Source organism: Symphalangus syndactylus, chromosome 20, assembly GCF_028878055.3.
Source record: "Symphalangus syndactylus isolate Jambi chromosome 20, NHGRI_mSymSyn1-v2.1_pri, whole genome shotgun sequence".
Lineage (NCBI taxonomy): Eukaryota > Metazoa > Chordata > Mammalia > Primates > Hylobatidae > Symphalangus > Symphalangus syndactylus.
Genome location: NC_072442.2, coordinates 46409300 through 46477172, shown reverse-complemented (window position 1 = coordinate 46477172; position 67873 = coordinate 46409300). Strand labels below are relative to the sequence as shown.

The window sequence follows — 67873 nt, the reverse complement described above, 5'->3', positions numbered from 1 at the left end:
CAGACACCAAATGCCTCCAGATACCCACCCCTCCCCACAGGAAAGGAGTCCTTCCAGGCCCCCTTCGGGCTTACTTCCTCTCCTCTCCCTCTCCAGAGCGAGCAATTAGGGTCTCAGCCCCGGGTGGTATTGACATCGTGGTCAGGTTTTGGGGACTCACGACAGGTCACCTGGGTGCCTTTCCCTAGGCCCCCTCCAGGCCACCTGAGGCACCAGGACTCTGCGCAGCCCCGGTCTGGGGTGAAGGAAGCACTGCCGGTGGGGAGCAGGGACCGCTGTGTAGGGAACTGTGGCAGAAAAGGCAGAGAATGAGCCGACCCAGTCCCACAGAGGCCTAGAACGGCGGGCGTTCCACGAGGTGGGGGCCACGGCTGAAGGAAGTCTCACGCCAGGGGGCCAGACATTCCTGGCCTTTGATCTGAGCCCCCCGTACCCACAGCTCCAACCTGCTGCCCCTTCTGGTCGGCGAGCCCTCTCCGCACGCGGCTGCTGCCGGCACAGGGAGCGCGGGGAAATGGCCTCGGGGGCACCAAGGGTCGGGAGAGCCGCCTGGGCTTGTCATGGCTCCTGCTGCGTTCCTAGCCCATTGCTGGACTGGAGGGGGTGGGAGGGGAGGTTGAAAGAGAGGAAGGAAGGGGAGGAAAAGGAGAAACCGAGAGGAGGAGAGAGAGAGGGGCTCAGAGATGAGAGAAACGCTGAGACAGAAACCAAGAAAAGGCTGGGGGGGAGGCTGAGCCACCGCTGTGAGGAAGAAAGGGGCAGGGGTGAGGCGGAGAGGACCAAGGAGCTGCAAGGCAAAGAAAAATCGTGGACCTGACCAGGAGTGGTGAACCTGTGGGGGCTGCAGAGATGGGGATCCCTAGAGATGCTCCTCATGGCTGGGCTGATTCTGGGGCGCCCTGTTTCTGATTCACCTGGAAAGAGGGTTACCACTGCCATGAACGCAGAGCCTCAGGACCAAGGCTCTGGGAGTGGAGAGCTTTCCACATACATCCCTCTTGGATAGAGGCCTGCTAGGTCCTACCTGGAGTCCTGTCCCACCCACAGGGCTCCCAGGTGGCTTTGTAATCAGAGCTGCCTGCTGGAGTCCTGCCCAAGGGCTTGGGAGTTCCAGAGCCCCATGACAGCAGTGCTGAGCGCTGGGGAGGGCTACCTTCCCTGGCCACTCAGATACCACTGTGGATGCAGTGTGGTGGGACGACAGGGCCTGGACTTGATGGCTTCTTGGGGTCATTACTGGGCCTCAAGACTCCACAGGTGCCAACCCTGTGAGGTGGGAGCAAAAGATCCGGGGCTGTTGGTGGGAGTGTGTGTTGGCTGAGATATGCCCAGCCAGCATCCTGGATGCTGTGAGCAAGACCATCATTCCCTGAGGGGCCATGTGTACCTGAATGCCTCCTCCAGGCAGCCTGGAGCACTCAGAGACGCAGGTCATGTGCATCAGGCGGGAAACAAGTGGGTTGAAGGGTGGAATCCAGGAGCTGGCCATGTGCACCTGGGAAGTGACAGAGGAGAGGACTGGAACCTACCAGCGGCCCTGCGAGGCCCCTAGAGAATGGAGGTGTGTGGGGGGATTTCCCCCACTTGAAAGCTCCTCAGAGGAGGGGAGCCTGAGCCCCTTCCTTTCCGCCAGGTGTCCTTCCTTCAACACAGGTTTAATTTCCTTCCTCCTGCACACCTTGCGCTGCCGCCGGCGGAAACGCAGGAATGGTTTCTGTCAGGGGAGGGCGGGCGCCCTTGACCACACATCACAGATAGAAACACCCTCTCTCTAACAGGTACCCCAAGCCCCAGGGTGGTTTCACTTGGTGGAGAAAGGGTTAAATTCACTCCAAGACCACGAAGGGTGGGCAGGGTGGAGGCATCAGCCAGTGGACTAGGAGGCCATCGCCCTGAAAGGAAGGGTGGTCTCTTGGAAGAGGGCAGAAGAGGCAGCAAGGGCCAGGGACCTGGGGACATGGAGTGGCATGGGGGAAGCACTTTTTGTTGTGTGTGTGAATGTGTGGGACCTTAGACCTGGGAGGGAGACCCCAGCCCCAGCCCAACCCCTCTCTCTAGCTGGCTGGGAGGTTCCTTTTGATGTGCACTCCCCCGGGGCTCAGAGTTCGCCGCTATGTATTCAATGAGGCTCCACTGGACCCCCTGCGGAGGCACCGTGTAGACAAAGAATCCGGCGGCCAGGCCCCCGCCCGCCCTCATGGGGCTACCCGTCTGTCGCGGGGAGGGAGGGGGAAATCTCCGATCCAGGCACTGTGCGATTCATTTTTGCTTGAAACAGGTCTTGGGGCTGCCAGGCGGGAGTCGGGAGCCGGACCAACCTGGGGGGATAAAGGGAGAGGCGAAGCCGTTGCAGCGGGGAAGCAGGCGGGGAAGTGCGAAGGGCCGAAGCCCCTAACACCACAGGGCTTATGGAGGAACAGTGCGAAGGGAGCACATACGGGGCTCCAAGGCCTCTGACCTGGAGAGGAGGGCGTTTAACTTTCTCCTAGGAGCTGTAGGAACCGCAGAGCGGTTTTAGGCGAGCTCCCTAGAGGCCACTGGAAGGCTGGACAGCAGAGACTGGAAGCAGGAAGGCCCTAGCGTGGGTGGTGGGCGCAGGAGTAAATCGGATTTCTTTCCACTGCCCAGCTCAGTTTGTTGGCATAGAGTCTGCATCCTGGAAATGCAGGAAGCCCCTGACCTGCATCGAGTAAGCGCATAGCAGGTAAGCACCAGATGTTAATCTAACACACAAAGGAGCGCAGGTGCACGCGGAGGTGGGCTCAGAGCCCAGCGGCGCGGGCGCGCCCCCTGGCGGCAGTGCTGATAGCAAGGCGGGAGGTCAGCAGGGGAGGAGGGGATCCCGCCTGGTCCCACTCCACTTACTGCGGGCCCGGCATCCTCAATTGTTGCTGGTGAGCAGCCCGGATTTCGGAGGATCTTGGTTACGTAGGTGCCCTCCTGAGTGAATGCCCTTAATCTACCTCGCAATCCCGGAGCTTAGCGGGGGATAAGGGGTGCATGGCTTCAGGCTCCCCTCTCCTCTCCAGACAGGCGGAGAGCGAGCGGGCCCAGGTGATGCCGGTCCGGGGCTCACTGGGGCACCGCCAGATCCACCCTGCGGATGCCTCCCTCTTCCGCTGACATATGGGAGGCTGCCAGTGGCAGGCCGATATCACCAGTTCTTCCTGGATCCCGAGATCACAGGGGCCGCTGTGGCACGTGAGAGGTTCTCCCTGTGGCAGTAGTTCCTCCTGTCTTAGATCTAGCTCCCCAGGGCATTTAGTTTTATGTATTTATATATATAATAAATATATATATTATATATATTTTTATATATAATATATATTTTATATATAGAGAGAGGTGGAGTTTCATTCTTGTTGCCCAGGCTGTAGTGCGATGGCGCGGTCTCAACTCACTGCAACCTCTGCATCCCAGGTTCAAGCGATTCTCCTGCCTCAGCGTCCCAAGCAGCTGGGATTACATGTGCCCACCACCACGCCTGACTAATTTTTTGTATTTTTAATAGAGACAGGGTTTCACCATGTTGGCCAGGCTGGTCTCGAACTCCTGACCTATATTTTTAAGACAGAGTCTCACAGTGTCGCCCAGGCTGGAGTGCAGTGGTGCAGTCTCGGCTCACTGCAACCTTCACCTCCCCATATTCATGTGATTCTCCTGCCTCCACCACTCAAGTAGCTGGGATTACAAGCATGCACCACCATACCCAGCTAATTTGTGTTTTTTTGGTAGAGACAGGGTTTTGCCATGTTAGCCAAGCTGGTCTTGAACACCTGACCTCAAGTGACCCACCCATCTTGGTCTCCCAAAGTGCTGGGATTACAGGTGCAAGCCACCACGCCCAGCCTCCCCAAAGCATTTTGGAAAGCGATTTGGGGTGAAAGTCCTTTAGAAGGGAGGGAATGGGGTGGGGTGGGGCACTGGCTGGTTGCCTGTGATCTCTGAGCCCCCCGGCTTCAGTTGTGGAGTGGAGATAACACTTTCCACCTTGTAGGGAGCTGTCAGCGTTAAATGAGAATGGTGCCGACGGAATGCCAGACCGCGGATGGCGAATACAAAATATTGGGTTTCTTTCTTCTCTTGAGGCAAGGAATAAGCCTCTCTCTCTCAGGTCTCTCCTCCTGCCCCAGTCAGTGTCCGCCAAGCAGTCCCCCTTCAGGCGCCCAGGAGCCTTCTCCAGAAGGATTTATCCAGGATAATGTTATCTGACGTCCCCTTCCAAGACCCACTTCAAAATATCCACTTCAGAGAGGCCCCTCCAGACCCCTTGCCACTCCCTAGCCCTGTCCTGTTAGACCTCTTATTCAGCTTTATTTTCCAGCATAGCCCTGACACTGATGTGATTAATATGTGATTACACATATTATTTTTTTTTGAGACGGTGTCTTGCTCTGTCGCTCAGGCTGGCGTGCACTGCCGTGATCTTGGCTCGCTGCAACATCCACCTCCTGGGTTCAAGTGATTCTCTTGTCTCAGCTTCCCAAGTAGCTGGGATTACAGGCGCCCGCCACCATGCCTGGCTAATTTTTGTATTTTTAGTAGAGACAGTGTTTCACCATGTTGGCCAGGCTGGTCTTGAACTCCTGACCTCAGGTGGTCCGCCCGCCTTGGCTTCCCAAAGTGCTGGGATTACAGGCATAAGCCCCCATGCCTGGCTGATTATACATACTACATAGCAGACATATCTGTTCAGTTGCTTGCATATGTTATCCGTCTCCAACTGTAAAATCTCCACAACGAAACTCCCTCCACAAGACTGCTGAACCCCCAGTGGTGCAGGGTCCAGCACTTAGCAGCCCCTTGAAAACACTGTTGAAGATGGGCCCAGAGGAGAGGGAGCAGGCAGGGCTGAGGTGTCCGATAGAAGAGCCACTGACTCAGGTCCGGGCTCCCTGTGGCCCCTCAGGGTCCTCAGTGCCCCTATCTTGAGTGGCCCTGGCCCCTACAACTCCAACCCACCCCAGCTACCCTGCTCTGTCACTTGGTTCCTGGGTCCCTTTCACAGGACCCTGTGCTGCCTCCAGTGGGATGAGATTAAGGGTGGGCAGCCTGTTGGGAAGTCACTGCCACATGGGGGCATCCGGGGCTTGGTGGCCCCTCGTGCTGCCCCTCCAGCTGTGTGCCACACCTCTTTCTCCTTCCCTTTCTTTCTCCTCTTCAGCCTCCCTCCGTGCCCCTTTATTCTGCCATTGCCTCATAACCCTGAGCCCCATCCCTGGACATGGCTGGCCTGCCCGAGGCTTTTGGGGCTCTAACCCAAGGCCAGCTCCTGGCATGGGTGTGATCCTGCCTGAGGAGTTAGAGCCAGACCTCTGTGTGCGGCTGCCACGGTTTCTCTCAGTCACCTGGAACTACAGCTCCTGAGTTTTCCTTCCGCTCCCCTGTGTACGGGACATAAGCAGGCAGGAAAGGGGAGGGAGCCCTGGTTGCAACCCAAGAGGGGCTTGGAGCCATCTTTGGTCTCTTCTGTCTCCAACCTTAGTCATGATGGGCCCCCACCTTCCGCCTGAGCTCTGAGGGCGGAAAGTGTCTGTATTTCTCATCACACACGTTGACTGCATGCCTGCTGTGGACAAGGCTCCACGAGGAACGGGACTACCCTCAATAAGCCTGCCTTCTTCCTTATAACCCAGCTCCGGCTGATGCACACAGTAGGTGCTCTGTGAATTTCACCTGGTCCATTTCTTCAACACATCTTCATGGAGCAACTCTGTGCGCAGCTGCCCCTTGGCAGCTGAGCACTGATGAGCAAAAGCAGTCCCGGTTTTGGCCTGCAAGGAACTTGCCATCTGCTGGGGACAGTCATTCATCAGAGGACCAAATACGTAAATGTTTCCTTAAAAAACAAAACCAGGCCGGGCGTGGTGGCTCATGCCTATAATCCCAGCACTTTGGGAGGCCGAGGTGGGTGGATCACCTGAGGTCAGGGGTTTGAAACCAGCCTGGCCAACGTGGCAAAATCCTGTCTCTACTAAAAATACAAAATTAGCTGGGCATGGTGGCGCACACCTGTAATCCCAGCTACTTGGGAGGCTGAGGCGGGAGAATCACTTGAACCCAGGAGGCAGAGGTTGCAGTGAGCCGAGATCGTGCCATTGCACTCCAGCCTCGGCAACAAGAGCTAAACTGTCTCAAGAAAACAAAACTAAACTAAACAAAACAGAGGTGTGGAAGTTCTTTCCATCTCAGGGGTCTTGCGGGGAAGACTTTTGTGGGGGCACATTAGGGAAATAGAATAGAACAGGCCTGTTAATATCCTTGGAGATGGTGAAGAAATTTCTAGTGAAGTCCTGGTTTGCACCTTCCAGAACTCTGCCAACTAACAACCTTCTCCACAGACCAATATGGCCAGTAGCTGTCATTGCTGGGACCTCGGGGTGGCCAGCTATGAGCCCTGAGTCCTGGGAGCCTAATCACATGGATGGAGGCCCAGTGGGCTGGGGATGGGGTCACAGCTGCCTCACTGGCAAGGGCCTAGCCACAGCTGGCACAGATGTGGGAGGGCCCTTGGGCAAACCAGGGACATCTGCCTGGCATTGCCCACATCCCAGCAGGACCCACCTCTTACGCACCTTTGTCTTGGCTTCCAGGTAAGGCCTGAATGGGGATTCAAATGTCTGACTGGGAAATCCTCTCTGAGTGGTTGCCTTAGAGCCCAGATCTACCACAACCCCAGTGAATCCCAGCTCTGCCTCTTACTATGTGACACTGAGCATATTATGTAACCTCCCTGTACCTGCTTCATCAACTGCAAAATGGGTATAATAATACTTGTCTCAAAAGACAATTGCCTATTCAGCGGAGTGATAGCTGCTGTGTTTGAAATGGTACCTGGGACATGTAAAATGATCGGTGAGCATCCACTCACTCCCTCTGTGGCAATCAGCTGCTTTTTTTTTTTTTTTTTTTTTTTTTTTGAGACGAAGTCTCGCTCTATCACCCAGGCTGGAGTGATCTTGTCTCACTGCAACCTCTGCCTCCTGGGTTCAAGTGATTCTGCTGCCTCAGTCCTCCTAGCTGGGACTACAGATGCAAGCTACCACGCCTGGCTAATTTTTGTAGTTTTAGTAGAGACAGAATTTCACCGTGTTGGCCAGGCTGGTCTTGAACTCCCGACCTCAAATGATCCGCCCACCTCAGCCTCCCAGAGTGTTGGGATTACAGGCATAAGCCACCGTGCCCAGCCTCAGCTGCTGTTTTTGAACTTCTGGAAGACAGGCTTCTGTTTCGATTTAGTGTAGCTCACACTGCTGGTGGTCCCTTCCTCCAGGATGGCAGAGGCCCCCAGTTTGTTCTGGTCTTTACTCCTCGCCTACCTTGTTCAGAGAAATCCTGACTGATCTAAGTCAATCATGTGGACCCATTCTGCTTGCCAGGGATTGGCCTAAACTGGGTATGAGCCTGAGGGAGGTCTGCTGAAGCGTGCAAGAAGGCTTCTGGGAAGAGTTTTTGGGGCTCTTAAAATGACACACAGTAAGAAATACCTTTTCCCTGCTTTTGGACATTGTTGTTTCGGGTTGGGATACCTGGAGCTGCAGCAGACATTCTGTGACTATGAGGAAAGCTGCCTGAAGATGAAGCTGACCGGCAGAGGAAGGCAGAGCAAAGAGAGAGAAATAAACTTCATCTCTGACACCATTGCTGAGACACTAACTGCCTTCAGAGGAGTCCTGCTTTGGAACTTCTTGTGATATGACCTAATATATTTTCCTTGTTTGTTAGCCCACTTGAGGCTGTTACTTGTCAAAGGCCTCCTAATTATCTGTATCATCCTCATCCATCATGTCTAGTGTAGGGTAGTTGGATTAAATGTGGAGACTGACTTACAAGGTGAGTTGCTTTTATATAAGGATGGATGAGTGTTAGGATTTCTTTTTCTTTTCTTTTCTCTTTTTTTGAGACAGAAATTTCTTTTTTTTTCTTTACTCTTTTTTTCTCTTTTCCTTTCTCTCTTTTTTTTTTTTTTTGGATTTCTTTTTCTTTTCTCTTTTTTAGAGACAGAAATTTCTTTCTTTCTTTTTTTTTTTTTTTTTTTTTTTTGAGGCAGAGTCTTGCTCTGTCTCCCAGGCTGGAGTGCAGTGGTGCAATCTCGGCTCACTGCAAGCTCTGTGCCCCGGGTTCACACCATTCTCCTGCCTCAGCCTCCCGAGTAGCTGGGACTATAGGCACCCACCACCACGCCCAGCTGATTTTTTGTATTTTTAGTAGAGACGGGGTTTCACCATGTTAGCCAGGATGGTCTCGATCTGCTGACCTCATGATCCGCCCACCTCGGCCTATCCCGAAGTGCTAGAATTACAGGCGTGAGCCACCGGCCTGGCTGACAGAAATTTCTTTTTATTTTCTTTTCTCTTTTCCTTTCTCTCTCTCTCTTCTTTTTTTTTTTTTTTTTTTTGGATTTCTTTTTCTTTTCTCTTTTTTTGAGACAGAGTCACACTGTCTCTCAGACTGGAGTACAGCAGCACAATTTTGCCTCACTGCAACCTCCATCTCCCAGGGTCTAACGATCCTCTCACCTCAGCTTCCCAAGGAGCTGGGACTACAGGCATACACCACCATGACAAGCTAATTTTTTTAAATTTTTGGTAGAGATGGGGTTTCATCATGTTGCCCAGCCAGAGTGGTCTTGAACTCCTGAGCTCAAGCGATCCATCCACCTCAGCCTCCCACGGTGCTGGGATTATAGGCATGAGTCACCATGCCCTGCCAGGGCTTCTTTTTCTTGATTTGAGGGTTTTGTCTGGGGGGGTGAGGTTGCAACTGGAGCCTGGAGCTGGGAGCCTCATTCTGAGATGACTTATGGCGAGAAAGGAAACAACAAAAGGGAAGGTGTAGGGTTGAGGTGAGGTTTAAGATGCATCCAGAATGTAGTTCTGCCCAGGTCGGGCGCGGTGGCTCATGCCTGTATTTCCAGCACTTTGGGAGGCCAAGGCAGGCAGATTGCTTTGAGCTCAGGAGTTTGAGACCAGACTGGGCAACTTGGTGAAACCCTATCTCTACCAAAAAAAAAAAAAAAAAAAAAAAAATTGCCAGGTGTTGGTGGCTCGTGCCTGTAGTCCCAGCTACTCAGGAGGCTGAGGCTGGAGAATCGCTTGAGCCCAAGAGGCAGAGGTTGCAGTGAGCCACTGCACTCCAACCTGTGTGACAGAGTGAGACCCTGTCTCAAAAACAAAAACAAAACAAACAAACAAAAAGAATATAGTTCTGCCCAGTGCTGCCTTTGCATTTTCCTTAAGAGGCTGCAACCTGACTGCTGATGGGTTTGAGGTTCACGAAAATGTTTTGGAATTAGTGGTGAAGGTTGCACACTTCTTCGATATACTGGAAGCTACTGAATTGTGCACTTTAAAATGGTGATTTTTTTATGGTGTGCAAATTATATTTCAATTTTTTTTTTAGACAGAATTTCACTCTTGTCACCCAGGCTGGAGTGCAATGGAGCAATCTTGGCTCACTGCAACCTCAGCCTCCCGGACTCAAGTGATTCTCCTGCCTCAGCCTCCCCAGTAGCTGGGACTACAGGCATGTGTCACTGTGCCTGGCTCATTTTTTTGTATTTTTAGTAGAGAACGGGTTTCACCATGTTGGCCAGGCTGGTCTCGAACTCCTGACCTCAGGTAATCTACCCGCCTCAGCCTCCCAAAGTGCTGGGATTACTGTGTAAGCCACCACGCCTGGCCTTAATTTTTTAAAAAGAGAAAAAGCAGCAGCCCAGCCGCCTGCCTCCTACAGTCTCCCCTCTGCCCTGCATTCTCAGGGTGTCTAGGAGCCATTCTCAGGCTCCCTGAGTGTGTGTTGGGGGTGGAGGGGCACAGCCCCACCAGCCATGCCACACAGGAGCACTTCCTAAAGTCTCTGCTGGGAGGGGCTGGTGGAAGGCTTGCCTGGGGACACTGGGACTCACTCTTTCACCTGAGGGGATGGTTATCTCCTAAGGCCTGGTCCTCACTGGCCACATAGCCTCAGGTTGGGGTGGGAGTAGGGGGTGGGGGCAAAGTAATGCTGTGGTGGGGTGGGGGGAGCATGAGCTCTGTGATGAGAAAGAACAAGTTCACATCCTGGCTCCCCGCTGCTGAGCTGTGACTTTGGGCGAGTTATCTAGATCTCTCTGTGGCCGTTTCTTATCTGGCAAATGGGTATACTAATTCCACCCTTGGCAGGGTTAAATGGCATAATTTACCCAGAAAGCTCAGAGCATCTAGTAGATAACATAGGCTGACTTCCGAAGACCTCTTATTATCACGAGACCAAACATAATGGCAGAGTCCTAACCAGGCTGTCTTAGTGATTGAGGACTGATGGTGACGAGATGTTCCCATCTCTCCTGCTTTTCTCAGACTGCCCAAAAGCCTTCCTCCCCTCATCCTCATCACCCACCCCTACCTTGGCCTACCATAGCCTCCCCACTCCACCCCCAGCCTTTTGCTATGCACATCAGCAGGTGTGGTAATGTGGGAAATCATATTTTCTTTCTTTTTTTTTGATTCAAGGTCTCGCTCTGTCGCCCAGGCTGCAGTGCAATGGCACAAACACGGCTCAATGCAGCCTCGACCTCCCGGGCTCAAGCAATCCTCCCACCTCAGCCTCCTGAGTGGCTGGGACCACAGACAGGCACCACCGCACCTGCCTAACTTTTTATTATTTGTAGAGATGGTGTCTTCTTCCTATGCTGCCCAGGCTGATCTCCAACTCCTGGGCTCAGGAGATCCTCCCCTCTCAAAGTGCTGGGATTACAGGCATGAGCCACCAAGCCTGGCCAGAAATCATATTTTCTGAATCCCAAATCAGAGTACATGGCATAACCAAAATATTTATTCTTTTACTTTATTTATTTTTTTTCTCAAGAATTTAAGAAAATCTGAAATGTAGTTTGGTCAAAGGTTGGACTTTTGGGAGCATTTTGATGGCTAGTGGTGACATTTCTCACAGCTAGAGAGGGCCACGGGCGTTCTAGAAGGTGAGGCTTGGGTTAAACCACTTTGAATCACACAGGGAGAAAGCTCATTTATTCACACCCCCTGTTCCATTCTCCTTCACTCCTTCTGAGGATCCTCAAAGAGAAAGTCTGGTTGGTCCTAATACGACTTCAGCACCTCTCCAACACTTGCTAAGATCCTTTTCTAATAAAGAGAGAAAGTCACACATTCAGAGCCTTTGCAGGGCCGTAGTGTCTGGTTAGAATGAAACCTCATTGTTGCAAATGAGCAAATCTAAAGTCTCCTTTTCAGTTGACGTTATTAAGAACAATGCAAATCAATGTAAAGAAAAGTGTTCAGAAAATAGCAGAACAGGTTCACATGCAGCTATAGAGTGGAGGTAGCTTGGAAATGCCTGGAGTCTGGAAAACACCGGAACACGGGACAACAGAGCTGAGGGCTTGCAGTCAGGGTGCCCTGTAAGTGCCTGACCATACAGTCTGTGTGGTCAGGGCATCTTGGTTGGCCAGAGACCCTGTGGGTGAGTGATGCTAGAGCTGGCAGAACCCCAGAGTTGCACCCGGAAGCCACCTGGCTATGAGCTGAGATTACCCCCAGTGTCTGCTCTGCCTCAAGGTATCAGATAGGCGATCTGGGGTGGCCCATCCAGCCTGAAGAGTGGGTTGCATGGCAGAGGAGGCCAGCACTAGGCCCCTGTGACTCAGATACTCACGTTGGAGGGAGAGGTGGAGGACGAAGCGTAACTGTCTTCCAGTTGTCCAGAAAGGCTGGGCAAGGTCCTGGGTCACCTCTCTGTTCTAGGCCCATCAGAGGCTTTCTTCAGGGTCTACGAGAAGAGCGGGAGGGCCCCAGAGTGGCGGGGTCAAGTTCAGACACCCCTGAACACTGCTCTAGACGCAGGCAGGTCAGGCCCAAAAGGGGAACGGGCCTCAGGGGGCCACTTGTTCCCCTCTGGTTCTCCTCCACTGAAGAGCCACAGAGGAGGGGACTGGGAAACCACGGTTCCAGCTTCAGCTTTCTCCTGGCTGGCTGTGTGTCCCCGGACAAGGCACTCACCCCCTCTGGGTCTCAGTGTCCCTCCAGGTTGAAACTGCCAAATGAAGAGTTCTTTGGGTCCTGTATGCATTGATTGGATGCTCTGCTTCCCCGTGATCCCTGAGGCCAACACCCTTTGTGTTCCTGTGCCTTTTCAGGGCAGACCAGGACACTGTGCCAGAGCTGGCTGCAGGCCTCTGGCTAGGGCTACCCCAGCCTTCAGCAGAGGCTTGTCCTCCTAGGTGATGGGTTGTCCATGCCCAGCCTCGTGAGGCCCGCGTGGTTTTGGGCAGTGCCCAGTGGCACTATTGGCAGGCTCCAGGCACTAAAGGAAGAGACCGCAACCTGAAAGGTGGGGGGGGAAGACGGAGAAGGAAGAGGTGCCTGCAGGGGGGGTGCTGGTGGCTGCCCCTCACAAACGTGCCAAAGGTTGCCAACTTGAGTTTAAGCCTTGGTTCCAGAACACAAAGCCCCCTCTCTGGGGGCCTTGACCCCTCGGAGCCCCCACCCCTGGGCCGGCTGAGCTGCCTGGAGGGAACTAGCCCCAGAAGGGCCTGGTTGTTGGCTGCGAAGTGGCTGGGAGGGAAGTTTTAATGATACACAACACAAGACACAGGGGGGAAAAGAGAGAGGGGGGTGGTGGAGGAGAGAAGGGAGGTTGGGGGGAGAAAGAAAGACCTCCTGCCAGGCCTGTTGCCAGGAGACGGCCAGGCAGCCAGAATCAGCCCTGCTCTTTTCACAGTTGGCTTTAAGCACCGAGAGAAAGCCCGGGCCATAAAGGGGGACATGTGTTGCTGGGTGTGTAAGGCTAGCCTCTGCAGTTAGGGGAGCCCCCGCCCACCCCCCCCCACCGCTGCACCGAGAGCCCCTTGCGCCCCCAGCCCTGCCCCCGTGCCTGGGGGTTATGGATGAACGATCGAGCTGCCGAGCAATGGAAAAGGCAGAGGTGGCCCTGGCCTTCCAATGTCGCAGCCACTTTGGGGGTGAAACTCACCAGCTGGGGCCCCCAGGAAGCTGGCAGGGGCTGGCAGGGCAGGGAGGTCTGGGATTCCAACATAGCATGTCCACAGAAAAGTATTCCTATTGGCCCTGGGTGGTCCATCCAGGTTGGGGGGGTGCGGTGTCTGGACTTCTAGGAATCCTCAACAGGGCACTCAGAAGGGAGCTGACAAGTCCCAGAAACCTGCATTCTGGCTCCTGGTTCTTGTCACGGATGCCATGGTGGGAACAGCCCCTTTAGGCTGCGCCTTGGCACTTGGGGACTGTCCCTGCAGCGCAGTGACTGCTGTGTCCCTGAAGAGTCCACCACACAGCCAGGAAAGAGCAAAAAGAGGGGGGAGGGTTGTTGACAAAACAAGGGCTCACGGCCCTGGCTGCCAATCCAGAGTGACGTCAGCTGAGGAGTGACATGGTGCTCTCAGCACAGAGGACGTCGGCAAACCGGGAAGCAGCGTGTGCGTGGAAGCTGGGCCTGAGCCCTGACGCTTCAACTGAGTTCCCTGGGTGATGGCTCCTTCCGCGAGTTCTAACGTCCCACTGAAAGCAAGCTGCAATTTCTGTTGCTTCTTGTATCAATTGCGTGAAAGGAAGGGCAGTTTCTGTTGATCCTCTGGCATGCCAAGGCCTGAATGCCAGTCCTGGGATCCTTACCAGCCCTCTAAGAAGAATCAGAAGGCGAGTGTTAGGGAGGAAGGGACAGCCAACCCACCCCGACTCCCTATCTGGTCACCTCACTGCCTGACTTCTCTCTGAGCTTTCCGAGGCACTGCTGGAGGCCGACCTGAGCTCCAAGTCAAACCCCAGTCTCCTGCTCAGTGTGGTGGGCAGCCCTGCTTCCCCGGCTCATGGAGTGAGTGAGGGCCCTGCTTCCCCGGCTCATGGAGTGAGTGAGGGTGTGGGTGAGCCAGTTCTGAACAAAATCAAGAAATCACTGTATCTTCCCAGAAAGCTTTGACTCTGTGCATGTGTGTACTGAGCTGTTTCCCACGTGAGTGAGCGTCCTGGAGAACAGGCCTGCCCGGGGAAGAAGTGAGCCAGCCTACCTGCTAGAAACTGCTGGGGGTTCCTGATCGGGAGGCTTGCTTTTCCTCCAACTTCCTTCGCCTCTTTTTCTGGCTGGAGTGTGTGGTTCTGCTAGTTCTGGAGTCTTTCCTGTCCCCATTCTGGACCATGTCCCACCCCAGGTATCGAGAATGGCTCATACCTGTAATCCCAGCATCTTGGGAGGCTGAGGCAGGAGGATCACTTGAGGCCAAGAGTTTGAGACCAACCTGGGCAACATAGTGAGACCCTGTCTCTGCAAAAAATTTAAAACTAAGCCAGGTGTGGTGGCATGTGTCCGCAGTCTCAGCTACTCGGGAGGCTGAGGGGAGAGGATTGCTTGAGCCCAGACATTTGAGGCTGCAGTGAGCCAGGATGGCAGCACTACACTCCAGCCTGGTTGATGGAGTGAGACCCTATTATAAAAAATAATAAAAGAAAATGACTTATTTCCAGAGGGGCCGAATCTCCATGAGGTGGTAACCAAAACGACAGATTTGCCGACTCTCAGGTGGAAGTGGTGTCCTGGGCAGTGGCTGGAGAAGCAGGTGGTGCCTGGGTCTGACTGCAGGAGGGAGGCCTTCTGGGTTCTGCCTCTGGGACAGGGCAGGCTCCTGGGGAGGGCGCACATTAGGAGATGGAGAGTTAGGTCACCAGGCAGCCCACTAGGGCACCTGGCAAGTTCTGCTAGGCCTGCCGAGGCATGGCTGGGCTTTACAACAGGGGGTACGGAGCTCCTTGAGTGGAAAGCCCCTCTCGCCGGCTTGCCCCTGATTTCATCACAAGAACGGTCAACTCTAGCAAGCAAATATACCTCTTGAGCTGTAGGTAGGGGCTCAGCCCTGTCCCTGAGGCTGGGCACAGGCTTGGTCCTTCTCACCTGCCTCCTCCCCTTCCCTGTGCTCTGTCACACCCCTCCCCCATGCACAGGAGCCAGTTTTAACCTGGAAGGTTCCCTCTGCCCTCTCACAACTCAGCACCCCTGTTATTCCTTCAGAACCCCTGGCCAGCTCCTCAAGGGCTTCCCCCACCCTAATATACTCTTAGAGTCTGTGGCTTCTGTTTCTCTAGCTTGTTCAGGGAAGAGTCTCTGGAGGCCCACTTTACCCCCAGAAGCATTCCAAAAAATGGCCATTGAGCTCACCTGTTGGTGTTCCTCCCCCAGGCAGCATCAAACTCCCTAGATTGGCCCTCAGTCTCCCTTCTTCTCCTTCTTCTTTTTTTTGGAGACAGGATCTCGCTCTGTTGTCCAGGCTGCAGTGCAGTAGTGCGATCAGCACTCACCGTAGCCTCCATCTCCTGGGGTCAAGTGATCCTACCACCTCGGCCTCCTGAGTAGCGGGCACTACAGGAACACACCACCACACCTGGCTAATTTTTTTTTTATTTTTAGTAGACAGATGAAGTCTTGCCATGTTGTCCCTTATTCTTTTTTTTTTTTTTTTGAGACAGAGTCTCGCTCTGTTGCCCAGGTTTGAGTGCAGTGGCACAATCTCGGCTCACTGCGAGCTCTGCCTCCTGGGTTCACGTCATTCTGCTGCCTCAGCCTTCTGAGTAGCTGGGACTACAGGCACCTGCCACCACGCCCAGCTAATTTTTTATATTTTTATTAGAGACAGGGTTTCACTGTGTTAGCCAGGATGGTATCAATTTCCTGACCTTGTGATCCACCCGCCTCGGCCTCCCAAAGTGCTGAGATTACAGATGTGAGCCACCACGCCCGGCCCAGTCTCCCTTATTCTTAATGAGGGGACCATGAGTTAATCTCTTAGGTCTGCCCTCACCTCTTCCAGGAAGCCTCCCTGACTTATACCCCTCCTGCTTAGTGCCTTCTAGCTTCTCATCAGTGTAGTCATTCCTGACCTAGAGTGGCCCTCAGCAGTTGCCAAGATTTGTCCCCAAAGCTCAGGGCTGGTGGTCAGGTGGGTTAGGGATGAGTTGTCAAGGGTTGGGAGAGTACCTCTCCTAATGCAATGAGGAACAGATCTGGCTGGGTTGGAGGGAAGGGAGGAGGGCCTGGGCCCCCTCAGCCCCCTTCACTCCCCACCTCTGCACCCCTGCCTAGCCTCTTGACCAGGAAGTCGAGCTACCTTCACTAAAGAAGAGTGGAGACAGGAGACGGGGCCCTTCTCTCTAGGACAGGACTCTTCCCGTGGGGCTCCTCAGAGGTGAGGTCCTGCCTCTGGGCCCCTGGGAGTCCCTGGACCTTAAAGGTATTGTGCCCACACATTCTGGATGGGGCCTGAGAGGTTGGTCAGGGTCATAGTGCCACCTGCTGGGGCTCCCAGGAACAGCAGCTGGAGAGACGCTGACGTACGTGTGTGTGTGTGTGTGTGTGTGTGTGTGTGTGTGTGTCTCGGTTGTGGTGGTGGTGGGGCAGTTAATAACACCTCACCACAGATCTTAAAATTCACCTGATATTGAACCCTTACCCCCTTTCCAAGGAAGCAGCCAAAAGAGTGCAGGGGAAGTGATATTGGAATTCAACTGGGGCTCCCAGGGAAAGCCAGGGCCGCAGGGACATGATTGCATTCCTTGGAAATGCTGTTTTTTGAACTTCATTCGTGAAGCCTGGTTTCTAGGGATGGTTTCTCTTTTCATGGACCCGGAAGGAAAGTGGAGATTGTTCTTCATGCTTCTATGTGAAATGGGGTTTCAAGGGCAAAAAACAAGTAAGCACTTTGAATATCTTTGTGTTTTATTATACTGATAAGAGGAAGAAAAGTATGCTACATTGTAAATGTCGATGATTAGAAACAGTCCAAGGTGATCATTGTAATGTCAATTTCTGAAGCAGTTGGGAGAAATAAGTAGGATAATGAAATGAATCAGCACAGTGCCTCTCACTTGCTAAATACTCCGCATGTTGGGAAATTCATTGATAAAATGAGACCCACTGTGGAGAAAGTGATTGGCCTTCCTGGCAAGCCAGGCTGGAGGTGAGCAGGGTTGGCCAGGGTCATGGGATGATGTCTTGGTTGGAAGCCACCAGGTGACCTGTGTCCTGTTGACACACAAGTATGCTGCTCAGTAACTCCCTGGAATTATTTTTAAAAAGCTAGATGTGTGAATAAAGAATTTGGGGGATTACAATTTTGGTTTGTAAATGAACCCTTTGCTTTAGGAAGAACTCAGCATAGGACCCTTGCAAGTATTTCTTTTTCTTTTTTTCTTTTTTCTTTTTTTTTTTGAGACAGAGTCTCGCTCTGTCGCTCAGGCTGCAGTGCAGTGGCGTGATCTCAGCTCACTGCAACCTCCACCTCCCGGGTTCAAGCAATTCTCCTGCCTCAGCCTCCCAAGTAGCTAGGACTACAGGCACCCGCCACCACACTAGGCTAATTTTTGTATTTTTAATAGAGATGGGGTTTCACTATGTTGGCCAGGCTGGTCTTGATCTCTTGACCTCATGATCTGCCTGCCTCGGCCTCCCAAAGTGCTGGGATTACAGGCGTGAGCCACGGTGCCTAGCTGAACCTTGCAAGTATTTCACATGACATTTGTTTTGCCCCCTTCATCCCTATACTTATATAACCAAACTCCACCGGCAGTGACAAGGCTAGCCTGATAACCTACTCATGGAGCCAAATGCAGATGCTTCTTAGGCAGAATTTGGAGTATAAATGGGAGAATATTTGGGGGGCTGGAGGGTGGGACTGATGTTGGGGAATCAGCAAGCACCAGGCCACTATCTTGGTGTATGACATTTGTTTCCCCATCGAATCCTTACTAGAACCCCCTGCAAGAGCTGCCGCTACCACCCTCGTTTTACAAATAAGGGACTTGTGGCCCAGGGAGGCTGTGTGACCTGTCTGAGGTCACAGTCCTGATAAACACTAGAGGTGGGATGTGAACCCAGAGAATCTGGGGTGACTCCAAAGGGCTGAGGCTGGGAACACAGGAAGGTGGTGATGCCCCTGCTGGGAATGTGCCTGGGGGAAGGTTTGGAGGGATGGCTCATGGTCAGTGGGATTTAGTTTCCCACTCACCAGGCAGAGGACTGACCTGGTATATGCCTTCAGGGCTGACATGCACAATTGTGCATGTTGTGCACTGCAAAAAGTTACCCCACATATGAGGACACTGTGCACATCATGGCCATATTTGCAGTGACTGTTTTCTGACAGTTGGAAATAAAGTGCCTGGAGGAGGAGGGACCTCTTTCTAAATCACTCAGAGGGGCTTCATGGGTGGGTGGCGTTTTCCATGTGTACATCACCATCTTTCTCCACCCAAGGGAGTGAGCAGGTACTGGGGTAACTTTAGGCCATTGCTCCAACCCCTGTGTTGAGGGAGTGGAGGAACCTTTTGCATTTTCTGCCCCCTCTTCACTTCTCCCTGAAGTCATGGGAGGGGCAACAGACAGCAAAAGCCTTCTCTGTGTCACTGGCCCTACTGTTTCCTCTCTGAGACATCTGGATGAAGATTCAGGCTCTTGCCATCTCTGTAGAAACAGGATCACATAATTGGTGGTAAGATGGGGAGGGAGGGAAGGAGAAGTGAGGAACAGCCAAGTGGGTCAGTGGATCAGAAGAGATAGAACAGGGCCTGCCTTAAAAAAAAAAAAAAAATTCACAGGCCAGGTGTGGTGGCTCATGCTTGTAATCCCAACTCTTTGGAAGGCCAAGGCAGGAGGATCACCTGAACCCAGGAGTTCAAGACCAGCCTGGGCAACATATTGAGACCCCATTTCCACAAAAAAATGAAAAAATTAGCTGGTCATGGTGGTGTTCGCCTGCAATCCCAGCTTCTCAGGAGGCTAAGGCAGGAGGCTCGCTTGAGCCTGGGAGGTCAAGGCTGCAGTGAGCCATGATGGTGCTACTGCACTCCAGCCTGGGCAACAGAGCGAGACCCTGTCTCAAAATAAATTAATTAATTTTAAAAATTAAAAATAAAATGTAAAAAGTACATATACACACATCCACACATATGTAAAATGTCATAGATAATTTGGGTTGTTTTAACAAGCATGTATCAGCCTTCAAGCAGATGCAGTCCATAAAAATCTGGGTTTACAAAAACAGATAATTTGGCATAGAGGCCTGTGCACAGAGAGGGGATTAGTCACCATATAAAACGGTTTCCAGGGGGTTGTTTTCTTTTCTAAAGAATTTTGTTTTGTTTTTTGAGACGGAGTCTCGCTCTGTCGCCCAGGCTGGAGTGAAGTGGAGTGATCTTGGCTCACTGCAACCTCTTCCTCCCAGGTTCAAGCCATTCTCCTGCCTCAGCCTCCTGAAGAGCTGGGATTACAGGCGCCCGCCACCATGGCCAGCTAATTTTTGTATTTTTAGTAGAGACAGGCTTTCACCATGTTGGCCAGGCTGGTCTCGAACTCCTGACCTCAGGAGTTCCGCCCGCCTCGGCCTCCCAAAGTACTGGGATTACAGGCGTGAGCCACCGCACCTGGCCTCTAAAGAATTTTAAGTGAATTTCCAAGAGTTTCAAAGATGATTGTTATGTTTATGGAATGCTTATTCTATTAGCTCTGAACTCATGCTAATTATGTTTGTGGCCATGCGACCCAGCATACACTCTGTCCTGTGGCCACTGCCAGTGGGACCAGCTGTGGGTACCTGACCCTTGGCACCCTTAGCCCCTGGCGGGTCCAGGCAGCACTGGCGTGGTGTCCACTTTTTTCTCAGACACTTGCATCAGGATGTATGGTAGATGCCACTGGGCCCCAAAGCTGTATGGCTGTGGCATAACGCAGGTGTCAAGGCAGCCATGACTGCCATGCACAGGCTGTAAATTTTATATATATATATATATATATTTTATTATACTTTAAGTTCTAGGGTACATGTGCACAACGTGCAGGTTTGTTACATAGGTATACATGTGCCATGTTGATGTGCTGCACCCATCAACTCATCATTTACACTAGGCGTTTCTCCCAATGCTCTCCCTCCCCCAGTCCCCCCCACCAAGAGGCCCCGGTGTGTGATGTTCCCTGCCCTGTGTCCACGTGTTCTGATTGTTCAGTTCCCACCTATGAGAACATGCAGTGTTTGGTTTTCTATCCTTGTGATAGTTTGCTGAGAATAATGGTTTCCAGCTTCATCCATGTCCCTGCAAAGGATATGAACTCATCCTTTTTTATGGCTGCATAGTATTCCATGGTGCATATGTGCCACATTTTCTTTCTTTCTTTTTTTTCTTTTTTCTTTTTTTTTTTTTTTTTTGAGATGGAGTCTCACTCTGTCTCCCAGGCTGGAGTGCAGTGGCGCGATCTTGGCTCACTGCAAGCTCCGCCTCCTGGGTTCACGCCATTCTCCTGCCTCAGCCTCCCAAGTAGCTGGGACTACAGGTGCCCGCCACCACACCCGGCTAATTTTTTATATTTTTAGTAGAGACAGGGTTTCACCGTGTTAGCCAGGATGGTCTCGATCTCCTGACCTCATGATCCACCCGCCTCGGCCTCCCAAAGTGCTGGGATTACAGGCGTGAGCCACAGTGCCCGGCCCATTTTCTTAATCCAGTCTATCGTTGATGGACATCTGGGTTGGTTCCAGGTCTTTGCTATTGTGAATAGCGCCACAATAAACATATGTGTGCATGTGTCTTTATAGTAGCATGATTTATAATCCTTTGTGTACATACCCAGTAATGGGATCGCTGAGTCAAATGGTATTGCTAGTTCTAGATCCTTGAGGAATCGCCACACTGTCTTCCACAATGGTTGAACTAATTTACACTCCCATCAACAGTGTAAAAGCGTTCTTATTTCTCCACATCCTTTCCCGCATCTGTTGTTTCCTGACTTTTTAATGATCACCATTCTAACTGGCGTGAGATGGTATCTGATTGTGGTTTTGATCTGCATTTCTCTGATGAACAGTGATGATGAGCATTTTTTCATGTGTCTGTTGGCTGCATAAATGTCTTCTTTTGAGAAGTCTCTGTTCATATCCTTTGCCCATTTTTTGATGGGGTTGTTTTTTTCTTGTAAATTTGTTTAAGTTCTTTGTAGATTCTGGATATTAGCCCTTTGCAGGCTGTAAATTCTAAGCAGCAGGAAGTAGGTGTGAGTAGAAGTGGAGGCAGAAAGCAGCCGGTTCTGTTTCCAACTGCATTCTCCTTTCCTGTGCCCCTGTGTCATCACCATGGAACGCCTTTCCCGATGCTACTTCCAACAGGAGGCAGAGGGTGGGAGAATTCAGGTTGGAAGGCTTATCCCTAGAAAAGAGGGTGCCGACAGACAAGGCTCCTTGGAAGCCTGACAAATCAAATTTAGCATTTATTGAGCACCTACTATGTGACAGGAACATGACACACATGATTTCATTTAATCTTCACAACCAGCCCAAAGAGCAGCTTTCTCCCTATTTACAGTCGGAGAAACGGAGGCTCTGAGAGATTGTAAGGGACTTGCCCAAGGTCACCCAGCTAGGAAGGAAAGCCAAAAGGCCAGCCTAGGTATCCTGGCGATCCAGGATCAGAGACACTGCTGTGAGGCTTCCCGGTGGGAAGAAGGAAAGTCATGCATCAATATTCATCACCGAGTGAGAGTGAGAGTTCGGCCCTCTCCCAGGCACCTCTGGGCGGGAGGGTGGAGAATCCGAAAGAAAAAGGCCCGTCCCTGGTCCTCAAGGTCGTGCCAACAGGCCAACTAAGCCATGTCCCAAATCGAGAGCGGGTTAAGGTGGGGGCGTGGGGACGCCCTGAGGCAACAGGGCTTCGGAGAAGGGGGCGCTGGGGGCTGCAATGCCAGAGGATTCCTTGAGGAGACGGGGCTGGTGGGGCGGGTAGGGGCTGGCCAGGAGCAGGACCGGGAGGAAGGGACCCTCCGGACTGAGGAGTGCGGGGTAGATGAAGGCAGGGGAGATGGAGGCTCTGCAGTGTGAGGCAGGCGGACAGGGAAGCCCGCATCCAGCTGAGAGACCTTGAGCAACCACGTGCTCCTCTGAGCTCCGCGTTTGCCGTGTGCAAAGTGAAGGGGTAGGCCGACCCCGCAGGGCCCTTCTTGCCCTCCTCTGCTGTGTGTGGGGGTGTCTCTGGTCCGCGGGAGGACAGCGCCTGCCGCGCCGAGCGTCCTCCAGCGTCCGCGGCCGCCGCGGGCAGCGCTGACCGGCAGGGGGCGCTCCTGCAGAAGGCTGGCGGCGGTGGCGCCATCGGCGGGGCTTGGGCTGGCCTGGGCTGGCCTGGGCACCCGGAAGGCTTCCCTCTCCATCCCTCCAGGTCCGCTCCCACCACTTGCCTTCTCACACCGCCCCTTCCCACTCCATGCTCTGGGATTAAAGGCTTGGGAAGTTGCTGGTATCTAGGTCCTTGGGCAGGCCACTTCGCCTCTCTGTGCCTCAGTTTCTTCAGGCGCAAACTGGGTTGTGTGAGGAAGAGATGAGTTATTGGTCAGGAGAGCCTTCCAGCCACAGGTGAGGTAGATATGCCGCTGCTGCGCACCCCAATATCATTCCCAGGGCAGGGGCTGCTGCTCTACCACCTCAGGGTTACAGTTTGCTTTAAATCTTTATTTATTTGTTTGTTTTTTCAGACAGAGTCTCCCTCTGTTGCCCAGGCTGGAGTGCAGTGGTGCGATCACGGCTCACTGCAGCCTCAAACTCCTGAGTTCAAACCATCCTCCTGCCTCAGCCTCCCGAGTAGCTCGAACCACAGGTGCATACCACCATGCCCAGCTATTAATTTTTTTTTGTAGAGATGGGATCTTGCTTTGGTGCCCAGGACTGGTCTGGAACTCCTGGCCTCAAGCGATCCTCCCGTCTCAGTCTCCCAAAGTGCTGGGATTACAGGCATGAGCCACAGTACCCTGCTTTAAACTTTTATTCAAAGTCCTTTTGTGCAAAGATAGAAATAATTCCTGGATCCTACAGAGTGCCTGGCATGATGAGTGATGCTCAAAACGTAGCTGTGGAATGATTAGTTTTTTGAAGCCATCCAGACAGAAGCTATGAGAAAATTAAGACAGTGCACCTCTTCTGAATCACACTGGAAGATGTCCACATTCATCTTCATATTTCTCACCATCGTTCTGTGAGGAAGACTGACAGGGAGTGTTGTATCCATTTTATGGATGAGGAAACCGAGGTCGCAGAGGAAGCCAGAGACAAGATTTTAAGTTAGGACCCAGGGTTCTCTCCATGCAACCTCAGGTAAATTATCCTGTTGTTGCTAGTGACTCCTATTGGAGACATGTGGTATTGCAACCAGTCCACGTTAGACACTGAAGGCACCTCATGAGGAAGAAGGTGGGCACATCCTGGGTGCCAAGCCCAGAGAGGGAGAAACTAGGGTAGGTATTAATATTGGAGCTGGGGGGATGAAAATGATATTTCAGAATCAACGACAGATTGGAAAGGCTTAGCTAGTTTAAAAAACATTCCCTATTCTTAAGTCCCCAACACTTTTTCAACCTCCTCTCACTCCAAAGTAGAACTTAATGTAGCAAAGGTATGCTTTGTAGGGTGAACCCTTATAATTATAATGACAACCAGTGGGAAAACTTGGTTTCCTTTCAAACGTTTGTGTGACTAATTAGGAGGGGCTATTCCATTCGTTAAAGTGAAGAAAGAAGGACTGAAAAAAAAAATCACTCTGCAAAATCCAGCTCAAACATTGCTGCATTTCAGTCGCCCTTGTCTTAGCTACCTCTTCCCTGGAACAATGAATTGATTGTCTTCATTCCTGGGTTCCTGCCTTATTTGGTACCTTCTTCTCTTTACTGCCGCACAGTCGTTAAATATGTGTCTTTGGTGCCAGCTCCCCGGGTTCTAATCCCGGTTCTAAGCTTACTAGCTGGCCAGTTACTTGACTTCTCTGTGCCCATTTCCTCATTTGTAAAATGTTGTGAGCATTAAATGGGTTAACAGTTTTATAGGACTTAGAACAATACCTGGTGTAATGTAAGTGCTCAATAACTAGTTTACACTTATATAGATATGTCAGAATGTTCTCCGTATTTATTTATGTGTCTTTCCTAACAAACTGTGTGTTCCTCAAGGACAAGAACTGACTTCATCATCTCCTGCTCCAGGGTTTAGCACCAGATGCTTATTCAAAGTATGTTAAACTGAATATTATATATTCATACTTTATTATTATTTTTTCTAAGACAAGGTTCTTGCTCTGTTGCACAGGCTGGAGTGCAGTGGTGGCATCATGGCTGATTGCAGTTTCAACTTCCCATGCTCAAGAAATCCTCCCATCTCAGCCTCCAGGGTAGCTGGGACTACAGGTATGTGCCACAATGCCTGGCTAATTTTTTTTCTTTTTTGTATTAGCAGGGTCTCACTGTGTTGCCGAGGCTGGTCTTGAACTCCTGGCCTCAAGCAAACCTCCTGCCTCAGTCTCCCAGAATGCTAGGATTATAGGCATGAGCCACTGTATCCAGCCTATACTTTATATAAAATAGAAAATATGCAGTGAGGTAGAGTTAGCCACCTTTTTTTTTTTTTTGAGACAGAGTCTGGCTCTGTCCCCCAAGCTGGAGTGCAGTGGCACCATCTCGGCTCACTGCAAGCTCCGGCTCCCGAGTTCACGCCATTCTCCTGCCTCAGCCTCCCGAGTAGCTGGGACTACAGGCGCCCGCCACCACTCCCTGCTAATTTTTTTTTTTTTTTTTTTTGTATTTTTAGTGGAGACAGGGTTTCACTATGTTGGCCAGGATGGTCTCGAACTCCTGACCTCGTGATCCGCCCACCTCGGCCTCCCAAAGTGCTAGGATTACAGGCTTGAGCCACCGCGCCTGGCCTTTTTTTTTTTTTTTTTTTGTTTTTTGATAAGTTAAGCCTCAGCTTACTGCTTCCCAGAGATAAACCAAGGTTTGGGTCTCTCCTTTGTTTAAAGAAAAATATCTAGCTGGGCCACTGCAGTCCTACCATGAGTTCAGGAAAATATGATGTGGTCCAACTGTCTACCAGTCAGGACATGGTTAATGAGCACTTCCTGTAAACTTATTGGTACCTGCAGTTCTGATAATATGACCTGGAGGAAATGGTCTGGTGGTGGCTGATTCCTAAAACTAACTGCAAAGGATTGCATTCCTCTAGGCACCTATGAACTTCAGGATGGGACCCCTTTCCTCTCATCCTTCTTTTTAGAGAGTTTAGAGAGCAAGAACTTACTCAGATGAAAACAAACTAAAAGATGTTGAGAATGCCTCTGTGCAGACCCAAATCTATAGGATGTTATTTATAGCAAATTACGGCATATTTTTAAACTTCTATTCCCTAAGAAAGTTGTTTTCTTGCCTCCCTCCTTCCCTTCCTTCCTTCCTCTTTCTTCTTTCTGTTTTTTTTTTTTTTTTTGAGATGGAGTTTTGTTCTTGCTGCCCCAGGGCTGGAATGCAATGGTGGGATCTCTGTTCACTGCAACCTCCGCCTCCCAGGTGCAAGCAATTCTCCTGCCTCAGCTTTCTAAGTAGCTGGGACTACAGGCATGCACCACCACACCTGGCTAATTTTTTGTATTTTTAGTAGAGATGGGGTTTCACCATGTTGACCAGTCTGGTCTGGAACTCCTGACCTCAGGTGATCCACTCGCCTCGGCCTCCCAAAGTGCTTGGATTACAGGCATAAGCCACAGTGCCCGGTCTCCTTCCTCCTTCTTTTGAGCAGTATCCATAGCTGTGTCCTGTGTGGAATGCCTTTCTGTTGTAAAACACCCCAATGTAGAGTCTTTCACTAGTGCTTTGCCCACAGGGAACTTCACAGTGGTTGAAAACAGAATGCCCCGCTGCTCCGTGCCACTTGCCCAGCCATCTCCTGGTCTCCAGGTCGGCTCACTGTATTCTATGCTCCTGGAAGTGGTAACCAGGGCTGGGGTGGGGGTTATATTCACGGTGAGCCCAGTGCCCAAACAGAGCTTGGATATATATGTCACCTGACATACATGAGTCGACTTACAGGGACAATGGAGTGAGTTATCTGAATTTTGTTTTGTTTTGTTTTGAGACAGAGTCTTGCTCTGTCACCCTGGCTAGAGTGCAGTGGCACAATCTCGGCTCACTGCAACCTCTGCCTCCTGGGTTCAAACGATTTTCCTGCCTTAGCCTCCCGAGTAGCTGGGGACTACAGGTGCCCACCACCACACCCGGCTAATTTTTGTATTTTCAGTAGAGATAGGTTTCACCATCTTGGCCAGGCTGGTTTCAAACTCCTGACCTCGTGATCCAACCACCTTGGCCTCCCAAAGTGCAGGGATTACACGTGTGAGCCACTGTGCTGGCTTTTTTTTTTTTTGAGATCAAATCTCGCTGTTCCCCAGGCTAGAGTGCAGTGGTGCAATCTCCTCTCACTGCAAACTCTGCCTCCTGAGTTCAAGCGATTCTCCTGCTTCAGCCATCTGAGTAGCTGGGATTACAGGCACCTGCCACCATGCCCAGCTAATTTTTGTATTTTCAGCAGAGATGGGGTTTTGCCATGTTGGCCAGGGTGGTCTTGAACTCCTGATCTCAGGTGCTCCACCCACTTCAGCCTCCCAAAGTGCTGGGATTATAGGCGTGAGCCACCGCGCCTGGCCATGTTATCTGAAATTGAGATTTCCCCTCCAGGTCACTACTTACTTACCTATAACTACTAGACAGAACTGGACTGCTCAAAGCACTCCTGCTAGTTTCAACCATGTCAGTACAGATGGCTCATCCTGTCTCTCATGAACATTATAAAATCAGGGGCAGGGTTTGTAGCCATCAATAAGTCAGGTCTGACCTTCCACGGTCCAATGTTTATTCATTCAGTTATGCATTCATTAATTCAGTTATTTAACAATCTTTTTACTGTGGGCTGAAACTCAGTACCACTATGGGAGGAAGTATGGGATAGAAAAGAAACAGGGGACAGGGTCTCAGATCTTGAGGTGTCTGCAATCTACACATAGCAGGGATGCCTAATTTCCCAAACTCAAGGACAGTGTATATCAACATAGGCACTGGCACAAAGTACAGTTGTGCCCATAAGGGTTGTAGAACTAATGTGGGGAGTGAACAGAGGCAAGAGTTGTCAGTCAAGGTGCTTCTGCCCTTGGCCACAGAAGCATGGCTGGGTGGAGGGACACCAAAGGGCTGCTTCTCTGCATTCAGCCTGCCTTGGCTGAACTCAAAGACGCTGCTGGATAAAGGGCTGGAGAATGGTCTTGGACAGGCAAGGGACAAGAGAAGGTCTGTCCCACACCTTCCTCACAACACAATTCAAAGTGTTCTGTGAGGAAGAAGAGGGAGGGAGGAGGAACAGAAGTGAGAAGGCCTCGAACTTGAAGTGCCATGGGGAGTGGTGAGCTCTGCCAGCTCTGGAGTGAGCTCCCCAAGATAGAACAGGGGCCCTTCCCGCAGAAGGACAGATGAGTGAAGGTCACAGAGGACTCCAGTCCAGAAATACTGCCCTGCCGCTCCCAAATACCTTTCCTGCAAATGCTTAAAGTTCCACCATGGGAGATTTATTGTTATGTATTTGTCTCCTCCCCACTTTCAGTAATTTTTTTCATTACAAATGTCAAACATGCTTGTCATAGAAAACTAGGAAAATGCAAGGAGGATAAAAATGTTTCTTACCCACACTCCCAACCTCCAAGGCAGCCACTGTTAACATTTTGGTGTCCTTCTTTGTCCCCTTTTTTTTGTCATTTTCGGGCATGTCTGTGAGTTCCTTGGAGGGGATTCTGAAGCCCACTTTCCCCCACTCAGCTTCAGTCCTATTTCAGTCTGGTGTTCCAGAAAAATCAAGTCTCCCATCCCCGAGAGCCAGTGAATTATATGACCTTGAGGAAGTCATTCATCTTTCTGGACTTTAGTGCCCTCATCTGTATAATGGGGACAATCATGGCCCACATATTACCTCACAGTGCTCCAGAGTCAATGCTAGTGGAATGTTGCAAGGGCATTGCCAATATAGTTCAAATATGTGGGGCTAGGACTGATGGGAGTGGTCAGGACACAGCCAGTCATCATAAGGCTATGACAAGAAGGCCAGGTCACAGGGAGGATGGGGAAGGACAGGGAGAGGGACAGGTGAGCCCACACCCACACCAGTCCTGTCTGGGCTCCCCAGGACCAGCCCTCCTGGGCAGCTGTGTGTTAGGTCAGCATGGACACCTTCCCTCAGAGCTGCTGGGGCATCATCTGTTCCACTTCCTGTTGGGTCCAGAGTTCATTTCCAGTGCAGTTTGAGGGAGATTAGAGGAGAGAGCCATCCTAGGAAGCTGCATTTCCACTTGGGAGGCACAGGAGATATGGAGCCAACCAAAGGCGGATGGTTCCTGAGGGTTTGCTTCAGGCAGGGTGGGCTGGCCTGGAGGCAGGTGCCGGGAAGAGGAAGGAGAGGTCTGCAGACATCCTGGAGCTAGATTTGATGTGGCCATAGCAAAGCTTTCAGCCTCATCATGTTTGTGATTTCCAAAGTGTGTGTGTGTGCACATGCGTGTGTGCACAAGAGGAGGAGAGGGCTCCAGCCCTGAGCGCTGGCTGCCTTGGGCTGGTTAATGGAGACAGGTAGCTGCATGTGGATATCTAAGAATGCTTCTCTTGCATACCTGTGTGAACGTGTGGACCCAGGACCAGCTGTGGGGCTGCCCAGGAATGTAGACACCCGTGGGCGAGCAGTGGGGATCTGTGTGTCACCAAATGCCTGGACTTGGGCTGTAGTGTGTCTGCCCCATGGAGCCTGTGTCCAAGCCCAGGAAGGAGTGCTTCCATCAGCACACATGTGTTTGTATGATACTTTACATCTTTAAAGCCATAAAAAGGCCACAAACCAGGGTTATAAGCTGAAAACAACACTTGTTTCCTGAGTACCTGCTGTGTGCTGGGACCTGTGCCAGGCTCTGGAGACACAGGGAGAAGTGAAACTCAGGCCGGCCCTGAGCCCACAGGGCAGAGGGAAGGTGGCAGAGCAACAAATCATTTATGGCACAGGCTATAGGTCCCAAGGGCTGCTCTTCATGTCCTTCCTCAGGGATCCTATAATATCACAATTGCAGGGATGATCTGTTTTCACTGCCATCTCCCCCTCCAGGCTATAAGCCCCTTGGGGATGGACACTTAGGAGGTACACAATGCTCTGTAAGGATGTATAATGCAAAGGTGTCTGTGAGTCAGGCTGTGCCTGGGCAGTTCTGAGCCAGCCACGGCCAATCATGAGCCACAGCCAGTACTGACAGTATTGCTGGGCTAGGGCTGGGCTCAATTCCTGCCTCCACTACAGCTGGCCCACCTACACTTGCTACGTAAGCTCTCCCAGCCTCTGTTTTTTCATCTGTGCAATGGGGTTATGATTGTCCCAGCCTCCCAGAGGGCTTGAGGCTTTAGTGAGATTGTGAGCCAGGCCCGGCACATGTGTGTGTGTGCACACATACACACACACACACACACACACAGCTTGGTACACAGGAGCTGCTGTGGAATTATTATTATTAGCAAGAAGGAGCTATTATCTGGGCAGTTCTGTGCAGCCTTATTGGCCAAAAAGACAGAAGCAGAACTCTGAAGCCTCCATGGGCAAGCTGGGAGGCACCCCAGCAGACAGAAACCTGGTACAGTTCTAACATCAGGAGAAGGGAGCCCAAGGGTGGGGCCATGCCATTGGCTGGCAAGGATTCGAGAGCATCCATCTAAATATTTTCCTTGTGTTTCTCACTCTCCAGCCACTGATGTCTCCATCGAGTCTTGGGTGCTTCTTCCAGTCTCTGATTCATAGGCTTACCCATCAGACATCAACATGTAACTTTCATGAAATTTTGAAAAGGTGTCACTTTGGGAGAATGTGCCCTGCCTTCTCCATGCACAAGCATGCTTGTGTGTGCTTAGGGGCATGAGAACAGGGGGAGCAGCTGGGCAGCCTGAGCCGAACCCACTCCATCCTCACCTGCCTAGGGGGTGTGGCTAGGGCCTGGTGGGGTCTATCTGCCACCCCAGTCCATGGCTCTTCCTTCTCTCTGACTCACACTGGTCCAGCTCAGGCCCCTCATCCTCTAGCTTCTGTGATCATGGTTCAAAGTCTTACCAGTGATATGCTGGAGCTGGGTCCAGCTGGCCTGCAGGGCTACCTGTGCACATCTCTTCCTAACTCCAGTGATCAGAAATGATGCCACATTGGTGGCATGAAGTCAGTCATGATGGGAATATTTAAGGCACAGAGATTAACAAATGATACAAATCAGACCACCATCAACCCTCCTTGAGAACCAGTTGTAAACACCATCACACCCCGGTCCTGCCTGCAGGTATAACGATCACTGATATTAGGTGCCGGCACCTGCTAGGCATTTAACATCTTTTTTTTTTTTTTTTGAGATGGAGTCCCGTCCTATTGCCCAGGCCAGAGTGCAATGGCGTGATTTCGGCTCACTGCAACTTCCACCTTCCAGGTTCAAGCGATTCTCTTGCCTCAGCCTCCCGAGTAGCTGGGATTACAGGCATGCACCGCCACGCCCGGCTAATGTCTTTGTATTTTTAGTAGAGACAGGGTTTCACCATGTTGGCCAGGCTGGTCTCCAATTCCTGACCTCAGGTGATCCTCTCACCTCGGCCTCCCAAAGTGCTGGGATTACAGGCGTGAGCCAACGTGCCTGGCCAGCATTTAACATCTTACCTGCACAAAAATCCTGTTAGATATTTCTCATCATCCATATTTCATATGGGGCTCATAACTTACGTGATTTGACTCCAGGTCTCTGCACATTACATTGGGCCATGTGGCCTCAATAAGTAGAACCATGGGATTTGATAGGGCTGGCAGAGCTGTTAGGAATCATCGGATCATCTAATCACTGCGCTCATTTGACAGAGAAACTGAGCTCAAAGAGGCTCAAAGAGGTGGGGGCTTCCTCTGTTAATGCCACCTAACGCGGTAGCCACCATCTTCCCAACACCTGTCCCAGCCTCCTACCATGTTGGTGTCCACTGAAAAGCCAAGGTCGCGGTCACTTGATGTTCCCTACGCATGGCTGAGTTTTTGGAAACTTTACATGCAGATCTTGACATTCATTGCAAGCTATATTTTGTTTTGCTTGATTTGACCCAGTGTTCGAGACTCTCAAAAACATTTTAAATCTCACTTGGGTCATTGGTTGTATGTCTCCTTTCTAGACAGGTACCACCCGCTGCTTTGATCTCTGCACCTTCGCAGCAGAAATTGGGGTTAAACTTTTAAAAATGATAAGCAAAACAGAACTTTGGGGCCCAACACTTGAAGTTCCCATCCTATCTACCAGAGATTCTGGCATCTACACACCTTGGAAAGTGGGTCCCTCCTCCCGCAGGGCTCTGTCTGCCCCACTGTCCACTCTGGATTTCTGCGCTGGGGAACATCAGCAGCATTTTGTCAAAAGCCCACGGAGGCCCACGCTGCGCGCCTCGCCGGTGACAGTCACTCTCCCGTTTAAAAACGGGGCGCCCTTTCCTCTCTCCCCTCTGACCAAGACTCTGCCTTGCAACAGGGTCCCCCGAGCCATTGGACATGCATTTCCCCCGCTTCCAGAGAGTGGTTCTGCGCCAGGACCCGGCCCTGCCCTGAGTCTGGGGGCTGCAGCGAAGAGACCCGCACTTGCCAGGCAGGAGGGCGGACAAGGACTCGGGTTTTCCACCGACTCCAGATGTGTCCCTCCTCCTACCCCTCCACTTTCTCTACCTCGGAGAAGCCATTGCGTTTGCCTCTGCCCCACCCCGAGAGGCAGAATCTCCTCCGTCCCCGCCTCGTACCCTCCTCCCCGCCTCTCCAAGCCCGGGGGGCCTCACGTTCAGCCACCGCGACCTCGGGCGGGCGCGGAGCCAGGTGAGCGCTCACCTGGGGCCGGAGGGCGGGGCAATGGGGGCGGCTGCCCCACCCGCGACGGGGCGGGGCGAGGGCGGCGGGGCCAATGGGACGGGGGGCGCGCCGCCCGGGCTGGGGAGCCTCCCAATCTCCTCCTTTCCCAGCGCCCCCTGCCCCGCCCCACCCGGGTTTAAAGTCCCGCGGGCGGGTGGTGGCGGAGCTGCGAGCTTGAGCGGCGCGAGGAGATGCTAGAGGGCGCCGCGCCGCCAGCACCATGCGCCCCCCGCCTGCGCTGGCCCTGGCCGGGCTCTGCCTGCTGGCGCTGCCCACCGCCGCCGCCGCCTCCTACTTCGGGTCAGTGCCCGCCGCGCCCCCCGCCCGCTCCCCAGCCTGCCTGCCTCTCCCTCCTCCGCTACAGCTGGGCCCATTTTTCCCTCCCGCTGTCCTTGGCCCCGCCGAGGTCTCGAACTCAGACCCTAGCCCGGCGAGACCCAGCCCACTTCGCAGTCGGAGTTCGTGCCCTGAGCTCGGTCTCCGGCTTCCCCGGCTCCGAATCCATCGCCCTGTTCAGTGTCCGAGTCTCTGGTCCCCTCCGCCGCCGCTCTCCTCATCCCGCCGGGTCTCGGACTCTGCGCACGCCTCGGACCCTGGCCCCGTCTGCCTTGGCCCCGCCCGTTCAGGCGCCAGTCCCGCTCTCTGATGCCCTCTCGGGATCCTCACGCCGGTGCCCCGTCTGCCGCCATCCTGGCCTCCGTCGAGTCGTCCTTGCCTCGGACTCCTTCCCCACCCTCCGCCTTCGCCCTGCGGAGCGGAGACCGAGAGGGCTGGGTGGATGGGTGGGACGGGCTGTTCCCGGTCTCGGGGCAGATGATCGTGCGCGTCCAGGGAGAATGGGGTCCAGGGAGAATGGGGGAAGCCTCGGACCGTGAGAGCGCCAGCTGGAGACGCAGGAAGGAACCGTGCGCTGGGGAAATGCGACCACATCTCAGACCTGACATGGGGTGATTTCTCAGGAGAATACTGGAAAGAGTGAGAGGGCCCACAGTGTGTGTGTGTGTGTGTGTGTGTGTGTGTGTGTGTGTACATGGTTGGAAAAGGAGGATCACAGTGGGGGGTGACACTGGAGAGAGAGACGGACAGGAACTATGAGGGGAATGTTTGGAGCAAAAGTTATAGGGCAATTGTTTCCAAGTCCCTTCTTCTCTGACCCTGAATTGCAGGGATTTGGTGAGGGATGAGGGCAGGTATCATGGGTAAGAAGGCACCTTCCCACCCTCCACGCAAAGCCAACTCCAATATGTACAGCCTGTTACTTTAAGCCTTGCCTCCTTTTAAAATCTTCACCCCAAATCAATAGGAGGCTTACAGTCTGAGTATATACAGCAAAGGCCAGAAAACACCAAGCAAGTGACCTGCTAGAGGCTGCTTTGAAGAAGTAGCCAAGGAGAGGTGTGTAAAGGTCTGAGAAGTTCTGCACAGGTTGGAGTAAGGGCTGTGGGCTAATTTCCAGGTCATGACCCCTGGTGAAAACATGTCTGGGCTGTGGAGGAGGGTATCGTCCCAGACCCTAGCTCTGGGCTCAGCTTACTAATGACATGGGAAGACCACTAAGTCTCTGGGCCTCACTTTTTCCTTTTGTACAAAGAAGGGGCTGAACTTGATATGACTGATCCTTTTGCGATCCACCCCAACAGCAGTGCACAACTTGTTTGTTTCCCGAAGATTTCAGGCTTGAAGGAATGGTTGTTCCCTTGGCAGGCAGGATGTCATCATCACTAGGGCATATACTCTGGGGTCAGTCTTGCCACTTGCTAGGGGTGCTCTTGGCCAAGTCACTTAACCTCTCTGTCTCTCAGTCTCTCAATCTGTAAAATGAAGATTACTGCCTATTTTATAAGAGGATTGAGCTAGTACACGTAAAGCACTTAGGACAGTGTCTAGCGTGCAATAAGTGCTCAACTAATGCTAGTGACTTTTTTTTTTTTTTTTTTTTTTTTTTTTTTAAGACAGAGTCTCCCTCTGTCACCCAGGCTGGAGTGCAGTGATGTGATCTTGAGTCACTGCAACCTCCATCTCCTGGGTTCAAGCAATTCTCCTGCCTCAGCCTCCTGAGTAGCTGGGACTATAGGAGCGTGCCATCATGCCCAGCTAATTTTTGTATTTTTAGTAGAGACGGTGTTTCACCATGTTGGCCAGGCTGGTCTAGAACTCCTGACCTCAATCTGCCCAACTCAGCCTCCCAAAGTGCTGGGATTGCAGGTATGAGCCACCAGGCCTGGCTAGTTTGTTTTCATTAAGGAAACCAGGTATAGAATCTTGATGTCCTGGCCCTAACAGTTTTCTGAGCTGGAATGGAAAGGGATGGGACAAATGGTACCTATATCTTCTTATACACTGGCTCATTTCCACAATTCATTTGTTTGCTTGGTTTTTATGGTTGGAAATGGGGCAAGAGTCAGGTGAGATGAGAGGAGAGGGGTTCCAGGAGGACCACCCTAGCTGCTGTATTGGAAGGGAAAGGTGTTCTCAGCAGTGCATGGGGTTAGAATTTTGAGGGAACTGAGCATGGAGCAGCCTTGAAAATGACAGGTGAGATGGTCAAATAGGCCTGGGTTAGGGCTGAGAGGGATGAGTATCGGAGCCACCTCTTCCAGGTCAGGAGCCCAGCTGGAAAGAGCTGACAAAAGACACAAAAGACACCACCATCCCAATCTGGGGAGCAGGACAGATGCTCAGAGAATCAGCTAAAACTGGGGCCTCGTGATGTTAAGTGTTTGGTCTCAGGGAACAGACAGGATTCAGCCTGAGCTCTCAGTTAAGAAACCCTCTGGTGACTCAGACCAGGTTTCCCAGCTTCCCATCTGCATTCGCTGTCTGGGAGGAATCTGGTATCAGTCATCTACACTGTAGTGGGAAAGTGAGGCAAAGTGCTTCTTCCTCCGCAGTCATTTGCATTTGATTATAACACGAAGTGCTTTGGCATCCTAATAAGAGAATATGCAAACATCAGGAGGGCAGGTGAGGCCGATCTTCTTGGGCTCTTTGAAATCATAGAATCAGAGACTTCAGAGCTGGAAGTGACCCCAGAAAGATCTCGGGTCCAAAACTCACTGCTTCAAGCAGCATGTATTATTATCCCAATTTTTCAGATGAGGCAACCCCCACAACCCCAAACCACAGTGAGCCAGCTGTTGGTTCTGCTGCTTTTGAGTGAGCCTAGAGCCTAATTCTGTTAATGGTGATAAAAAAAAAAAAAAAACATAACTAGTATTGCAGTTTACAAATCACTTTTTTTCTTTTTTTGAGATGGAGTCTTGCTGCACCTAGGCTGGGTGCAGTGTCGTGATCTCGGCTCACTGCAACCGCCACCTCCTGGGCTCAAGCAATTCTCCTGCCTCAGCCTTCCGAGAGCTAGGATTACTGGTGCCCCCTACCACACCCCGCTAATTTTTGTATTTTTAATAGAGATGGGGTTTCACCATGTTGGGCAGGCTAGTCTCGAACTCCTGACCTCAGGTGATCCACTTGCCTGGGCCTCCCAAAGTGCTGGGATTACAGGCATGAGCTACCACGCCCAGCCCAAATCACTTTCTCATACAGCCGCCTCTCTCATCTGATCCTCAGAGCCATTCCTCCAGAGCCATGTAGGATGGGTGTAAATAGTTCCCACAAGGAATCTGAAGGTCAGAAAGGTTCAGTCAGTCACCCAATGTCACACAGCGAATTGGTGGGGGCGGCTGAATAGAAACCATGTCCTGCTTCCAGTCTGGGCCCTTCAACCTACAGGGACAGCCTCCAATGCTAAGACAGTATGATTCCCCCCAGGGCAGCAGTGGCTGCAGAGAGGCCGCAGGGGGTGAGGGTGGAGGGAGCCTCCCTTCCCTGCTTAATTGACTCTTTTAGACCCTCTTGGCTGTAGTGAGATGGATAAGGCCACACATTCTTTTCTGTCCTCAGTAGTGAGACGGGATGCACTGACCCCTGCTAGACTGTCAGTTTGGCTCACAGAACAGCATGATGGCAGTGGGACAGGAGGCGGACCAGAGGTGAGGGGCCAAGCTAGTCCTGGCTCTGGGACACTCTCTGTGTTGTCCCTGATCAAGTCACTCATCTCCAAGGTCAGCAGCACCTGGAGGTGCTAAGGTTCCCTAATGCTAACAGGGCTGATCCTGGCTCTGAAGGTCTAGGATTGCTGAAGAGTTTTTATTTTGGCTTTGAATGCCTAGGAATTCCACAAATGTTAACTTCAGTGATGTTGTATAAATGAAAATGCACTGCATTATGTGATGAGCTGGGCACAAGACAGGCCCAGTTACCCAATCCAGTCTATTTATTTATTTATTTAGAGACAGAGTCTCACTCCGTCACCCAGGCTGGAGTGCAATGGTGCGATCTCCGCTCATTGCAACCTCCACGTCCCAAGTTCAAGAGATTCTTCCGCCTCAGCTTCCCCAGTAGCTGAGATTACAGGCATGTGCCACCATGCCTGGCTAATTTTTGTATTTTTAGTAGAGACCATGTTGATCGGGCTGGTCTGGAACTCCTGACCTCAAATGATCCACCCACCTCGACCTCCCAAAGTGCTGAGCTTATAGGTGTGAGCCACCATGCCTGGCCCCCAATCCAGTCTTTAAGTTATCCCAATGGCGTTGTAACTAGAAATAGTTTCTGTGGATGCAAGTTTTTAAATCATAATTAACTTTGGTGATGTTTCTTCAGTGTGTGACCTCTGCACTGGTTGAGTTTCTTTCCTCTCTAGGGACAGTACAGAGAAGTTTATAAAAGCCCAAGACAGGCTGGGCGCGGTGGCTCACGCTTGTAATCCCAGCACTTTGGGAGGCCGAGGCGGGCGGATCACGAGGTCAGGAGATCGAGACCATGGTGAAACCCCGTCTCTACTAAAAATACAAAAAATTAGCCGGGCGTGGTGGCGGGCGCCTGTAGTCCCAGCTACTCGGAGAGGCTGAGGCAGGAGAATGGCGTGAACCTGGGAGGCGGAGCTTGCAGTGAGCCGAGATTGCGCCACTGCATTCCAGCCTGGGCGACAGAGCGAGACTCCGTCTCAAAAAAAAAAAAAAAAAAAAAAAAAAAAAAAAAAAGCCCAAGACAGTGAATCCCAGCTTTGCCTGTTGCTAACTGTGTGACTTTAGACAAATGTCTTAACCTTGCTGAGCTTTGGGTTATGAGAATACCCATCTGAGAGGTGAGGGTGAGGCTTAATTGAAACAATGAATGAAAGGGCTGGATAGGGTGTCTGGCACATACATGCTAAGTGCTCAGTCCAGGCTCACTCTCAGTGGTTGCTGGGGTTCTAAACATCATCCCAGGTGGTGGAAGTGTCATTACTATAATTCCATTGGAGAAACAAAACATAATCTTTATTTTCCCCCCAAATCATTGTTATATACAACGAAATGCATGCTTTTTCTTTTTCTTTTTTTTTTTTTTTTGAGATGGAGTCTCACTATGTCGCCCAGGCTGGAATGCAGTGGTGCAATCTCGGCTCACTGCCGCCTCCGCCTCCCGGTTCAAGAAATTCTCCTGCCTCAGCCTCTCAGGTAGATGGGATGACAAGTGTGCGCCACCACGCCCAGCTAATTTTTGTATTTTTAGTGAAGACATGGTTTCACCATGTTGGCCAAGCAGGTCTCAAACTCCTGACCTCAGATGATCCAACCACCTCAGCCTCCCAAAGTGCTAGAATTATGGGCGTGCACCACCACGGCTGGCCAATGCATGCATTTTAAATTGCACAGTGTGGGTTTTAACAAATTATACACCTCTGTAACACATTTGTGGTGACTCCAATGACTACATGGAACATTTCTACCATCCTAAAGGATCCCTTGTTCCCCTTTGCAATCAACCCTCTCCCACCAGCTCACGGCTACTCCACTTCTCCGCTTTCAGTCACTATGTGTTAGTTTTGCCTGTTCTGGAAATTTATATCATGAAATCATGAGTATATAGCCTCTTATGCTTGGATTATTTTGCTCAGCATAAAGCTTTTGAGATTCATCCATGTCATTGAATATAGCAATAGCGAATTCCTTTTTATGGCTGAGTATTCTTTTGTATGGCTATACCACAAATTATTTATCCATTCCCCACTTGATAGATATTTGGGTTATTTTGGCTGCGTGTGGTGGCTCATGCCTGTAATCCCAGCACTTTGGGAGGCCGAGACGGGCAGATCACTTGAGGTCAGGAGTTCGAGAGCAGCCTGGCCAACATGGTGAAAACCCATCTCTACTAAAAATACAAGAATCAGCTGGGTGTGGTGGTGGTGGTGCATGCCTCTAATCCCAGCTACTCAGGACGCTGAGGCAGGAGAATCACTTGAACCCAGGAGGCAGAGGTTGCAGTGAGCCGAGATCGTGCCACTGTTCTCCAGCCTGGGCAACAGAGCAAGACTCTGTCTCAAAAAAAAAAAAAAGATATTTGGGTTATTTGCAGTTTTGGACTATTCCAAATAAAGCTGGTATAAACATCCACGTACATCTCTTTTTGTGGGTGCATGTTTTCGTTTCTCTTGGATAGCTGTCTAGGAGTGGATTGTTGGATCAGATCATTGATATATGCATAACTTATAGAATTGGCATTTTTCAGAGTGGTTTTACCATTTTACACAGTAATGTATGAGAGTTCCAGTTGCTCCATATTCTATGGTCAGCTATCCTGGGCTCAAGCAATTCTCCTGCCTCAGTTTTAACTTGTGGCTATTTTTGTAAGTATGTAGTAGTATCTCATTGTGGTTTTAATTTGTATTTCCCCATTGATGAATGGTGTGTTGAACATTTTCCCATGTGTATATTGGTCATTTGAATATCATTTCATTGGGTTATTTGTCTTCTTATTGAATTGTAAGAGTTCTTTATATATTTTGTTGTTGTTGCTGTTGTTTGAGATGGAGTCTCACTCTGTATCCCAGGCTGGAGTACAATGGCATGATCTTGGCTAACTGCAACCTCCACCTCCTGGGTTCAAGCAATTCTTATGGCTCAGCCTCCCAAGTAGCTGGGACTACAGGCATGCGCCACCATGCTCAGCTAATTTTGGTATTTTTAGTAGAGATAAGGTTTCATCATGTTGGCCTGGCTGGTCTTGAACTCCTGACCTCAGGTGATCCACCTGCCTCAGCCTCCCAAAGTGCTGGGATTACAGGCGTGAGCCCCTTGGCCTAAGAGTTCTTTACATATTTTGGATACAAGTCTTTGTCACAAGCACTGGTAATATTTTATTCCTGCCTATGACTTGCCATTTCATTTTCTTATTGGTGTCTTATGAAGAGCGGATGTTTTTAATTTTGATGGTCCAGTGTATCAACCTCTTCTTGTATGGTTTGTGCTTTGTTGGTATCCTACCCAAGAAATCTTTGCCTACCCAAAAGTTGCAAAGATTTCTTCCTATGTTTTCTCCTTTTTTTTTTTTTTTTTTTGGAGAAATGATCTCTTTCCATCCTCCAGGCTAGAGTTGCTTCTGCTGCTTTTGAGTGAGCCTGGAGCCTAAGTCTGTTGATGGTGATAAAAACATAATAACTAGTATTGCAGTTTACAAATCACTTTCTCATACAACCCCTTCTCTCACCTGATCCTCAGAGCCATTCCTCCAGAGCCATGTAGGATGGGTGTAAATAGTTCTCACAAGGAAACTAAATGTGTTACACAATCACAGCTCACTATGGCCTCAACCTTCTGGACTCAAGTGATCCTCCTGCCTCAGCCTCCTGAGTAGCTGGGGCCACAGGCGTGTGCCATCATGCCCAGCTAATTTTTTATTTTTTGTAGAGATGGGGTTTTGCTATGTTGCTCAGGCTGGACTCAAACTCCTGGGCTCAAGCAATTCTCCTGCCTCAGCCTCTGAAACTGCTGGGATTATGGGCATGAGCCACAGCTAGAAGCTTATAATTTTAGCTTTTTTTTTTTTTTTGACAGAATTTCCCTTTTGTTGCCCAGGCTTGAGTGCAGTGGCATGATCTCAGCTCACTGCAACCTCCACCTCCTGGGTTCAAGTGATTCTCCTGCCTCGGCCTCCCGAGTAGCTGGAAGTACAGACGCCTGCCACTGTGCCTAGCTAATTTTGTATTTTTAGTAGAGATGGGGTTTCACCATGTTGCCCAGACTGGTCTTGAACTCCTGACCTCAGGTGATCCACCTGCCTCGGCCTCCCAAAGTGCTGGGATTATAGGCGGGAGCCACCACACCCAGCCAATTTTAGCTTTTACTCTTAAGTCTATGGTTCATTTTGAGTTAACTAGTGTGTACAGCACGGAGAAAGGGGCAAGCTTATTATTTTGCATATGAATGTCCACATGTTTCAGTGCCATTTGTTGAAATGATGATGTTTTCTCCACTGTCGTCTTTGTTGCTCATCAATTGATTCAATATGTGTGGGCCTATTTCTGGACACTCTATTCTGTTTCATTTATCTATATGCCTATCCTTATGCCAATACTATACAAGCCTTGATTACTGTAGCCTTAAAAAATTTTTTCCCCAATAAGCCTTTTATATTCCTAGATTACTATAGCTTTATGTAAGTCTTGAAAGTACTATAAATTCTCTAACTGTGCACTATTTTTTCGAAATTGCATGGGCTATTCAGGGTCACTGTATTTAGGCATAGATTTAGTAGTATCTCGTCAATATCCACATGAAAGCCTCCTGGGATTCTGACTGGGATTTCATTGAACCTATACATCAATTCATGGAAGACTGACGTTCTGACAATATTGAGTCTGCTGATTTGCACACAGGCCATATCTTTCTATTTAAAGCTTTTGTAATTTCTCTCAGCAGTGTTTTCTAGTTTTCAGTGTGCAGGCATTGAAAATTTTAAAAAAGAAATTTTTCCTATGTGCTCTATGTATTTAGATAGTATTGTTTTTATTTTTAATAAAAATAAAAACACATTTTTAGAAATTGAATTGGGGCCTGAGAAAAACATAGTTGGAGGGAAGAAAAGGTAAAAGAAATTTTACTGCTTTAGGGGTGGTGGATTGAAAGCCAAACATCGCTGATAAGAATCATTGTGTTTTGGGAAGGAATTTAGGCCAGCTTGTCCCTGGCTGAGCTGTAACCCCTGAGGAGCTGGGCTCCAGAGTTGGGCTGAGAGTCATCCTAACCTCTTCAATGGATGATGGTGGACTTTCTGTGGCTGAGGACGGGAAGGAGGAGAGGAGGGAAGCGGGGCCGGCAGACTCCCGGGCTGGAATCTCCTAAGGAAGAGAGGTCCTGGTGCCTTTGGGATTATGTGCTCAGGTGGAAGTTGGGCTCAAGAGGAGGTGGGCCAGGTGCTGTGAGGGTGACTCCCACCCTGGCATCAGCATGAGCAGGATGGGACATGGCCCAAGGCCCTGTTATAGTGTAAGGGGCACTGGGCTTGGGGTCACACAGATCAGAGTTCAAATCTCCGTCTACCACTTACTAACTGACCCAGGGCAAGTCAGATAACCATTCTGACCCCAGTTTTCTCATCTGTAAAATGGGCTAATCTTGATCTCTTAGGCTTGTTGTAAGGGTTAAATGAATGTATATATAAGTATTAAAATTCTATCTCTATATAAGGATTCCAAGAAATCTAGTGATCTGCCCTACAGCATCCCAAGTTAAGAAGAGTCTTTGGTGGTGACATCTGTTCCTTCTTCTCTGTGCCTGTATCCCAGCCACTGTACAATTCAGAACAAACCCAGCCTTTTCTGTGCTCAGCACTTTATGTGCATTACTTCACCTCATATTGTGGCAACCCAGGAGGTAGGTGCTGATATAATTCTCATTTATTTTAAAATTTCACTTTTTTTTTTTATTTTTAGAGAGATAGGTTCTTGCTCTGTCACCCAGACTGGAGTGCGATGGCTTGATCATAGCTCATTGCAGCCTCGAACTCCTGGCCTCAAGCAGTCCTCCTGCCTCTGCCTTCTGAGTAGCTGGGATTACAGGCCCAAGGCATCATACCTGGCCGGTTATCCTCATTTATAGGTGCGAGTGTTGGGGGGAAACTGTCAGAATCCAAGCCAACCTCTTCATCTCTGCTGTAGGCTGGCAGTGGAACCCCAACTGGAGACCTGCCCCCTTAGGGCAGCTCTGTCCCTCTGAGCCCCGACCCTGTGGCCCAGGCCCTGCACTTGGCGCATGTCCTGGGTATGTCTTGCCCTGTGTGTCTCAAACTCTTGGCTCATTAGCTAATTTTTCAGGTGCTCAGGTCTTCAATTCACTTGCAGTTTCCTTCAGGAGAGACCTCGGGGCCCTGCTATTGGCTGAGTCCCACAGTCCCTAGCGTTGCTCCCTGGTCTGCAGTAAATGTCTTGGTGGGCAGCACCCTCTCCCTTTCACTGGCCCTTCCTTTCCCCTGGAATCTCCCTCTGTGCCCTGTCCCATTCACTCCTTCATCTTCTGCCTCCATGGGGCTCTCTGGGGCACATACTACCTCACCTAGGCCTGGCCAACTTAGAGCCATGGCCTGGCTTCTGTCAGGATAGGAACTGGACACAAAGCAGAGAGCAGAGACTTATCCCCATCAGACTCCAGAAATCAGCCACACCCACCACCTCATGGCATGCTGGTAGCAGCAGACATGAGCCGGGGGGATAGGGTGGCCTCTTCCACACCCAGGCCCCTCATTGGAGAGATGAAGGCTGAAGAGGAGAGTGAAGAGTCTTAGAGCCAGAAAGACTTCAACTACCAAGCTCTGGTCAGTCCTGGAAACTTCCAAGAGGCTGGTTTTAGGGCAAGACCAAAGGGTTTGTTTTTCCTGATGTTACAATCCCTTTGAGGCCAGATGCTGTCAGAATTCAACATTTCTCTTTGAATTTTAGAAAAGTAGGCCGGGTGCGGTGGCTCATGCCTGTAATCCCAGCACTTTGGGAGGCTGAGGCAGATGGATCACCTGAGGTCAGGAGTTTGAGACCAGCCTGGCCAACATGGTGAAACCCCGTCTCTACTAAAAATACAAAAATAGCTGGACGTGGTGGCAGCTGCTTGTGATCCCAGCTACTTGGGAGGCTGAGGCAAGAGAATCGCTTGAACCTAGGAGGCGGAGTTTGCAGTGAGCTGAGATCATGCCATTGCACTTAAGCCTGGGCAACGAGAGTGAAACTCCATCTCAAAAAAAAAATAAAAGAGAAAGAAAAGTAGTATAGGAGGTAGGGGAGGCAGAAAAAAATAAAATTAAAAAATTAAAAGTATAGAAAGGTAATGTATTGTATATTCCGTGGCTAACAGCACCTCTAGCAAGATCTAGGGCAGCACCTGTAATCAGACTCTATTGATTTTGCAGGAAGACATCTATAGGTTGGGATAAACAAAGACCATAATGTTCTCCCTGGTTCGGGTCAGGGCTTGCTACCATATGAGTTCACCACAATTGTTAAAAAAAAACTTGTAGTTTTCTGAGTTTCCTGGAATTTGGAATTGTGGATAAAGGTTTGTGAACCTGTGGCAAACTTTGAGCCCAAGTCACCACGAGAGGTTGTGCAAGCTGAGTTTTCTTTTTGTTTTGTTTGTTTTTTTGAGATGGAGTCTTGCTCTGTCGCCCGGGCTGGAGTGCAGTGGCAGGATCTTGGCTCACTACAACCTCTGCCTCCGAGGTTCAAGCGATTCTCCTGCCTCAGCCTCCCGAGTAGCTAGGACAACAGGCGTCTGCCACCACATCTGGCTAATTTTTTGTATTTTTAGTAGAGATGGGGTTTCACCATGCTGGCCAGGCTGGTCTCAAACTCCTGACCTCAAGTGATCCGCCCACCTCAGCCTCCCAAAGTGATGGGATTACAAGCGTAAGCCACTGTGCACCCGGCCTAAGCTGAGTTTTAAGCAAAGACTCAGGCCAGTTGCTTGGCTGGTCCTCGCTGGGTGTCACCAGGCTACCCAAGCACAGATCTTCCCCAGGAACTGAGGTTCAGAGGGAATCGGCCTGGTTCTCATACCCCAAGGTACAGGGCCCCACAGGGGCTGAGGACCAGGGCTGGATGGCCCCGAGATCTGGCACTGGGGAGAGCATACACCAGCAATCAGTCGCAGGCTAGGGAGGGCATGGCCACAGGCAGCCTCCTCCAGAGCCACGCCCTCCCAAAGCCTGCCCAGCCCCAGCTTGGGAAGGTTTGGCGAAGGGGCCTTAGGTGGTAGCTTCTGCAGCCAGAGAACAAGACCACAGCGAGGCCAGCAGGGTGGGACTGCAGGGAGGCTGAGGGACAGCCCCGAGCTGCACTCCTTGCGTGGGGTTAGACACCTAAGGGGCATAATATGCAGCCAGCAGGTGTCTGTAGAGCATCCGCTTGGGAGGAGCAGGCATCTGGACTGGGAAAGAATGGATCTCAGGGTATGAAAAACCATGGCCTCTGCCAAGGAGCTTACAGGATACAGCTTTGAAGAGGAAGAAAGAAGTGTCAGCCATGCAGAACTGATGGTACTATATACACAAAAGTGAGAGAAGACAAAGAAAGAGGATGGTTAGAGGGGGATGGGGCTGGCAAGTAAGGAGGGCTTCCTGGAGGAGGCAAACAAACATCACAGCATACTAGAGCTGTCTGGGACCTCAGGGTGATCAAGTGTTAAAAAAGGATGTGGCTATAAAAGTTCCAGGGGATCCATGAGGGCTTTTGGACTGAGAGAAGGTATCCCAAATAGAGGTTACAGCATGGAGGTCAGACTGAGACATGGCAGGGGACAAGGGAGAGACTAGCCTGGCTGAGGGGAGGGTCCTCTTACTCCAGCCCTGGCTGGCTGTGGCTTTAGGACAGTCCTAGTGGTTCTATTCCCAAGGAAGCCGCTCACAACTACATCCATCCCAGGGGGTGTCCTAGACTACTCTGGGGGTGGATCCTTGATCAGGCAGGGAGGTTCCTGCTGTCCCTACAGCTGCGCCATCTGTGGGGCCTGCAGGAGAACAAGTGGAATCTGCAGCATGGGACATCTCTGCCTAGAGCCTGTGCAAACAATGGCACTGTCCTCATCATTGAGGGGGTCACACACAAGGCATTCCCCAGAGGCCTGGCCCTTCCAGGGCCCAAGCCCAGCCTGAGCCCGCCTGTGCGTGGGAAGAGGGTGATCAACTAACTAGCTTGACAGGGTGCGTTCAAGAGCCTGTCAAGCTAGTTAGTTGGTCAACGCGTCATGGTTAAATAACTTGGCTGGAGTCACCCAGCCAGAGTCACCCAGTACCCTGGTTGGGTAGGAACTTGCCACCAGGAGTGCGGTTTCAGCCATGATTTGACTTTCCCTGAACTTCCCACCCACTGCCTCTACATCCCCACACCCTCTACATCCCCACACCAAGCTCCCCCAACTCCTTCTCTTCACATACCAGGCCCTCTCCCTTGATCTTCCCTCTATCTAGCCAAGTATGTTCTCAAGCACTGGTATTGTATCAGACTCTCACATTTTACTATGAAGAGGTAGGCCACTTCTGTAAGCCTGATTCCTGACTTTTTGCTGAAGAGACTGAGTTTCAGACCAGAGAAAGTAGCCTTTAAACAGAGGGTCTTTCTCTCCCATCCTGAGGGCCCACCCTTGGGCCACCCAGGGGGTCAGAGGAGTCCTGATCAGGCTTCCTTCCCTCAAAACCTAGCTGTCTTGCGTTTTCACCACCTTAGATGCTTGCTGTGGTGATGGCTGATTTGGCTTCCCTGACGTGCTAGGTCTGCAAGCAGAAACCGCCACGCTTGGTGGAAGTAATCAAGAGACCTGGGCCACAGACTCAGCCCTGCTACCAAGCCAGTGGGTCGCCTTGGATGACCAATCTTGCATGAACTTGTGGGGCACCAGAGACCTGCACACTTGGCACGCCCTTGCCCTCCTTCCCCGCACAGCCTCCAGGACACCTTCCAGGAGCCAGCAGAGCAGAATTTCTGGGCCGGGTGACCTTAAAGGGTTTCTCCAGCTCTAACGTATAATGATTTGAATGGTGTACGTTTGGACTCAGCCTAGGAACAGGGGGAGATATTTATAGTCACAGACTCATAGAGGTGATGGATCCTTCTTTGCAGGAATGACTTCGGGGACCCTCCACAGCCACTGTGACACTTGATGCTTGCGTGCCAGGGGAAAAGTCTTCCTCTCCTTGGCTTCAGCCCGAGCCTGAGTGGAGAGGGAGAGAGACAGGAGGAAGAAGAGAAAGGATTTCCTTCACAGATGTTGAACTAGCCACACTCTAAAATGCCGGGGATTATTGCGATGCAAAGCATGCTCGTCATGCGAGCTGCTCACTACCCACTTAGCCCCTGAGCACGTCTCCCTGATGCCAGCCCCTGCAGGCAGCCCGGTCTGCAGCTGTGAGACAGGAAGTGGGGCTGTGCTTGGAGAGACAAAGCCTACAGCTGGACCCGGCTCTTTCCTCTCTGAGTCAGGGATGGGTGGGGGACGAGGCTGTGGGGTGGGCTCCAGTGGGGAAGTGTGGCCAGATTCAGTCCTCAGGGTGGGTTCGTGGGGATGGAGGGTGAGAGCTGGGGAGGGAAGGAAGGCTGGATCCAGGGGTGGGGGTTGGGGAGCCAGACAGGAGGAAAGAGTGGTTTTGAGGTCTGTGGGTGGACCGGGCACAAAGCTGATGCTTAGAAAAGTCCTTTTTGGTGTGTGTGACAGGATCTCACTCTGTCACCCAGGCTGGAGTGCAGTGGTGTGATCATGGCCTACTGCAGCCTTGACCTCCTGGGCTCAAGCGATCCTCCTAGCCTGTAGCTGGAACCACAGGCACATACCACCATGCCCAGCTAATTTTTTAATTTTTAATTTTGTAGAGACAGTGTCTCACTTACATTGCCCAGGCTGGTTTCGAACTCCTAGGCTCAAGTGATTCACCTGCCTTGACTTTCCAAAGTGCTGGTACTACAGGTGCGTGCCACCACGCCCGACCAAAAAAATCCTTTATTGTTGCACTTTTGTTTATTGATACTCAGTTAATAGAGGTATAAATGAATGAGCGAGTAAGTGAAAAGAGGGGATGGAGAGAGTTGGGCATAAAGGTAGGAAGGTAGGAAACAGTAGCTTCCAAATTTGCCTGGCTGCAGGACGTCATGGAGGAGGTGCAAGGTGGCACTGGGTGCTGTAGAAGAGAAAGGCATCTGGAAGGTGGAGGGGAGGCTGTGCTCACAGTAGGGGAAATCTGGGGCCTCCCAGTGTAACAGCAGGAGAGGAGAGAAGCCTAGAGTTGGAGTTTGTGTTGAGCAGCCACCTTCAAAGAAGGGCTGCCCAGAGCCATGGTGCCCTCTCTTACTGGGCCAGGCACTGCCCCTCACTGAACTCCCCGCTGCTGGGAAGAGGTCGGGAGCGGAGAGCACAGAAGGAGCTAGGGGGCTATGAGAGTGTGTGTGTGAGTGTGTATGTGTGTGAGAATGTGTGTATGTGTGAGAGTGTGCGTGAATGTAGGTGTGTATAAATGTGGATGTGTGTGTGTGCGAGTGTGCGTGTGTGTGCGCATTTGTATGTGTAGGGGGATCAGTGAGGGCCAGGAGAGGTAGACTGAGACGTTTGAGATGAAAGCACAAAGGGTGCACTCACCATGCAAATGGCCCTGCAGCGGAAGCCTGTTATCAGGAGCATCTGATGGGGTTTTTCAGGGTGGAGGCCAGCACCCCGGGCGGCACAAGGCTTTCCTGGTTCCCAGGCAGCTGCCTGCAGTTGGCATGGCTCTGGCGTAATGTACCACTCCTGGACCCTCCAGCTAAGCGTCCAGACACACTGGCATCACCTGGTGCCCTGGAAACCAGCTGCCTTGCCCTGTGCCACCCACCCACCACATCCCGGGGATAGCCTCTGCTGAAAGCATCAGACCCTCTCAAGCAGAAACTAGGATGGGAGTAGGTGGAAGAACAGGGCCTGGGGTACTCTCAGGTGATGAGAAAAGCTCTCCACCAACCTGGTCCTCCCCAGACAGCCTGGAGTGCTCCCTGAGAGCTTCATCTTGCCTCCTCCTCACCCCCAGGCCTCCTACAAGCGGGATGGGACTGGTCAAGATCAAGTTCTCACCCGCATGGTACCAGGAGTTCTGATCTGGGTCCCTAAGCAGCTACTGGTGTTTCCTCAAGGAGCCAGGCCAGTGCAAAGCTTTCTCTTCCTTCCCCTTCTTGGGGCCCTGAGAGAGTTTGGAGGACTCCTGAGTCCAACCAACTTCCTTCCAGACTGTGAGCTTCTTGAGGGCAGGACCGTGTCCCAGCACAGTACCTGGCACATGGTAGGTGCTCAATAGTGACAAATACTTATCTGGAGCTTACTGTGTGCTCACTGCTCTCAGAGCACAGAGAAGTAAAGCACCTTGCCCAAGGTAGCACAACTATGAAGAGGTGGAGGTGGGATTTGAACCCAAGCAGTCTGGCTCCAGCCATCCCCTCCCATGAGTTAAGGTGTATTTGTTTGACGGAATGAGCTCAGTTGGTGAGGGGACAACCCTGAGGTCACCTCTGAGTGAGTCAGACCTGGGACCAGACTACCTAAGCCAGAACAGCCTTGGGGCACGAGATCCTTGGGCCCCACTCTCCAGGCAGGGGATGGGTGATTATTGAAGGGTGAGGTCCCTGGGGTCCTGCTGATGGTGGACAGAGCAGTCTCCTGGGAGGCTTTTGCCAAAACCTGGGAGAGCCATCTTCTGCTTCCTTCAAGGTCACCCCAACGGGGCAGCTTTAGCCACAATTGTGGGTGGGGTGTGTGTTGGAGAGTGTGAAAGGAGGTGGGGCAGGAGGTTCCAGGAGGATCAGAAGAGATCTGAGGGTGTGAGTGTGTGAGATGAAGCCCTGAGGGCACCCTTGACTTCTCCCACTCTGCAGAAAGACAGGCTGGTCTGTCAAGTGGTTGGGGGTGCCCTGGGGTCCAAGCCAGAGGTCACTGCATGTGTGGAGGTGGGGGCTCTGGTTTTATGATCAACCTGACCACCAAGGACCATGGGGTGAGGGTGCAGAGAGCAGAAGGGCACCGACTGGGGGCAGCAAGGGGCGGAGGCAGCCACTGTTCACCTGAGGTCATTGCTTTCTTAATGGGAAAAGAGATGCTGGAAGTTGGCCTGGGGGAGCCTGAGACAGACAGGAATAGTGGAGGTAGCTGGGCCAGAGCAGGTGCAGCCTGATAGAGTGGTGGCCCCAGGAGGCTCAGGAGCACCTGAGCCAGGCAGCAGCCCCCAGCCCAGAAGAGCAATTAGCAAGTTGGCAAATAACCCTTCTTCTGCCCTTTAGCTCAGAACCCTGGTTACTCATTTGACTGATCTGATAGCATCTGATTGGCCACAAGGCAGCGTCTTCGTTAAGACCCCCATATTTGGCTGGGCGTGGTGGCTCATGCCTGTAATCCCAGCACTTTGGGAGGCCGAGGTGGGCGGATCACATGAGGTCAGGAGTTCGGAACCAGCCTAGCCAACATGGCGAAACCCCATCTCTACTAAAAATACACAAAAAACCTAGCTGGGCGTGGCGGCACGTGCCCATAATCCCAGCTACTCGGGAGGCTGAGGCAGGAGAATCGCTTGAACGCGGGAGGCAGAGGTTGCAGTGAGCCGAGATCTCGCCACTGCACTCCAGCCTGGGTGATGGAGTGAGACTCGATAAAAAAACAAAACAAAACACCAAAATAAACACATTTTTCTGGGTTCATAAGACTAAGGAAGCCCGCTTGAATTTCTCCAGTTGTCCATCTTATCCCCTTGGCACTCAGCTAACTGTGGGTAATTGAGATTTCACAGAGGGACCCAGTGAGTGGTGTCTGCAGGGCTGGGGATGCCAAACAGTATCACTTCTTCCAGGGGTTGACATTGTTCCTGCTGACCTCTGAGCAGGCTGAAGCCTGCCACACCCAGAATTATTCCGGGGTCTAGGAAGATACCTTCCCAGCAGAAGCCATGGGCTGAGCATGTGTAGGATAATTCACTGTTTAGGAAAATAGATGGTCATTTTCTAAATATGATGTCATGGTACTATTTCTTCAAAGGAAATATGATCCCAAACTGCAACACAGAAAACAAACAGAGGGAAACTGGGTTTTTGAGGCCTCCCAGGCTGTCTTCATGGGCCCTGTGGGGTTCCCGAGGCAGTGCCAGGGAGCCTTCTTTGAGAGCAGCCCTGGGCAGACCAGGGCCCAGTGTGGCCTGAGGCCTCTGTGCGGTTGGCTGCCTTTCCTGGTCATTAATCGCTACTAAGTGTCATTACCACTAATAAAATTAACCGACTTGATACTGGACTCTCTGAGCCATCAATCTCAGGGTCCATTAGATGAAATTTAAAAAACAGATGCCTCTGGGGTGGGGCCTGAGGATTTGCATTCCACCGAGCTCCCAGGCAACGCTGGCCATGCAGAGTTGGGCGCCATTTGAGACCCATTGCTCCCTCCAGGGTCTCTTCCCCTGGGTACTGTGGACATTGTGGTTGGGGTGGGGCCATTCTGGGCACTGCAGGGTGCTGGGCAGCGTCCCTGGTCTCCACCCACTCCATGCCAGAAGCACCAAAAACAAAAACGAACAAACCAATAAAAACCAGATGCCTGTTGAATGAGTGGAGGGGTTTGCTGGGTCTGGCTCCCAAGTGCAGCCTAGGGAATTCTGGCACTCTTCACATGTCAGAGGTCATAATCAAGGATGATGCATTTAGTTAGACAAACCAACTTTGAGCCTTCGCTCCACACTACAGGGGAGTCCCAGACAATAACACAGCTTGGGTGGGGTGCAGTGGCTCACGCCTGTAATTCCAGCACTCTGGGAGGCTGAGGTGGGCAGGTCACTTGAAGTCAGGAGTTCGAAACCAGCCTGGCTAACGTGGTGAAAGCCCGTCTCTACTAAAAATATGAAAATTAGCCAGGCATGGTGGCGCACACCTGTAGTCCCAGCCACTCAGGAGGCTGAGGCAGGAGAATTGCTTGAACCCGGGAAGTGGAGGTTACAGTGAGCTGAGATCACGCCACTGCACTCCAGCCTGGACCACACAGCAAGACTGTCTAAAAAAAAAATATGTTATATATCATGTCATATCGTATGACATATACTGTAGCTATAATGATATAATAATCATAGCTATTGTTCTTAAAATGGCATTTGAGGCAGGTCTTGAAGGATATACAGCTTCATTGGCCAAAATTTCCATCACTCCCTGCTTGCTCTCCCCTCTGTCAATCAGTTACTATCAGGGAGGTCCAGTTTCTGAAACACAGGAATTGTGTGAGCAGAAGTCGCCGCTCACACCAGCCCTTGGTGTGAGGAGGAGGACATTTGAGGGCAAGGTAGCTGCAGCCCCCAAGCTGCCCTCCACACTGGAAGCCAGTCAAGGCGTGGCCTCCTCAGCTGGAGTTGACATCCAGTTCTGCTCTGGGCCTGCCAAGGGTCAAACGCTGAGGATTTCCTGCCAGGCTGCAGGGAGGGGTTTGGGTGTAGACCTGGTGGACTGGAAAATTACCCATTTGCCCCCAGATTAATGATTAACGGGTCCCTGCCCTCACCCTGTCTGGGAGAGGAGCCCAGGGCCAGGCTAGGCCAAGGGGAGCCCGATAGCATCTGTCTCTGCTCGGAGGTTTCGGAGATATGCTCCATGATGGGTTGACTGCACCTGATGGGTGTGGAATCAACAGGTGATTTCTGAGGGCACCTGGGGCCTGGCCAGGCCGCATACCCTCTGGTGAGGGGCACACAGAGAGGGCATGGCTTCCAGCCAGATGTCCTGGCTAAGGCAGGTGGCTCCAAACAGGAGAGCTGTGCCTTTGGCTCAGAGGAACGTGGGCTTCTCTGACCACTCCTGGCTTGACCACAGGACTTACCTTGGTCAGTGGCACATGAGCAACAGTGGTAAGTGCCACATCCAAGCAGGAGCTCTAAGAGCCATTGCCTGCTTCCACCTTTGCTTTTTTTTTTTTTGAGAAAGGGTCTTGCTCTGTTGCCCAGGCTGGAGTGCAGTGATGCGATCTCAGCTCACTGCAGCCTCCACCTCCCGGGCTCAAGCTATCCTTCCACCTCAGCCTCCCAAGTAGCTGGGACTACAGGCTTGTGCCACCATGTCCACCTAATTTTTCTATTTTTATAGAGACAGGGTTTTGCGGTCACCCAGGCTGCTCTAAAACTCCTGGACTCAAGCAATCCACCTGTTCGGCCTCCCAAAGTGTGGGATTACAGGTGTAAGCCACTGTACCCAGCCCACCTTTGATCTTTTACCCTGGCTATGAGGCCAGGATGTCCCAGAATGGGGTTACTTCTTTTGGGCCGAGTCCTGGAATGATGTATATTCCACCCACACTGGGGGCACTAGGGTATAGGGCAGCAAACATTTTGAACCTGCAGAGCCATCTCACAGAGAGCTTCTGGGAAGAGGGAAGGCGAACTCTAATTCCAGTTCCCACCCAGCTGCTGATCTGTTGTATGACCAGGCTAGTCACTGCCTCCTCATAAATCCTTTGTTTCCTCATCTGGACAAAGGGGAGACTCTGCTTAGCTGGAGAGTAAAGCATCTTGCACAACGAGAGAAGTTTGGGAAGCTCCAGCTAGGAGGAAGATATGCCTGCATGTCCCAGGCACTGTGGTTAGTCCATTTCGTATAATCCTCCCACCAACCCTAGGAGGTAGAGAAGATTACTCTGCCCAATTTCCAGAAGGGAAAAAACCAAGGTGTCAAGATTGCATAGCTACAACGTCAGCCTTAGAATTTGGTAGCTTGGCTCCAGAATCAATGAACTTTCAATCTAGGAGAACAAGAAGTCTGGGATTGATGGCCTGATGGGAATTCAGCTCCTTCACCTTCATCTAACCATCCATCAGTCCTTCCTTCCTTCCCTTCTCTTTCCTTCCATCCCCTTCTCTCCCCAGGCATCTATTTGTACCAGGCACCAAGTGGTCAGATGGTTGATGATCTATCTGGGAATTATGGAAACATGTTAGATTGGTATGGGATTACTTGGGCAACAGCATAATGTAAGGGAGAGAGGGATGTCAGGGGACCTCGGCTGGGTGTCTCCGGTCAATGTCCACATCTCCTCTACCTGCCCCCTCTTAGGAATGTGGCTCTCTTGGCCAGGCAGCCACCAATACTCTGTGCATTATTTCCCAAACTTCCCGGATCACAAAAACTGCCTAGGGACTGTGGTAAATGTACAGATTCCCAGGCCCAGTTCCAAACCAATAGACCCAGAATTGCCCAGCATGGATCCTGGGAAAGCATATTTTTAATAAGCACCCCAGATGATTTTTCTAACTGGGCCAATAGGGAAATAGGAAAATAGGGTGGATAAGAAGAACAGACACCAGAATCTGGAAAACAGGTTTAAGGTCCTGCAGCAACCCTTGTTACATGAACCTCGGTTTCCTAGTCTGTAAAATGGGGACAGGATCTCCAGGGGGTCAGCCTGCCACCCGGAAGGGCAGTAAATGAAGCCCCTGAGAGGCCCCTCACCACCATCCCCAAGGCTCACCCGTCTCCCCCTCCTCTTGCTCTCTCTAGCCTGACCGGGCGGGAAGTCCTGACGCCCTTCCCAGGATTGGGCACTGCGGCGGCCCCGGCAGAGGGCGGGGCCCACCTGAAGCAGTGCGACCTGCTGAAGCTCTCCCGGCGGCAGAAGCAGCTCTGCCGGAGGGAGCCCGGCCTGGCTGAGACCCTGAGGGACGCTGCGCACCTCGGCCTGCTTGAGTGCCAGTTTCAGTTCCGGCATGAGCGCTGGAACTGTAGCCTGGAGGGCAGAACAGGCCTGCTCAAGAGAGGTGGGGAGGCGGGCTAGGGGAGGAGGAGGGCTGCGGGAAGAGGGCTTCAGGGAGGTGGAGGCTGGGAGAGGCTGCCCTTTACTTTTTCCTGGCTCCCGTGCCCAGGCCACGCTGCCCTTCCTGCCCTAGCACGGTGGTAAATGAGAAGAGTCCCAGGAGTTAATGAGGGGCAGTTGAAGGCCAGCGGTGGCCCAGCCTCAGGTTTAGGGGAGCAGAGGAGCAAGGAAGATTCAAGAGAGGAGGAGACACAAGCCTATTCCTGGAGGAGCTCACAGATAAGATGGGGGTCCCCCAGTTGTCTTCCTCTGCCTCTTCACACACACACACACACACACACACACACACACACACACACACACACACAAACAAAACAAGGCACATGAAGACGTGAGTGGGCGGCAGCTGGTTCCAGGCCCGATGACACCAGCCAGGCCATGCATTTGTTCACTCCTTTATCTGTCCCTTTGTTCTTCATATCCATCAATCCATCAGTCCCTCCTTCCCTTCCACTCCCATTCTACCTCCCTCCCCCCTCCACCCACCCACTAAGCATCCGTGGAGGCCCATAGTGAGCCAGGCACTGTGCCAGATCCTGGAGGTTCAGAGCTGAACAAGACCCCAGCTACCCTTGGGAAGCATGCAGTCTAGAAGGGAGAACACAGGTCACCATGTGACTCCCTCGCCAAGGGGAAAGGGCTTTTGACAGGGAAGGACAAGGGACTGTGGCTTGAGGACACAGCTCCGGGTGGGTCTCCCTGTCAATTGCCCCTTAAACTCTGACTGCAAGTTGCCATTTAAATGGAACTTCTAGGCTGGGCGCAGTGGCTTGCACCTCTAATCCCAGCACTTTGGGAGGCCAAAGCGGGTGGATCACTTGAGGTCAGGAGTTCAAGACCAGTCTGGCCAATATGGTGAAACCCCGTCTCTACTAAAAATACAAAAATTTAAACACTGCAGTTGGCCCGTTGCCATGGCTCACACCTGTAATCCCAGCACTTTGGGAGGTCGAGGTCAGGAGTTTGTAACTAGCCTGGTCAAAATGGTGAAACCTCATCTCTACTAAAAATACAAAAATTAGCCGGCATGGTGGCAGGAGCCTGTAATCCCAGCTACTCAGGAGGCTGAAGCAGGACAATTGCTTGAACCCGGAAGGTGGAGGTTGCAGTGAGCCAAGATTGCGCCACTGCACTCCAGCCTGGGAGACAAAACAAGACTCTGTCTCAAAAAAAAAAAAAAAAAAAACGCAGGGATGCTGTACAGGGCAGCCAGGCCCTTCCTCGGCCAGCTGCTCCCCACGGTCTGCAGCCGAGCTAATGGCCTCTCTTTGTGTCTCTCTCAGGACGTCACCAGCACCCAGATGCACTGGAGGGCAAGTAGGAAGTAGTGAGCCGGTGGGAGGCCAGGTTTGGGCCACACCCAGCAGACAGGAGTATCGGTGGTTCCAGAGTGGGTGGGATGGTCAGTCTGGGGCAAGTCAGCCAGGAGACTCAAGGTCACTCTATCATTGGGTCTGTTCCACAGTGGGTAGCAGAGAATGACATTTGAGAACCATCATGTGTCGTAGGAAGCCCATGGGGCTTATCTCAGGGGCCTCAGAAATGGGCCGATCCAAATGGTCATACACCAAGTTGGAGTCAAAATGGCGGGTTTAGCCCCAACTGTGCCTACACCAGGTGTCTGAGTAGCTTCTCTTTGCATCTCAGTGTTCTTCTCTGAGACGTGGAGTCCGTAGCCCCTGGCCTGCTGCCCTCTGGGAATCTGGGCACATACTCCATAGTGAATTTGTAAGTTCCATTTTATTTATTTATAAATTAAAAAAATTTTTTTTGAGACAGGGTCTCCCTCTGTCACCCAGGCTGGAGTGCAATGGTGCAATCTCAGCTCACTACAACCTCCACCTTCTGGGTTCAAGTGATTCTCCTGCCTCAGCCTCCTGAGTAGCTGGGAGTACAGGCATGTACCACCATGCCCGGCTAATTTTTGTATTTTTAGTAGAGACGGGGTTTCACCATATTGGCCAGACTGGTCTAGAACTCCTGACCTCAAATGATCCCCCCGCCTTGGCCTCCTAAAGTGCTGGGATTAGAGGCACGAGCTACTGTGCCCAGCCTGGAAGTTCCATTTAAATGGCAACTTGCAGTCAGAATTTAAGGGGCAGTTGACAGGGAGACCCACCCGGAGCTGTGTCCTCAAGCCACATTCCCTTGTCCTGCCCATCATAGCGCTGCTGCCACCGCCTCTGACCCTCAGAGGGTGGCAGGCAACCTCTAAGCTTCCTCCTTTCCTCTCTTCCCCCTTTCCTCCCTCCCTGTACCCCTGGGTGCCCAATCCAGGCTTCAAAGAGACAGCTTTCCTGTACGCGGTGTCCTCTGCCGCCCTCACCCACACCCTGGCCCGGGCCTGCAGTGCTGGGCGCATGGAGCGCTGCACCTGTGATGACTCTCCGGGGCTGGAGAGCCGGCAGGCCTGGCAGTGGGGTGTGTGCGGTGACAACCTCAAGTACAGCACCAAGTTTCTGAGCAACTTCCTGGGGTCCAAGAGAGGCAACAAGGACCTGCGGGCACGGGCAGACGCCCACAACACCCACGTGGGCATCAAGGTGAGCATGTCCCTGGCTGCCCACAGTGCCTTCCCACCAGGGTACAGAGCTGGGGAGCATGGCTTGAAGGAGGCCAGCACCCCACCCCCCAAAATACATGAAGAGCCATGAACTTCATAAAGGCAGGATGAACTTCACGTCTTCAACCAACATTCCCTTGGCATCTACTCTGGGCCATGACTGGGTGCCAGGAACACAGCGGAAGTAGGGAAGGGTCATGAGTGTCATCGGTGGGAGCAGAGGTCAGCAGTGGGCGCCAGGCTTAGGGCTAGGTCTTGGTGAAGCAGGGACATGTTTGGAGAGGGGTCTCCACTCCAAGGACCGGGCCTTCCTGGAGGTCCTAGAAGCCAACATTGTTTGAAAACCTCCATCTAGAGCAACCCCACTTCTCCATTTTATGAGTGGGAAGATGGAAGTGGCCCAGAGAAGAGAAGGGGCTGAGGTTACACAGTAGTGGGAGGTCTGGAGGGTGAAAACTATCTTGGTCTATTGAGGGGAGGAGGCTGGGAGACGCCAGTCTTCTAGCTGTTTGTGAGATTAAGTTCTGAGTTGTCATCATTGAGTTGTGAACCGGGGCTGCTGTGTTCAATCACTGAGTTGGTGTGAACCTGGGCTGCTGTGTTCAGTCACTGAGTTGGTGTGAACCAGGGCTGCTGTGTTCAGTCGCGTAAGTTGTCTATTCCACAAGAACTCCAGGCCAAGGGGAGGAGCTGGGGCTGAGACCCTGGGTCTCTTTCCCATTCTCCTGCTGCTGCCCTGCTGGGGTTGGTGCTCTGGGGGCAGGCTCTGGCTGCTGGGCTCAGGCCTCTGACCACGCCTCTGTTCTGCCTCCCCGCACAGGCTGTGAAGAGTGGCCTCAGGACCACGTGTAAGTGCCATGGCGTATCAGGCTCCTGTGCCGTGCGCACCTGCTGGAAGCAGCTCTCCCCATTCCGTGAGACGGGCCAGGTGCTGAAACTGCGCTATGACTCGGCTGTCAAGGTGTCCAGCGCCACCAATGAGGCCTTGGGCCGCCTAGAGCTGTGGGCCCCTGCCAGGCAGGGCAGCCTCACCAAAGGCCTGGCCCCGAGGTCTGGGGACCTGGTCTACATGGAGGACTCACCCAGCTTCTGCCGGCCCAGCAAGTACTCGCCTGGCACGGCGGGTAGGGTGTGCTCCCGGGAGGCCAGCTGCAGCAGCCTGTGCTGCGGGCGGGGCTATGACACCCAGAGCCGCCTGGTGGCCTTCTCCTGCCACTGCCAGGTGCAGTGGTGCTGCTACGTGGAGTGCCAGCAATGTATGCAGGAGGAGCTTGTGTACACCTGCAAGCACTAGGCCTGCTGCCCAGCAAGCCAGTCTGGCACTGCCAGGACCTCCCGTGGCACCCTTCAAGCTGCCCAGTTGGCCCTCTGGGCAGGCAGTCATCACATGCATGCATAAACCAGCATATGTGCCACTCACCACCATTCCTTGGCCAGCCTTTTGCCTCCCTCGATACTCAGCAAAGAGAAGCAAAGCCTCCTCCCTTAACCCAAGCATCCCCAACCTTGTTGAGGACTTGGAGAGGAGGACAGAGTGAGAAGGATGTGGAGGGAAATAAGGGAAACCAAGAGCACAGCGGGACTGAAGTTTTGGAGGGGAGAGAGGGGCTATTCCATCTTGCTTCCTGGGCTGAATGGCTTGGAGCCAGCATGTTCTTGGGAGGTGAACTGCTGGGCTAGGAATGCCAAGGCAGGCAGTGCCAGCTGGAAGTGAAGGCAGGAGCCTGGCTGGGATGGGCCAGTCGGGTCCTGTGGCCCTGCTCAGGTGCAGTGGGCTCCGGGTGTCACACACCTCCACCACCCCCCTGGTTTTGCTGTGCCAGAGATGGGGAGAAAGCCCAGGTGGTAGAAGCCATCCGTTCAGAGAAAGGAGAGCTTTCTGTGCTTGAGTGGACCCGAGTGAGATCTGTGCCCTGGAGCCCTGTGTCCTTGATATGGGTTTTCAAATATGCCTCCCCTGAGGCCTCATTCTTGTCTCGAGAGCTGGGTTATGCACACTCACCCAGCCGTGCTCAAAACCACCACCACTGCAGGTAAGACAGGTGGGAGAACTAGCCACCAAGGCGGGACTCGGTGCACCTGAGGTTGAACAGGGAGACAGCGGCCCCTCCCTGCGTTCCCTGCTGGCCAAAGGAATCTTCACTCCCAGCCCAGAGGAGGAGGGCGACAGCTTCCTGGTTCCTGGCAGTGATGTAGCGAGCTCAGTTTCTCAGCTGGCTCTTGAGTGAGCTTTGGTGACTTCCTGTGGCTGGGGCCTGCCTGGTCTGTGACGCCCCCACACCAGCTGAGTTCACAATACTGAAGACCAGCTGGCTCATGAGCTATGACTTGAAGTTACATTTCTATTCTTGTGGCTGCTCATCTAATTAAGGCTTTTGTCCTGGCTAGGGTTATAGGTGCTTGAGTCCTTGCTAAGCCTGGCTCCTTGGTAGCCTCCTTCAGTTCCTAATGGCCTCTCACTTGGCCCTTACTTTGGCTCTTACTTGAGGACGAGACGTGACTTTGATAATTTCCCAGATCCTGTGGACATTTTCAGCAGCACCTGCCAAGGCCCTCTGTGAAAGGAGGAGAGACTGGCACCTCCACACAGGCACACATGGATGCACAGCCCCTGGACCAGGCTGGGGGTTCCTGTTGAACACGCCTCTCTTGTTCAGGATGAAGACCTTGCAGGGGTCCCCTTGCTGGAGGCATTGTACTTCCCCAGAGTGGGGCCCGATGCCACCCAGGAGGAAGTGACTTCTTTCGGGAAGCCCTTGGCCACTTTGCTGGCCCTGCCACGCCCATCTGTCAGCTTCCTTTCTCCCTAAACCTAGAGTTGCTGACCCTTCACCAACACAGGAAATTTCAGAATCAGCTGAATGCTCAGAAACCTCGCCTGTGCCAGCTCCAGGACAAAGGCCCGCTGACTGTGCCCTAGCCAACTCCCTGAGACCTCCAAGGGAGAGGAGGAGCTGCCCAGTCTCCAGTGGATCAGGGCAGTCTGCTGGATGCTGGAAGGATTTTCGACTGCAGAGGCTCGGCTGAGAAGCCAAACTGACCTGAGCCCCTCTCGTTAAAATGACATTGCTGACCCAAGCACTTGGCCCACACCTTGCCAGGAGGAGAAAAATGGGGAGAGGGCTGGTTTTCTCCTTTCTTCCACTTCCCCACAGCATGGAGACTTTCTCTGCCTTCCCAATCCATCTTGCTCCTCTGAGACCCCAACTCTGCCTCCACCCAGGCTCAGTGCTGGGCGTGAGGCAGCAGGGACCTCACTGGCAGAGCAGGGGGCCTGGGAGCAACTTGGAGGCCAGAGCACCCTGATCCACCAACACGCCACCTGCATTCTGACTTCGTGGCTGGCAGTGACAGGGTCACGGGAGGGCAAAGGGCAGGCTCTAAGGCATCTAGGCAGTGGCTGGCCGCTAACGTGGACACCCCAAGTCAATGGCACAGTGCAGGTTCTGAGGACTCCTTGGCTTGTGGGGTCTTCTCTGTCTGTCTCCCTCTTTTCTCCTTCCTTGCTCTCATTCCTGTCTTTTCCAGTTACCCCTAAAGACCCACCTCGGCCCTCTTGGGGCCCCTGGGGACTAGAGTGACCACTGACCCCTCATTCTACAGCTTTAAGGGAAACGCTCACAGGGTATTTTTGTCTACCTCAAATATATAGTTTTTAGAGCAAAGGAGAATAATTTATATAGCTAAGGTATATGAGAAAGTATTTATATTATTTATATAGTTGCTATATTTCATGGACAGCACAGGTGAGGTTTGTGTGTTTTCCCAGAAACCCTCTGTCTGGGGAGATACAGCCTGACCTGACCGGGTCCCCCATTGAGCAGGAGGCCAGGTCGCCGGGAAGGAGGACAAACCTGTATCCCGCGACTGGGTCTGTCTCGGAGCTGGTGAGCACATGTCCCCTCTGTGATGAGCCCTGGTGGGCTCCATCCAGACCCTCCTTGTGATGTTTTTGTAGATTTTCTGCTCTTCTGGGTCCAGGCCCCCTTCTTCTGCTCTGGCAAAAGTGTCTTGCTCACAATAATAATGACAACGAGAATGCCCACACCTGGCATTTGTAAAGCACTTTGCTGTTCGGAAACAAAAACTTTTACCCCTTTCATCTCACTTGATTTCTCCGTTATCTCTGTGAGGTAGGTGGGGCCACATTACTGTGGCCATTTTATAGATGAGGCCCAGAGATGGAGAGCTGTGCTCAAAGTCACACCGAAGAGACTTGGTCAATGAATATTTACTGAACATCTCCATAGACGAGGCACTACGGGCTGACTTGCTCTGAGCCCAGGAGACCCAAATACTACTGTGGTATTTGGATACCTGGATACCACTGTGAGCCCAAGGAGCTCTCTGAGCCCGGGAGACCCAAATACCACTGTGGTATTTGGATAGCCTGGATACCACTGTGAGCCCAAGAACTCAGGGAAGCAGTTCCTTCCCAGGCTGTGATCCCGGCCTTTTGGATCTGGATGGCATGTTGGCACTTTCCCCAGGTGGAGTCCCATGTCTCAGGGGCTGAGGCTGCCGGAGAAGGCTGGAGAGACCAGGACCCCGTGGAGGCCACTCCAAGGGGTCCTTCTGCTCACGTCGCCCAAGAAGGTTGGGCTACACCACCAGGCCCCTCCCAACCTACAGATGAATTTTGTTTGCTCTCATTGGTGTTTTGCTTGTAAAAATGAATTGTTTTCCACTGGATTTCTGGCTGCTTTTGCAAAAGTCAGCTGCGCTGGCAGACTGGGCCTGCGTGTCCTCCTGCAGGCAGCTAGAGCGAAGGAGTCTAATGGACAGGATGCCCCAAGTGCCCCCCTTGCTCACGGATGCCCTGCCTGCCTCTCATGGGCACATAGTCCTGTCCCCTGGTCTAGATAAGCCCAGCTTTCCTGGTACCCTTCATCACCTGGCAGACAGACAGCCCCGTGCCAACCCTGGACATTACTTGCTTTTGAACCTTTCCTTTGTCAACAACCATGAACTTCAAATGCTTTTTGTCTCAGGACACTTTAGAATAACAATGGAAACCATCACTTATTGAGTGCCCCTTATGTCCATTTATTTAACCAATGATTATTTAGGGATCTCTTACTGAGCGCCAGGCAGCATCCTGGGTGCTTGGTACAGCAAGGAACAGGACCAAGTCTCTGCCTCATGGGGCTGACATCCTAGTGGGTGAGAAAGACAATAAACCAATAAATGACATGCCAGTTATTTGCATTTACTTTGTCTCAATTATTGCAATAACTTTGCACATTGGACATGGTCCCCGTAATGGATAAGGAAATGGAGATTGTGAGATGAGAAGCCTCCTCATTGCAACTGGCAGGCAGCGGGGCCAGGATTGGAACACAGATCTCCTGGCCTCCAAAGTATGGGATTTTTTCCTCTGTACACTGGTATAGGTCGGGCAAGGATGGATTGCCCCATTTTATGGATTCTGGGTAAACTAAGGCCTAGAGGAAGGAAGTAACCCATCCTGGATTACACACCAACTCAGACAGACCAGAGCCTGCATCCTTCCTGGAGGTGATAAGCATTTCTGGAGCCCTTGTGCTATGGCAAACAGCATGGCTCCGGGTGGGGTGGGATGAAGCCATGCAGGGGCCTTCAGGGACCTACAGTCTAATAGGAGAGATGAGAAGCACAGCTATGCAGTGGTTTGGATCATTTACACACGAACCCTGTGTCCCTTTTCTGGCCACAGTTCCTTCCCAACATGCTTTGGGAGGCCTCGCCCACCAGGATCCTCCTGGGGGTCTGATGGGAGAGGAGGCCTCTTTCTGAGCCAAGCACAGCAGAGAGTGCCTGTCTCCTGGCTCAGGCCTGCCCTGCCCCAGTTCTTCAGCCCTGCTGGAATCCACATTGCCTTAACTGGGCTCCCCAGAGCGGGAGGCAGAGGTGGGCCCACAGTCCAGCCCTGCAGGGGCCTACATTTCCACCAGCATCCCTGTCCTAACATGCTCCTTCTACCCAGTGTTCCTGGGCCCGGAGACCAGCTGGCTCTGAGTAATGACAGACACATCCACATGCAGCAGCAGGCTCCAGTTTATCAAGGGATTTCTCATCTATTTTCTCTCTTGAACCTCACAAGGTGGACACCCTTCTTCTTTTTTTACAGATAGGGGAATTTAGACAAAAAATGGTTAAGTGACTTACCAAAGGCTATATCGCTAGCAAGCGGATCCAGGCCTTTTGCCTCCAAACCCCATATTCTTTCTACCATACACCATCCTCGCTTCCTCCTGCCCTCGTCTGAGCCTTACCTTGTTCCTGATCATAAACTGGTTCCCAAACAGGCCCGCAGACCCCTCCACCTCCAGCTGCTCAGTGCCACCATCTTCCAGGAGGACCAGGGCTTGTTGAGACAATCACTAGGTGGGTACCCTACCCACAATATCCCCCTCCTTTAAAAACAGCCACATGTGCTTTCTCTCTTTGCATATGCAAATGTATCTTGTTGAATCATTTTTGAGACCTTTGCAGACACCAAGACACTTACATACTTTATCATGTATCTCCTAAGGACAAGAACATTCTCCAACAGAACCACAAGGCCATCACCACATCTAAGAGATGTAACATTGACAAAAATTATCTACTACATAGTCCATATTCAGACTTCCCCAATTGTCCCTCAAAATGTCCTTTATAACATTATTTTCTGGCCAGGCACATGTTCACACTCATAATCTCAGCGATTGGAGAGGCCGAGGCACGAAGATTGCTTGAGCCCAGGAGTTTGAGGCTATAGTGAGCTGTGATTGCACCACTGCCTTCCAGCCTGAGCGACAGAGTGAGACCCTGTCTCTAAAAAATTAAAATTAAAAAATATTTAAAACATGTTTTCCTGGCCCAGGATCCACTCAAGAATTAGGCATTGCACGTTGTTTTCATGTCTCTCCAGCTCCCTGTAATCTAGACTAGTCCCCCACTTTCTTTGCTTTCCTAACAGTGATAGTTTGAAGAGTTCAGGCTGCATGTCTCGTAGAACACCTCTCAACTGAGATTTGCCTGATCATTTCCTTATACTTGGATTCAGGTTAAACATTTTGGCAATAAGCTGCTTGGGTGATGTGTATCCTATTCTGTGCAAGCTGTAAGGAGCCACAGGATGTTTCGCTCTTGTTGCCCAGGCTGGAGTGCAGTGGTGCGATCTCGGCTCACTGCAACCTCCACCTCCTAGGTTCAGCGATTCTCCTGCCTCAGCCTCTAGAGTAGCTGGGATTACAGGCTCACCCGTGATGGGGATGGGGACATTCTGGAGGGAGAGGCACTGGGGGGAAGCATCCTATGCCTGCCCCCACCCTTCCCATTTCTTTCCCATTCTTGACTTCGCCCCATCTCTCACCTGGAGTTCCTTCTTGCAACCGATCATGCAGCAAACACCGATTGGTGGCCTATGGTGCACGAGGCACTTGACAGTGTCCTAGACGCCATGGTAATGAGACTAGGTCCAGCCTTCAGGGAGGTCCCAGACAAGGGGAGAGACAAGCAAAGAGATGGCTGGCATGCACGGTGTCCAGCACTCCAACAGGCGACTCTGTGCAGGCTCCACTCCACACAGGCACTCCTGTGCAGGCCATGTCCTCATACTCCCCTCTGGGCAACCCCAGGGGTCCATACAACCATGATCCCCCCCCTTTTTTTTTTTGAGACGGAGTCTCCCTCTGTATCCCAGGCTGGAGTGCAGTGCCATGATCTTGGCTCACTGCAAGCTCTGCCTCCCGGGTTCACGCCGTTCTCCTGCCTCAGCCTCCTGAGTATCTGGGACTACAGGTGCCCGCCACCACGCCCGGCTAATTTTGTTTTTGTATTTTTAGTAGAGACGGGGTTTCACCGTGTTAGCCAGGATGGTCTTGATCTCCTGACCTCGTGATCCGCCCACCTCAGCCTCCCAAAGTGCTGGGATTACAGGCGTGAGCCACCACGCCCAGGCTTTTTTTTTTTCCTTTGTGAGATGGAGTCTCGCTTTTGTCACCCAGGCTGGAGTGCAACGGCGCAATCTTGGCTCACTACAACCTCCGCCTCCCAGGTTCAAGTGATTCTCCTGCCTCAGCCTATAGAGTAGCTGGGATTACAGGCGCCTGCCACCATGCCCAGCCTTATTTTTGTATTTTTAGTAGAGACGGGGGTTTCACCATGTTGACCAGGCTGGTCTTGAACTCCTGACCTCAGGTGATCCACCCACCTTGGCCTTCCAAAGTGCTGGGATTACAGGCGTGAGCCACTGCACCTGGCCTATGATTCCCATTTTATAGATGAGGAAACTAAAGCTCAGAGAGGTTCCCTTGCCGCACAGTAAGTAGCAGGGCTGGAAATGAAATAGCTTCTTCACTGCCTCTTCCCGGGGAGTGCAGGGCACGGCCTGGGGACAGAGAGAAGGGGTATGAGGGAGTTGCAAGGATTCAGGGTGACTGGTGGCATCTTCCAATCCTGCCACTTGGTTCTCCTTGTCTTCTCCTCTCTCTCTGTCCCCACTCTGCATACCTGCAGAGAGGAGGCTGATGCCTCTCACGCATCTTATCCCCCAACTCCCATCCCTCCTCAAGTCCCCAGGGGCTGTGGGGCCCACATTCCTCCCTGGCTCTCTTGGGTCCATTAGTGTGTTTACACTGGAACTGTGTCAGGGGAGCCGAGCCCCTACCCCTGCCCCACCGTCCTCCCGCCATGGAGAATGGGCAGTGGAGTGGTGGAGGCCGGGCAGAGGCACGGGAGAACCTGACCCAGCGTCCGAATTCCTGCCCCCACGTCTCAACAAGTCCAGGGTGGCCAGAAGCCTGGGGAGCAACGGTAGCCCCCCGGGACCCCCACCTCTTCCCACACAGCCCCACCAGAGCCTGACAGGCTCTAATCTCAGCTGTCTTCATGCAGCCAGCCCTCCAAGCCCGGGGTCACCTGACGCCGACACATTTTAATTCAGAAGCTGATTTCTGCTTGTTGGCAACATGTCATTTCTGAAATTGCTTTCTCTGCCCAGAGGCGGGAGATGTCAGAGCTACGCAGGTGTTGCAGTGGTGCTGCCCCCACCCCACACCCAGCCCCCTCCCCAAGTTCAGGAAGGATTAAGGGGCGTGAGGGGGCACACAGGAGATCTTCAAGCTCTGCTTCTCATGTTTCCCCAAGGGCTGGGGGCCAGGGATGGGGGACACCTGGAATGGCCTCTGCTTTCCTTTCCAGCCTGATGACAGAGGCCCAGGGTTTGGTAAGTGAAGTTGCTGCTCTGCCAATGCTGACGACAGCCACAGTAGTTGTTTTGCGCAGGCTTCATGCAGGTACCCAGTGCTCTGCAGAGTGCCTCTCACGTGCATTGCTGTATTTGAATCCTATGACAACCCTCTAAGATGGTGTCATCCCTCCTTTGCAGCTGAGAAAACTGGGGCTCAGAGAGGTTAGACCACTTGCCTGAGGTCACACAGCATGTATATGGCAGGGCCAGCTTTCAGACCCAGTGAGGGCGACAGCTGGACTGGGATTGGGAGGTCTGGGAAGGGAGAGGCGGTAGAGCTGGGGAGGACTATGGCCTGGCTTCTCCTATATTTGCTTCCTGATTTGGTTCAAATATCTCCAGTGAAATTTGTGAACTCCCCCAACTTCCCCACTCCTGCAACCCATCAAATAGTTATTTGCTCCCTCTTTTATATTTCCTTAGCTTTTTTTTTTAGATGAAGTCTTGTTCTTGTTGCGCAGGCTAGAGTGCAGTGGCAAGATCTTGGCTCATCGCAACCTTCACCTCCCGGATTCAAGCGATTCTCCTGTCTCAGCCACCTGAGTAACTGGGATTACAGGCATGCACCACCATGCCTGGCTAATTTTGTATTTTTAGTAGAGATGGGGTTTCTCCATGTTGGTCAGGCTGGCCTCGAACTCCCGACCTCAGGTGATCTGCCCACCTCAGCCTCCCAAAGTGCGGGGATTACCGTGTGAGCCACTGCACCTGGCCAGCAATTTTTTTTTTTTTTTTGAGACAGAGTCTCGCTCTGTCACCCAGGCTGGAGTGCACTGGCATGATCTCTGCTCACTGCAACCTCCACCTCCCAGGTTCAAGTGACTCTCTTGGCTCAGCCTCCCAAGTAACTGGGACTACAGGCGTGCACCACCACGCCCAGCTAATTTTTGTATTTTCAGTAGAGATGGGCTTTTACCATGTTGGCCAGGTTGGTCTCGAACTCCTGGTCTCAAGTGATCTGCCGGCCTCAGCCTCCCACGGTGCTGGGATTACAGGTGTGAGCCACCGTGCCTGGCCGCCTTAGCATTTTGTGTATGTTTTGAGTGACAACCATCTGTCGATATTGGCATACTTTGTTTTATTGGATGAATGAATGAACAAATGAATTTATAAATCTTGTTCTCCATACTGTTTACCCATCATTTCCCTCACTGGCAGTGTCCTGCCATAGCAGGCTTCCTGGTGTAGCTGGCACCACATCCCTCCCTGACACACGGGCTCCTTATTGCCCATGCTACCTGCCTTTTTCTCTCCTCCCTTTCCTTCCCTTCATTCCCCCTGGCTTCCCCTTCCCAACTCTCAGAATCCCTGGCTGCCTCAAGCACAAGAACAAAGCTGTGCAGAAGGCTGAACCCGGAGCTTGTGCAAGATGAGGTGGGGAATGAGCTAACCCAGCTCGAAAGCAGCCTGCTGGTCCCTGGGAGAGACGGCGCTTGGGCCAACCCACCCTCCTCAAGGTGCCCCCCCGCCTCAGCTCTACCCGCTTCCCCAGATGAACTTTCTCTCCCTCCAGCGCTTCAGAGGATGCACAGCTGTGTGTACTTGACCCTGAACCTGGGCTAGTGCTGGGGACATAGCCAGTCTGGCTGATACGGAGCCCAGGACAGAAAGCTGTCCTCACCCACTTCATGCACTAGTTGCATTGGTATCAAGCATTAGCTTTATAACTATCCCATTTACTGCAGGCATAAACCTATATCAATTGGTGAGGGTGGAGGTTAAACTAGAGAAGACATCAAAGATGCATAGAACTATTAGGCCCCTTCCAATTATTGTAGGAGGCCATTAGTTTGTACTGTGCTCCTGTAATGGACCCAACAGACCAAACAAATATGGAGTCACTCATGCTAAATGCAATTAACTTACAAGTATACTCCTAAGTTGCAAAAAGTTGTAACAAATAGCTGAGTTTTGGGGCAGTTACAGCAGCTGAGCATTCATCAATGTAGGTGGCCAGGTGATTCAATTAAGGACGCCGAGCTATAACCAATTAAGCTGTATCTACATCTCACTTCTGTTTTCTATCCACAAATACTGCGTGACCATGTTGCTGGTTGGAGTTCTTTGAATATGCTGTGGTTCCGAGGGATGCCCAATTCTAGAATCATGAATAAAAGCCAATTAAGATCGTTAAACAAAATTTGTTGTCATTTTGTCTTTTGACACCATTTTACAAATGGGCAAAGTAAGGCCAGGGAAGCAACAGCATCTGTTTTTTTTTTTTTTTTGAGACCAAGTCTCACTCTGTCACCCAGGTTGGAGTGCAGTGGTGCCATCTCGGTTCACTGCAAACTCCACCTCCTAGGTTCAAGCAATTCTCCTGCCTCAGCCTCCCGAGTAGCTGGGATTACAGGCATGCACCACTATACCTGGCTAATTTTTGTGTTTTTAGTAGAGACAGGGTTTCACCATATTGCCCAGGCTGGTCTCGAACTCCTGGGCTCAAGTGATCCACCTGCCTTGGCCTCCCAAAGTGCTGGGATTACAGGCATGAGCCACTGCGCCCGGCCAGCAAGAACATCCTTAACACAAAGTTGGAGCCGTGGTAAAATGAGGCCAGGATTGGGCAGGCACCAACGGGACTTTGGGAGTATAGCGTTGGTCTATTTTCTGATAATTAATGAGGGATACTGTTTATGTTTCCATTTAAAAATTAAGCCTAAAAAAATTGAAATTAGGATCCATTTCACAGA

The 67873-nt window shown here is 51.8% G+C and overlaps 1 protein-coding gene and 1 long non-coding RNA gene across 2 annotated transcripts; one reads left to right on the top strand and one right to left on the bottom strand.

Moving 5' to 3' along the window:
- Positions 1-10811: 10811 nt before the first annotated feature.
- On the bottom strand, positions 10812-13274 carry LOC129470232 (uncharacterized). Its single transcript, XR_008653189.2, has 3 exons — positions 12970-13274; positions 11653-11766; positions 10812-11123 (listed from the first exon to the last, which is right to left on the bottom strand). It is a non-coding gene; the product is annotated as an uncharacterized lncRNA (long non-coding RNA).
- Positions 13275-31926: 18652 nt separating this feature from the next.
- WNT9B (Wnt family member 9B) lies at positions 31927-67320 on the top strand. The gene is made up of 5 exons (XM_055257829.1): positions 31927-32062; positions 53088-53344; positions 55678-55943; positions 56784-57092; positions 65647-67320. Exons 1-5 carry the CDS (start codon positions 31983-31985, stop codon positions 65725-65727), a joined length of 993 nt encoding a protein of 330 aa, XP_055113804.1. The 5' UTR covers positions 31927-31982; the 3' UTR covers positions 65728-67320.
- The last annotated feature ends 553 nt before the right edge of the window (positions 67321-67873 follow it).

Coding starts and splice junctions, on each gene's coding strand:
- WNT9B (XM_055257829.1), top strand. CDS start 31,983: ATGCGCCCCCCGCCTGCGCTGGCCCTGGCCGGGCTCTGCCTGCTGGCG. Junction 55,944..56,783: donor ACACCCACGTGGGCATCAAG/GTGAGCATGTCC, acceptor CTCCCCGCACAG/GCTGTGAAGAGTGGCCTCAG. Junction 57,093..65,646: donor CGCCTGGCACGGCGGGTAGG/GTGTGCTCCCGG, acceptor TGCGCAGGCTAG/AGTGCAGTGGCAAGATCTTG.